A 72089-nucleotide genomic window follows, 5' to 3' on the forward strand; every position below is an offset into this window, starting at 1 on the left:
TGTGGTGAGGGGCACATAGGAGGTGCTGGAGTCCAGGCGAGCAAAGAGTTCCTGGCACTCCTGCTCTCCCTCAGATTGAGATCCAGCCATGTTTGCAACAACTTTTTGGTTTTCTAGCACACCTTTATATACTATTTCTGTAATTGGCGTACATCAGCGACACCCTGCGTTCTTTGCGGCAGCGTTCCGTACGCCAGCGTACACCGTGCGGCGCATAGGCCACGCCCATATCAGCGGACAAACAAAAGTACAAAACCAGGCATACTTTCAAAGTCTGATTTAGTACTTATTGGCAGATTTGAACACCAATAAACACCTACAACTGTGGCCAGACATGAAATCTATATGTGAATGTTCATTTGTACTGTGCACTTGTTTGGTATGTACAACAAATGACACTAACCCATTCCATATGTTAATCCAGTCCACCACTCAGGCAATAGTAATCAGTGCTTGCATCAAAATCACATGTGAAAGGTCTCTCAATACTGCCTTGATGCTACGTACATTTCATTCCACATCTCTAGTCTGGGCCGGTAGAAGGTAAGTGTTTACATGGCACCATGGCCTAATATTGGGAAAAGGTCTAGCGCTATTTGCTATGTTTCTGGTGTATAGCTTTCACACTAATAAAGCTGTCTATTTTAGTACCTTGTAGAGTTATGTGTAACTGGATAGTGATGCACACTATTTCACCTGTTGTTTTCAGCCATGTTTGGTGAGTATAATGGTTTCCCAACTTCTTTCACCCTGTCTGTTTTGGAGATACTAAGTAATGGCAAGGTCAGCTCAGCGATGCAAACCTACAGCAAGTGTTGTTTTGCGATGCAATGGTTTAGCCATCTGTTGTGGCGCATACACGCTGTTAATGTAAAAATGAACAATAAAGTTAATACCAAATATCACTCTGAACAACCAATTACAGGACATGATTGCTTGAATTGTGCCATTGCTAAGATGGCGGCCTATGGGAGAGCAGCCCCATTTTCGCCCGCGGAGCTCAGGGCACTGGTCTCCGTTATGGAGACCAGGCTGGGGCGTGCGGGCCCATTTATCACCAACCGCCAGAAGCGGAATGCTTATGCCTCGGCCCGCCGCCGAATATACGCGGAGGACCATCGCTCAGCTAGAGCGGCGATGGTCAGACCTGAGGCGTCGTCAGCCAGATTTGCTCCAGCAAATCAGGGCCAGCATTGCGCGATGTGAGTGTTTACACATTAAATGGCCATTTGTACATTATTGCTTACATGACCTTTTTTAAGCCAATAAGGTAACCTGGCTGATCATGAGTTAAACATGGCATACACTATATGTGTGCTACTTCCTGTTTGACATCCTGTAATGGGGATATAATATGTAATTGTGTAGGATTATTGCTTGTGATGCATACAATGGGCCAAATGTCACATCATAACTGCCATGTTACAGGCTGTGTTTGCTAAAAGCCAGTAAGGAGCTGGACATTTATCTCTACTTATCACCTTTGCATTTATTGCTTGTTAAGGCTTAATACATCTGTCCCAATGACCCCTAATTGGCACTAATGTTTTTTTTTTCTCCAACACAGCACGGGATCGAGCACGACAGGCCCGGAAGGAGGCAGAGGCGGCCCAGGCCCAGGAGGAGGGCACAGATGAGATGGCCGAGGAGGTGGTGTTGGAGGAAGGGGAGGCGGAGGAAGTGGAGGTGGAGGAGGTGCCAGAGGAAGGGGAGGAAGTGGAGGAGGAGGTGGTGCCAGTGGAGGAGGAGGTGGTGGCAGCTGAGGAGGCCCGGGAAGAAGAGTAGGATGAGGAGGCCTGTGAGGTGGTGCAGGCGGCCGAAAGTGGTATGTATACATAAAGAATCATTATTCCTTTTCTCATCTACTATTTGCTATGTAGCACTGGTGATTCAATTGTGTTTTAAAATACTATAAAGTCATAAAACAAACTGGGTAGCAACAGAAACACTTAGGGGTTAGATAGGGTGGCCAAACCATCCTTTTCATCCTGGACACATATTAATGACACAGGTTGTGGGGATGGCTTTCAGGTCGATTTTAAGTGCCACTGAACCTGTGTAGTTAATCTGTATCCTGGAAGAAAGGGATGACGTGCTCATCTAAGGGTTACATGTCCCTGCTGCAAGCGTACAATCTGTAGCCTCATATAGGTGAATAGAGTTTACAGGTGATTGCTATTTCTAAACTAGATTAAATATGGCATAAATGGTGTATGGACAGGCGTGGCTTAGAATTGAGTCACAAGTGGTCAGTGCCCCTGGGCCCTCCTCTAGCTAACCACCCCCTGCGGTTTGCATGTATTGTTGCCACCATAATGATTTTGTCTTAATAATGATTTTGTGCATGGGAGTGGGTTAGTGCTGCAGCTTCACCTACCTGGCATTATGACAATGATTTATGGAGCAGACCATCAGCAGGCAAGCCATGCTTGATTGCACAAATGTACTGTGCATTCCTGAGAGTTGACTAAGTCCCATGCCACGTTGCATCAGAGAACAGACACTGAGCGCTTTTTGATGAGTTGGTATTGGTGGAGCTCATGACATGCTTCTCAGAGCTTAGTCATGGGTGGGTTTGGATTCAGAAGGAGCACTATGACTGTGAGGTGTTCTACAGAGTAAAGGGTAGAGTGAAATAAACAGGCTTTCCATCTAGTATGTATGCATGTATGTATAGATGTATGTGTCATATATATAGTTATATATGTCTCTATATACATATATATATATATATAATTTATGTATGACTATGTTAAATGTATTCATGAATATCATTACTAATTGTACCCCCTTTAACATGCCCACAGATGAGCCAACCCAAGCAGATGAGGGTGTCCGTGGGGCCCTCCTGCGACTAAAGGCACACATCCAGCTGATAGTTGCCGATCTGCAGGACCTTACGGACCTTCTACTGTAATTTTTAAATTTTTTATTTTCATTTTCATGTTTAACCGTTTTATTAATAAAATTTTTTTATTAATATAATAAATTGTTGTAAACAGTTAGAAGTTGTCTGTGTGTTTTTTTGACATTAAACAGTATATGTGTAAATTGTTTAGAATATTTTTAATTAGCAAAAGGTACATACTGTATATAGATGTATGTTATGTTCACATGATGTAAGGGTTAATGTCTGTAATGAATGCAGTAGTAATGTGTTTAAGTATGTATTAGGATTTAATTGATTCCAATAGGAAACAAGCATTTTTTAATGAGGTTGCCTAATTGTATAAGTGTGTCATGTGATCGATTTCGGAGTTCAGATAAGAGTGGTGATTTTTGCGTAAATACACTGCATCGGTGCGTACGGCCAGGTTCCCATCCGTTCTGACGCGGTAAGACTGTGCATACGCTGTAAGACCGTGCAGAATATGTGTGTTTCCACCGCACACGCAAGGTTTGGATGTCGTCCGTAAACACGCCCAACACTTCCAGTGTGAGTCCGTCCGTATGCGGAGGTCCGGTGGGCGTTTCTTCGGACGATGTCCGCACAGCGTTGCGTGCGGCCTGCTCCGAAAGATTTCGGAAATGTACGCACCGACCAGAATAACCTCCAATGTAACTATGTAACTATGGGCCTTATTCTAGTTCACTCTTAGAGGCAAATTCCTTCCCAGATGGACAAAACCATGTGCACTGCAGGGGGGGCAGATGTAACAGGTGCAGATAGAATTAGATTTGGGTGTTATTTTGTTTCTGTGCAGGGAAAATACTGACTGCTTTAATTTTACACTGCAATATAGAGCTCACTTTGAAGAAAAACCCCACCCAAATCTAACTCTCTCTGTAAATGTTATATCTGCCCCATCTGCAGTGCACAGGGTTTTGTCCATTTGAGAAGGAATTTGCCTCTAAGAGTGAACTAGAATAAGGCCCTATGTGTGCACCCCACTCTCTCTGCTGTTTGCTATCTTAATTGGCACATACTACACTGCAGAAGGGAAATACTGGAACTCTTTTAGCAACATGTACAGATGGAGTGCCTCTCGTTCAACGCCGGGGCTCGCCAGAATGCCCCTGCTGGCGACATAGTGCTCCATCTGACTGGGACACGCAGTTTCCGGCCGGCGGGGAATGTGAATCATGCCCATCTCTGCTTCAGGGAGATGGGCAGGGTAGGGTGGGGGGGCTGGGAGGTGGTGGCGCTCGTGGGGAGCGGCAGGGAACTCCGTTGTAAGGGGACACCCCTTGTGTGCACACGTCCCCTTCCGGCGGCTGGCGGGGGCTGGAGGTTGGCAACCTGACCGCCAGACCCCTGCTAGATGGATTGCACTCCATCTGTATTTTACCTTTTGAGTGCAACGTGAATTTGTCAAAGTATAGAAACATAGAATTTGAAATATAAAAACCACTCAGCACATCGTCTGCCCCTTTGTTAAATATGTTGCCTCAAACCATATTTTATCCTTATTTCTTTGTAAGGATATCAATATGCCTATCCCAAGCATGTTTAAATTGTCCTTCTGTATTTGCCTCTACCACCTCTGATGGGAGGATATTCCACTTATCCACTACCCTTTCTGTGAAGTAATTCTTCCTCAAATTTTCCCTGAATCTTCCTCCCTCTAGTTTTGTATTGTAGGTGTTACAATTGCCAAGCAAACTTTTTTATTCATCATTCTGACCTGTAATGTTTACCTTTATATAGGAAATATAATATTTTTTTACACATTTTTTATCTGCATTTTTGGTAGATACAGTATATTGCTCATGTCTCACAGAGATGTTGACACTCAAAGGGTTAAGCTTATACACTATCACGCCAGTAAATTGTAAGTTGTTCCTGTAAGATCCACTCTCCTCAATATGAATTGTTACAGATGGGATTGAAATTCCGCTATTACAGTATGTTCTTTTGGAGGTGCGAGATACTATTTATCAGCTTATCAACCCTTACTCAAATGTGTGATATACATATTTCTGCCTGATATCACTCTTTATCACCCTTGGGTTTATCTCTTTTTAAGGCTTAATACATCTGCCCTAGTATAAGGGAAGACATTGAGAAGCGCACCACCTATACCATTGCCAGTGGCGTAACTATAGCACCGCAGCCCCTCGGTCGCGGGGGGGGGCGCCGGGGGGCTGCGATGCTATAGTAATGCCCCCCCCCCCATCCACCGCAGGCTTACCTGTCTGCGCGTCCCGGCTCCCCTCCTGGCTTCAACCAATTCTATGGAGACGGACCACGATAAAATGGCCGCCCCATAAAGCAGACAGTTCTCTGTAACTGTCTGCGGTATGGGGGCGGCCATTTTATCGTGGTCCGTCTGCATAGAATTAATTAATTAATCAAGCTCCATCTGAAAGATATTTCAAGAAAAAAGGGTTACTTTGTGGATCCCACTCTAGTGAGGAAAGGTTTAAAACTAGTCTTTATCATCAAGATACTTAAATGATACTTCCCCATCAGGGTCCTGATTAAGCTAACGGCGATACGTACGTGGACCACACACACTTAGTGTGTTAAACTCCCATATCCCTTCCCCAATATACAATGTATTTTGATTTGTGATTGTTGCGCACCACAGGCAGTACCAGAGAGACTATCGGACAGGAGTCGTGGGGTCAGACCCTGACCACGATCTCCTCCATTCCTGCTGCACTGATAGGGGGAGCCGCACTGTGACCATCACACTGTGGTGTCTCCCAGTGTAACACCGGCATACAAACTACAATAACACTGCCTGTGTGTATACCCGGAGAACAGACAGGTGTACAGAGAGAAGCTGGGCGTATGAGCGGCATGCTATAAGCAATACTCCTGCCGACCTCATTCGCCGTTAGGAGCTCCTCCACGTATTTACAGCCGAAGTGCTACCTAATACAAATAAATAAACTGTAATATTCAGTAAAAATTTGAATGTATGAACCAACCAATTTATTGTACCAATCTCCTTTGTGGGTACACACTGGGTGATTGTGATAAGACGCATTTAATCACATGATAAAAATTTTAAGGGGACTCACCCAGTAGGGGCCCACTGCATATTATCCCCACACTTGTTTCTACAATACAATGATGATTGGTGAACTAAACGCATCATAAACAGTGTCTTACACCATATCCACAGCCAACCAACCAACTGTATTTATTAAAGCCTGAGTTTGGTAGTTTATGAGATGCATATGCTATAGGCAAAATACCCGAATCCGCCTCACCAACCTCACTGTGGCCTCTTTCATACACCTACAGTGGCATATCTTTCTGTTATAATGCAATTTAATTGAGGAAGTATAATACTCCATATCCAACCAATTTATTGCATACGAAATTACGTGTGGATACACACCAGGCGATTTTGAACAAGACACACCAAATCATCATAAAATAAATGTGAGGGGGCCCGAACAGTGGGGATACTTGTGATATTATTGAAGGCAGTGATCAGTGCACCCATCGAGTGTGGCACTGATACAACCACTGTCCATAACTTTCATTAAGGGATATCGAAACACACTAAGCAAGGATTCATTCCTTTTTTATCTTTACCTTGTCAAAACTTTACCCATGTATGTTATGTGTTTTATATATCGCCATTTTAAGATGTAATAATTAAAAGTTAATTTTTACTAAAACCACCTCTCTTTACCAGTGCGCCACACTAATGACAGCCTTTTCTTTCTCAAAAACTGTATCTAATCTTCTGTTCTAGTGGCAGCACACCCTAAAATAAAGACTTATTTAAAGTCTCATCATTATACAAAAGGGTTATATCACATACACAGATATCCTCACCTGTGCGATTGGAAAAAAGCCTTTTTTTTGTGAGCTCTATAACTTCCCTTTACCACTTTTTTTTATAAATAAGTTACAAAGATACAATACGGTAAAGCACAACGGCCAATTATTGATACACTTTGTATGCGTACGGCCCTTAGCATGCGTGCGCGAGGCTGCCCTGCGATGAAGTCTTACTACTTTTTTTATTCGCATGCTGTTCGCAAGGTGATTGACAGGAAGTAGGCACCTGGGGGTGGAAACTGCAAAAAAAGAAAAATGCAGGCATGCCAGGAAAAAGCTGAGAGTGCAAGGGAAAACGCTAGGCGTGCCTGAGCCTTTTATGGGAGGGTGTATGATGTCAGCTCCAGGCCGGATATGCCTGTTTTCCTCACACTGATGACTGGCTGCTCTGAGCTACTCTGAGCCTGCGATGACTTGTGCCCAGTGCAAAATGATTCAATAGTGAGTCTGATACAAAGGGACGATGTACAGATGGAGCCGCTCTCATCTGAGCAGCTCCTGGTGAATGCGAGTGCATGTAAGACACTCACGTGCCCTAATTGACGCAAGAGCGTGTGAGACGGTGCGCCGGTGCACCACATGGCGGCTGCTCCATCTGTAGTACTATATGTCACCATGGACAACAATGAAAACACTTCATTGTGCTACAAATAAAAAAGGCCATTATGTTGCTAATTTCCAATTAAATGTACTTGACATCTGAGCACAGAAGAAAATGCCTTGTGTGTATGTGGTTTAGGTCAAGGAAGCTATGACAGTGTTCCTACATTCTCAGAAATACTGTAGATGTTGGCATGTGCCCTACAGTATGTGAAGTAAAAGTTAAAAATAGTCATTGCTTTTCTAATATTTTAAAAGTTTTATTGGTAGTCAAATCATGAGAGGCCAATAGTCTTCCAATATTGCGTCTTTTCAATTATCTTCTGGACTACCATGATCAAACATAAGCATATTCTGCTATCATGGTATAAAGTAGTAAAATCCATCTCCATCAGGTATTTGTAATGCACCATTCATTTTTCTTCAGCAATGTCCCAGGTAAAGGTTAGGGGTACGTCACTCATTTTCTCCTGGAATATTTTATCAACTGCTTCGCTCTGGGCCACAGTAAATATGTTTTTCCAGTCTCCAATTGTTCCTGCAGAGACAATCATACACTTAAATAGATGGATTATAACCATATATTATTAAACTGCCATATACAATTAAGATATATATGAGTACCATTTGCTCCTTAACATACAGCTTCATACCACAAGTGCTAAGCTGAAAGGTAAACGTATGGGGTTTTTCTAGCTACATAGAGGGGGTTATTCTGTTTGGTACGGTGGGACCGTACGCGGTCGGTTCGGGTTTTTTTTTCATCTGCACATGCGTATCTTTCGCAATGCGCATGTGCGAAAAAAACTGTCCGCAAGAGCACAGTTATTGTGGGCGGCATGTGGGCGTTTTTATGGGAGCGGCCGGAATAATGAGGAAAACTTGGCGTAAACATGGGCGTACACATGGGTGCACACAAAATGCATGGTGCCACAACCGCCTCGATCGGCGAACGCACCGTGCATTTTGGCCCAAAAACAGGCGGACACCAAAGATTGCTCCTGACCACCCCTAGAGATACCACATGAGAGGGGATGCCTGGGTCTGCTAATTAATGCTGATTACTAGTCAAACACATACACCTGAATGTAATAATCAATGCTGCAGGCTATTAAGTGAAAACAATTATTTCACTACCTGCAAGCCACACACAGCCCACAAACACATTGGAATCTTATCTTTCTACACTTCTCAACATGTAAAGGTTGGTTTAATTTTAGGTAATACCTGGTTATATACTGTATGTCCAGGAAGTTATTTTATAACCATCTACACCCATTCAGAAAGGGTTTTTTCTACTTTAAAAAGCAGGACACTCAATTCACAGGAGTCGACATGTGTCAACTTTTTCACTGTAACACAAACATACCAGTTTTTTATTATGAAAAATACACATCAAAAGCAACAATGATGTTTTTGGACTCAATTTCTACTTGCAATGGTGGAGCAATGTCCTAAGGCCATAGCCACTATTTTGCACACAATCTGTATTTTTTTCCCAAGAACATACATCATGCACTTTCATATCTGCTATGCACTTTATGTAGCACACTCTGTATGTAAGATGCCAGCAAGAACATTATTGCAATCACATATCTCTAACAAAGGATCCCAACATCTGCCTATCACACTCTAAAGTCTTATTTTGAACAATATTAGAACATGTTTGCATGTGGCGTACGCTCAGATATACGGAAGGTGTCGGTGGGAAAATGGACGAGATCCGTCCGTGCACTGTGGCGTACGCTCAGATGTATGCCAGGTATCGGTGGCTAAGAGGGAGATCTGTCCGTGCACGGTGGCGTACGCTCAAGTGAACGCCACTCCCCATTGTCGTTGTCTGTGACCGTCCGTGTGCGGCTGTTCTGTGGGCGGACTTACGCTCACCGTGAGCGTACGGAACATGCACGTGTGATGGACCATACGCACGTTTCACCGTACCAAACAGAATAACCCCCAGAGTCTCTGCTGTGTAGTAATCACCATCTCCTAGAAGGCAGCTCACGGCTCCTCCATTTATGGCATTGATGCCTACCCTACTGCATTCCACAGGAGACTTCCTGAAATAGTACAAAAGGAAAAGAAAAAATGGACTGACCCTTTATGGGGGACGGAACAGGGTGCGCTTGGAAAAAGTTTTTTCTCAGTAGCTGCTACAAATAGGTTATTTAGGCCTATATATATTGGAACAGTGAAAAAACAGAAGTGCAGTGCTAATAAATTTAGAAAAAAAGTTTCTTAGATAATTGGATGATCTTTACATATCATTTTTAATAAGCAATAATTAAGATTCCACAATGGGGTATAAAAGCGGTCGCCTCTTAGGATCCAAGTGTCCCAAATAAATGTGACGGGGGTCAATAAGAGGTCCTGATGGGCTGGTCCGGACTTCATTCCAAAAGTTGGTTTGTGCATAGCAGGTAGCAGCAGTGCCTGGACCTCCTATTGACCCCCACCGCATTCATTTAGGACACTTGGATCCTAAGAGGCAACCACTTCATTTCCATGCCCCCACAGTGCCGGGTATGCCCCCACGGTGCTAGAAAGCTGGTACGCCCCCACAGTGCCACAAACTGCTATGCCCCCACAGTGCCACAAATTGCTATGCCCCCACAGTGCCACAAACTGCTATGCCCCCACAGTGCCACAAACTGCTATGCCCCCACAGTGCCACAAATTGCTATGCCCCCACAGTGCTAATTTCCCAACAGCAGCACTCACCGTTATTGCTGCTGCTGCCGGGCAGGGAGAGGACAGTCTGGTGTCCCCCTGCAGTCATGTCATGTCACCGAGGGGAGGAGAGCACAGCACAGCACACCGCGCGTCTCCTAGTCCTCCCCCTCACTTCCCTGTGACTAGGCCGTCCGCCAATCAAAGCTTGCGGGCCGGCTCCTGTGCACAGGATGCACAGTGAGGGGTAGGAGAGATGCGCGATGCGCGCTCTCCTCCCCTCAGAGGGAGAACCGGCAGCGGGTAATGGAGGGATAGGGGACGGGAGCTGCAGCTTAACAGGGGGAGAGCCGCATGCGGCTCAAGAGCCGCGGGTTGGCCACCCCTGTTCTAGAAGGTGCTAGATAAATTATAAGTAGATAATGATGTACAGCACAATAAGTGTAATGCTAGCATTACTACCTTACAGTACTGAGGTTGTGGGTTCAATTCTCATCATAGCCTAACTATGGAATGTGTACTCTATGCATGCTTGTGTGGATTTCCTGTAGTTTACCCCATACAATCCAAAAATATTCTCCACTGTAGGTGAATTAATGTTGACCAAAAATAACCCTAGGGCCTGAAATAAATGACCATGAGAAATATGTATGAAAACAAAAAAACAATTCACCCTTGCATAGTGTAAGTAGTACATAATCAATATGCTAATAGGTTCTAATATATATAAACCACCAAGGTACACAGTAGCTTCCCAACCACAGCAGGGCATAAGCTGCTGCAGCAGCAGCCAGTTCAAGTCTCCAATTAACCACCTTCACTTCCCAACCACAGCAGGGCCAAAGCTGCTGCAGCAGCCAGAGCAGGTCTCCAAATATCCACCTTCCCTTGCCAACCACAGCAGGGCATGAGCTGCTGCAGCAGGTACAGAAGTTCCCAAAAACGCTCAAAGATTAAGCAAACAATCAAGAGAACAAAGAATTGACTGGGGATCAGTAAAGTGAAAATGTTTTATTTTTATTTTATTGACCCTTATAGGCCTTTAAGGGTCCGCTTAAGGGAATCTCTTTGTTGTGTTGTATTCAGAAAGGCATAAGCTTTCCAACGACATTTCTCAATGCATGAAAACAAGAGTAATAGCATGGACCCTTATGACAGCACCCTTAAGGGCTCATCCATTGAAACTTAGATCATCCCTCAAGATGATAAGGCAGTGTGCAAAGTCTGAATACGATTAGTTAAAGTGTTCTAGAGTTATCGTTGAACATACATACACAAACACATAATTTAATTACACTTATGTAGATGGGGTGCGTAGTACATTATATAAAAGAAAAAAGTTTGGTACCGTGTTAGCCAGTTGATAAGAAAAGTTTTATTGTTCTTCAGTGAGAAAAACAAAATAGCAATCTAGCAAATATGATACCTTTTAATGGCTAACAAAAATAAATGTTGTTAAAATGCAAGCTTTCGAGACTACTTAGGTCTCTTCCTCAGGCATGGTATAACAAGGTGTGTGAACATTATATAGGTACACTAATATTTATGACTGGGATCATATTTTAGTTATTAGCGTTCAGATTTTTAATCAACCTTTAAATAGATGTGTGTGATAAGTTATCCCAACTCATGAGATATAAAGGATAGAGCCGCGGTTCCCAAACTTTTTTGAATCACGGTGCCCTAGAGCATCAGCATTTTTTCAATGCACCCCTGGGCCAAACATTTCTTACTGAGAAATTCAGAAACAAATATTAAATTAAGTAAATGGTGTTTATGTTTTTATGTTTCATCCTTATGGTCAGTTATGTGGTAAGGGAAAGAATTAGCTTTTATTTGTCCAAATAGTTTATAATTGATAGCCACCAGCACTGGTTTTTCTTATTATATTGACAATAAATAATTTGAATTGGTTCTAGACCACCAACCCGAGGCACCCCTGCAAGTGTACTGAGGCACCCCAGATTGCCTAGTTGCACATAGGCCCTTATTCTGGTTGGTGCGGTAATATCCGCGTGCGTTCGTGCCGCCGATGTTTTGTGTCTGCGCATGTGCAGAGGCGTCTCTGCGCATGTGTGAGCGGGGCGTACGGCAAAATCCCGCATGAAATGTGAACACTCTGAACAGGGGGTGGAGAGGGGCGTGAAGGGCTATTTGGGCTCATTACCATATGCATACGCCCCGCATTTCATGGGCGTTCCCATGCAAACGCTGGGCGTACGTATGGTAATGCGGCCGTGACGCACGTGTAGGGGGCGGACATATGACATCGCCGGATGTCATCTGCCCTCCCAGATCCCTGCTTTTGCACGGAAAAATGTCCGTGTGGTCTGAGGTTGCGGGAGCTGGTGGACCACTCGGTCCTGCATTCGATAGTCTGCGACCATCGAATGATGGGGGAGGTTCCCTGAGATGGAGGAGGCGTATTCCATGAAAAATACACGTGCAGTCCGTTCGGTCAGCTTCTTACCGCGTACGGACGGAGTTGGCGATCCGTATGGAAGGCGGGTTTTCGCACGCACGGTCCTGGCCGCATATTCGGATCCGGCCGCACCGATCAGAATAAGGCCCATAGTTTGGGAACCGCTGATATAGAGACAAGGACAAGTTCCAACAAAGTTGGAAATGTGTGTCTTTAGGTTGGAAAAAGAAGCAGTGTGTTGGTCATATAAATGAACTGCACTGATGAGAGGGAGCCCTGGTGCGGTCAGCAGGATCAGGAGACCAGGAAAAATCACACTGATGAAAAGGTGTGCTGCTGGCGCCATGGAAAAGGATCCCTGCCACTGCCCGAGGTACACCAGCATTAAGACTGAAACGGAAAATGCAGCTACACAGTGTTACCTGTTGTACAGGGGATAGGATGTCACAAGCCTTTCAAACCCCTGCCCACCCACCAATCTCTTCCTCTTACACCCCCTCTCCTCCATCTCTAATACCCCTCCTCTAAATGTCTTCTTGTTCGCCACACCCTCCCCCCTCTTGTCTTCTACCCCTTTATCCTCTACCCCCTCCAGTCCTCTACCCATAGCCTCTAGTCCTCTACCCATAGCCTCCCTCTCCTCTAAACATCTACCCCATCTCATCCTATACCTCCCTCTCCCATCCTCTACCCTCCCCTCCCATCCTCTACCCCCTCTCATCCCCTAGCCACCCTTCACTCGTCCTCTACTACCCTCCCTCATCCACACTTCCCCTCTCTCTCTTTCCTCCCTCCCTCTTTCTCTCTCTCTCTCTCTATCTCTCTCTGACAGTGTTTAACTGTCACTGTCTATCTCTCTCTCACACCCTCTCATTCCATGTTTCTCATTCTTTCTCTCCTTGACACCATTTGTCACTCCCTGGCCTCCTCTTTCCCTCCCTGTCTCTCTCCCTTTAACCCTGACACCCCCTCTCACTCTCTTCCTCCCCTCTTTTTCTCTTCCTCCCTCTGACATTCTTTCTCCCTCCTTTTCACACCCCTCCCTCTTCCCCTTTTACTCTCTGACACCCTATTTTTCTCATTCCTACTTTTCTGATGATGCCCTTTTTTTCCTGACCATCCCTATCCCCCTCTCTTTCTTACTCCTCTAATTTTTTCTCTTTCTTTCTCCAACAACTTATTTTGTGTTGAATCAATTCAGCACACTGTGAATAGCGCAGTGAGAGAGCTCTCCATTGCTACGCAAATCAATCTGCTATGTCCAACTAGTGGATTTCTTCTTGCACTGGAGGGGTGCAGGCAGAAATCCAATAAAACTCTCTCGGTAATGCTGTTTTGTGCCCTAGCATGGTGCAAACAGCATCACGACGTGGCCCTTTAGCTGGAGAATGCTGGTACTAGTGCCTAAACACCCGCAAAATCTGGAATTCTCAAACATAACAGTGCGCTGATTTCAGTAGTCCCGAGAACTACCTACTGGTGCTATTGGGCATTATTATTTGTATAAGTGGCACTACTGTGTGACTAATGTATGAGGGACATTACTATGTTTTATAATGTGAATAAGGGCCACTCCGTGTGTTGTAATGTGAATAATGGGCACCACGCGTTGTGTACTGTGAATAGCATTGCTCTATTCTGTGACTGAGGTACTATTGTATGGCCACGCTCCCTTCTTGCATTATTACACCCTTCTGTGGCGAGCATCTTTAGTGCGCACAATTATTTTAGGACATATGGGAGGTAGGTCACAAATTTCTAGTTTGTAGTGCAACGACAAACACCTTAGCACAGGCTTCGGGGGCCCTGTCTATTTTGTCAGTCCCCAGGCCGCACAATTTGTAGTGGCAGCCCTGGTGCAGATGAATGTCCATGGACTTACAAAAGGAATACCAGTAAGCAGTAAGGAGACTGACACTCCCTTGCTGGTTCGATTCAGCGTCAATGGGACACTTATCAAAGGAGCAACAGTATTATTCTAGCAATGCATATGAGATTCTGTATGTGTCCCTGCAAATGACCTGCATTTTCAGAGGGTCCCGGTAATGTCGATGAACGATATTGTTTACATACAGAGGAGTCTGGTCAATAAGCGCAAATAATCCCTTGTAAAGGTAGAAGAACTGTCCATATGCTATAACTATAACAATGATATTGTTTACTGATATCATTCAGTATGTACACTCAATATCGAAAAAAACAACACCCAATATTGTTAACTATTACGGCCCTGGGCAGCATCGCCTATTGTGTATGGAGCTTTATACTTTGCAATATTTTGTACGTTTATTAGTGTTATCTAAACTTTTACCTTTACGCATAAACTTCCCAAGTTTCTGATTAAACAATTCTTGTGGTAATTGTTCTTTATTTGCAAGGGGATCCATTTGCATGTTGTTGAATGTTGCTCGCTTTACCACAGTATTCAAAGACTCATCATCTAACTCTTTCCCTAAAAATTTGCAGATTTGCTTGACAACAGACTTGAGATCCTGGAAAAGAAAAAAAAGAAAGAAAAAAGAAATATATATATATATATATATATAAATTTATTTATTAACAGTTTCTTATATAGCGCAGTGGATTCCGTTGTGCTTTACAATTGTAAACAGGGATAAAACATACTGGGTAACAACAGACAGACTTGGAGGTAAGAGGGCCCTGCTGCAAGCTTACAATCTATAGGGACATAGGAGGGAAACACAAGGACAGGCACCAGTAATAGCATAGCAGTCCTACCAAGTTGCAAGTCCAGAAGAAAAGCTATATAATACATAAGTGTCTGAGAGGGTTATGCGTGTGGAACTTAAATATGATAGGCTTGTTTTCAGGGAACGGTACTTGTTGCCTAGAATGGCCACACAGATGTTGATCGGGTTGGTCGCATCGCGTCGATCGCATCGCATGCGACCAAATCGCATGCGATGCGACCGACGTGATGGCCCCGATTTTTACATTGATTGAAATGTGAATAGGGTCCCTGGGACCCTATTTTACATTGGATTCAATGTAAAATTCTCCCCAGACCCCAATTTTAACCCCCTCAATGGCACCCCACGATTGACGCCAACCCGAAGCATTGCGAGCGTAGCGAGCCCGCGAGGGGAGGCGGTAGGCGTCCTCTGACCTTTTCATACCCCTACTATCCACGTCGGCGTGGAGTTAAGAATATAAAGTCCGAAGCGTGGCGATTGTAGCGAGCCCCGCGAGGGGACGCGTATAACTTCACAGGTATACGCGTGCGCTCGCCACGCTTTATATTCTCAACTCCACGGCGACGTGGATAGTAGGGGTATGAAAAGGTCTGAGGAAGCATACCGCCACCCCTCGTGGGCTCGCTATGCTCGCCACGCTTCGGGTTGGCGTCAATCGTGGGGTGACGTTCACAATGGTGGGGGGCATATACAATGAGAAATGGCCCATATTGGCCCATTTCCCATTTTTTCCCGCATTACAATGTTAAAAATATTTTGACATTGAACCCTATGGCAAAATCGGGTCCATCGCGTCGGTCGCGTTGTGTGCCATGTTAATGCACCCGACCGACGCGATGGACCCGATTTTGCCTTTGCCGGCAAAATGGACCTGATTTTAAAGGAAATCGGGTCCATCGGGGGTAATTGTGTACCTTAAGTTAAGGTACATGATTACTCCCGATTGTAGCCGTTCTAGAAAACAAGTACAAAGGGAACACTTGAAAGTATGGATGCTAGTGGAGAGTCTTAAGGTGCGTGGAAGGGCATTCCATAGGATGGGAGCAGCCTGACGAAAGTCCTCTAATAGTGAATGGGAGCTAATGATCCGTGCAAAAGAGAGATGCATATCTTCCTCAGAGAGGAGTGGTCGAGATGGGAGATATTTTATGATAAGTAAAGAGATATATGCTGGTGCAGTATGGTAGCTTTATATGTGAGTAGAAGTGTTTTATATTGAATACGGTAAAATACAGGCAACCGGTAAATACGGTAAAATACAGGCAAGAATGGAGGGACTGGCAGAACGGATCAGCAGACAATCAGCGTCTTGCTAGGAAGATCAGCCTTGCAGCAGCATTTAAAATGGATTGCAGTGGCGAGAGTCTGTTCTTGGGAAGATCAGTTAGGAGACTATTGCAATAAACAATGCGGGATATAATGAGCGCATAGATAAGAGATTTGGTAGTGTCATGTGTGAGATAGGGTCGTATTTTGGATATGTTTTTTAGATGCATTTATCATGATTTTGCGACAGATTGAACATGGGGAACAAATGACAGTTTAGAGTCAAGGATGACCACTAGGCAACGATCTTGTGGGGTAGGGTAGATGGTCGAGTTGTCAACAGTTATGGAGATATCAGGATGGTAGCTCTTCTTGGCTGGTGGGAATATAAGTAATTCCATTTTGGAAATATTGAGTTTGGCGAGAAGACATCCAAAATTAGATGGCAGAGAGACATTCCGAGACTCGGCTCAAAACCACTGGTGACAACTATGGGGTTAAGAGATAGATCTGAGTATCATCCGCGTACAAGTGATACTGAAATCCGAAATAGCTGATTAGTTTGCCAAGAGAGGAGGTATAGATTGAGAACAGCAGATGACCTAAGACTGAGCCTTGCGGAACTACGACTGACAGAGGTAGTGAAGAGGACGTAGAGAGAAGCGAACACTGAAAGAGCGATCAGATAGGTAAAATGAGAACCAAGAAAGTGCTGTATCATTAAGACGTAGGGAGTGGAGTGTTTGTATGAGAAGAGTGATATATATATATATATATATATATATATATAGCTATATATATTTAAATATTAGTTACCAATACAATATTTAAAATTGTACAGACATGGGTGATGTGAATAGTAATTTTCAAATACATACAGGAATTCCAGGCTACACCTTCTTGAGTGTATAACACTCTGGAACAACTGCTACTGGCTTTACAAATAGTTTTTTATAAAATGGAAAAAAGATGTGTTTCTTAATATATGTTAATCTCGGTTTAGATCTTTGTTTGTAAGCCTATGTATTTGGATTATGGCCCTTAGATATCATCGCAGTACAAATTTGGATACTTGTGTATTATCACGGCACCCGGCTACGCTACGTTTTCAATGTAGCCTAAGGTACGTTGTCAGTGTAGCCGGTGCCGTGATAATGTGATGTGTGTGATATGTGTGTGTTGAGCTTTATACTTACCCTCCTCCGGGTCGGCCACCGCATCCATCACGATCCCCGCTGACTCCACGATGCACGGTAACTCCCTGGTGGCAGCGTTCAGTCCCCCTCCTCCGGCAGTCACTCCCCGGTCCCAGCAATGTACATAATGGACAATGTACGTAATTCAGCATAGTGCCGCTGGGGGAGCATCACATGGTTTCCCTGCTCCCCCAGCGGCACTACGCTAATTGCGTACATTGTCCACAGCGAGTGCCGGAGGAGGGGGACTGAACGCTTCTGCTGGGGAGTGACTGCCGGAGGAGGGGGAGTATAAAGCACAACACACACACACAATGACAACTTCATATCCCCACTATCCACGTCATACCCCCAGTATCTACCTGAGCGTGGAGTTAATTTTATAAAGTTATGTAGTTTACGTAGCCAGCATAGTGGTGTATTGTTTTCTCCAAACACCACTACGTAAATACGTAATGGGCGCCGTGATAATACACAAGTACCCAAATTTGTTCTCAAAATGGGCAAAATCATGTGCATTGCAGGTAAGGCAGATGTAACATGTATAGAGAGAGTTAGACTTGTGTGAGTTATTTTGTTTCTGTGCAGGGTAAATACTGACTGCATTATTTTTACACAACAATTTAGATTTTAGTTTCAACACACCCCAACGAAATTTAACTCTCTATGCACATGTTACATCTGACCCACCTGCAGTGCACATGGTTTTGCCCATTTTGAGAACAAATATGTACTGCAATCAGATCTAAATAAGGGCCAATATTTACTGGTATATATATTCTATATGTAGGTATAAGTCACTCCCTCTTTTCGTATTTTCTCTCTCTTTCTCTCTATTCCTATTTCTCCCTTCCTCTTTCTCTATATACCTATTTCTCTTTTATTATCTATCTATCTATCTATCTATCTATCTATCTATCTATCTATATCCCACTCCTCTTTCTCTCTCTCTCTCTTTCTGACACCCACTCAGTCTTTCACCTCTCTCTCGCTCTCTCTGACAACCTCTCAGTCCCTCGATTTTTCTTGCTCCCCTTTCTCTTTTCAACTATGACACACTCTCTATCGCCTCCTCCTCCTCCTCCTCCTCCTCTCTCTCTCTCTCTATCTCTCTCTCTCTCTCTACCTGGCTCCACTCTCTTGCTCCCTCTGTAAAAAAACCCTCTCTCAACTCCCCCATACCTCTCACTTGCTCCCCCACTCTATCTCTTTTCCTATCTCTTTTTTGATCTGCTCTCTTTCTCTATCTCCCCTCAGTCTCTCCCTGACACCCTCTATATCTTGCTCCCCCGGGTGTCTCTTCCTATGTCTCCCCTCTCTCTCTCTCTCTCTCTGACACCCTGTTTGTCTCTCTTTGACTTGTTCCTGTCTTTCGTCCATGACACTTTCTCTCTCTCTCTCTCTCTCTCTCTCTCTCTCTCTCTTTCTCTCTCTCTCTTTCTAACACCTTCTCTGTCTACCCCTCCCTCTCCAGACACACACTGTCTCTCACTTGCCATCTCTATCTTGCTCCCCTCTCTTTTTCCCTCACTGTCACTGTTTCCCTCTTTCTCTCTTGCCGGCAGTGTTGCAGATATACTATGCTGTGATTCTGCTGAATATAGAGATTGGAAATAAAGTTAGAGGCATAGTAGTAATAAGTAAAATAATACATTTTGTCATGAATTCTTAATTAAAGAAACTATTAATGATACATTCACTAAAGAAAATTAAATTTGTAAGTATTTGTTATATAATTATTGTGAGTTTGGAATTTATTAAATCTTCTGAATTAGGAAGATCACTCCACTACCTCATAATAATTTAATGCTTGCTTTACATTAAATAAGACATTGGGGGGGAAATTTACTAAAGGAAATTTGTAAAAAAATAGGTGTATTTGTATTTAGAAATACACTTATTTTTGACATTTACTATCCCAAAAAATGTTAATGGATTCAGTAGTGCAGTAGTTTTCAATAATTTTCAACCTGGATACTTATTGTTAAGCTGGGTACACATCTATACAATCCCTGGTTTCTTGCGACCGTTCAACCGACCATAGACGTGACGGACCGTCCACAAACAGCCGATACGCGTGTACACACCTGTACAATTTTACTTGCGACGTCTGATGTACTCCCGTCCAAACAGTCGCAAGAAAAAGATTGTACCACGGTACACACTCTCCCGATTTGGGCTTTTGACACGATATATATATATAAACATAATTATCATAATGGGCTGGGTTAAGGGCATAGTCGCTTACTGCATCTTTGTAGCAGCCGGCAGGGTGACTAGGGACAGATACGGCAAACTGACTGGGTAGTCACGTACTGCATCTTTATAGCAGCCGGCAGTGTGACTACGGACAGATACCGCAAAGTGACTAGGTAGTCACTTTCCACATCTTTATAGCAGCCGGCAGGGTGACTATGTACAGATACCGGAAAGTGACTAGGTAGGTGACTAGGTGACTAGTGCCCATAAACATGGGGAGATGTGAATGCTTCTTGAGCTGTAGGAGAGATCATGCAGCTATGGAACGCCCACATGGGAGTTCCAGCTTTGGCAGTATAGTCGCAAGAACGGCCAGCATATCGATCAAACGTGCGTACACACTGCACTTTTGTTCCGATATGGGCCCATCCTGTTGGATGAAAATTAAACAGCAAATACCCTTAGACTGACCGAGTATGGAAGGACAAGACCGTTTTTGTCAGTTTATCGATCGTACAGAGGGAGTCGGGACAGCTATACAATTGAACGGCCGTCCAACCCAGAATGGAAGAAAGGCCCGACAATTGTAAAGATGTGTACCCAGCTTTAGTCATTTGTATTTTTTTTACAGACATATAGATATCAAGAGAGAGAAATAGATCTGACATTAGGTAGAACTCTCAATGACATTCCCAAGAAGAATGACAATGTCCATGTCTCCAGCTGATCATATCCAAGGAGGGGCATCTGGGCACATTGGGTGTAGTGGAGTACCGGTATACAAATGTATATAAATATATGAAAGCAATGTGCGATAAACAAGATAAGCATATTACAACAATTCATGAATAATCCTAAATTGACAATAAAATTATAGATCACATACTGTATTTATTTTTGTATTTTTAAAGCTGCTTTGACAGTGATAGAAAAACCTAATAGAAAAACAGGAGTTATGGTAAAACCTACCTTCGGTTAACTCCCTTTCTAACATTGGGGTTGTAGGCTGATCCTGAGGACCACACACACATTCTCCAAAGCTTTCAGGCTTCCCATCATGTCTGGCTCCTCTCCCCTATAACCATGCTAGGTCACCCAGGCTGCGGATATCGTCCTGAGCCATTCCTCTGCGTAGAAGAGAAGTCGACCCCACATGGGCCTCCAAAGGAGGCCTGCACCGTCAGGCGGCGGGCTTGTCAGTCTTAGGAGTTGCCTATCTAGCTTCCCAGGATTGCCTTGGTTTAGGTTTGGCTGACTTGGCTTTTCCTGCCTGTCTGCCAAACACCTGTCCCTTTTTCCAGAAGGACAAAAGGGGCAAAAAGTGCTAACTTTTGCCTAGTTCGTGATAGAAGCAGACGGAAGGCATGCCATCTTGGCTGCTGCCAGGGAGGCTACAATCTTATTTAGCACCTCCCCAAAGAGGGTGTCCCCTGAAAAGGGTAACACCTGTAAGGCCTGCTTGGACTCCACGTCCACTTTCCATGAGCATAGCCAAAGTATAAGTCTAGCTAGCACCAGACTATTGAGTTAAGATAAAGTCTAGTGAATTTATACAGCTATTGCACATAATAGTAAGTGTATTGTGAAGATCATTTTCCATATATTGCAGGTAAACAGATTGTGTGTCAAGAATGTAATTGTTCATCAGATTGGGTGCACGGCCATTGCATGGCCTTGTGTGAGGAGGAAATACTCCAGCCTTTAGGATAATTTATTTATTTATTTACAGTTTCTTATATAGCGCAGCAGATTCCGTTGCGCTTTACAATAGTAGACAGTGATAAAACAAACTGGGTAACAACAGACAGAATTGGGGGTTAGAGGGCCCTGCTGCAAGCTTACAATCTATAGGGATATTGGAGGGAAACACAAGGACAGGCACCAGTAATAGCATAGCAGTTCCACTAAGTTACAAGTCCAGAAGGGAAGCTATATAATACATACAGTAAGTGCCTCAGAGGGTTATGCGTGTAGAACTTAAATATGATGGGCTTGCCTGAAGAGGTGAGTTTTCAGGGAACGCTTGAAAGTTTGGAGGCTAGAGGAGAGTCTTATTGTGCGTTGAAGGGCATTCCATAGGATGGGAGCAGCCCGATGAAAGTCCTGTAATAGTGAATAGGAGCTAGTGATCCATTCAGAAGAGAGACGCAAATCTTGTGCAGAGCGGAGTGGTCGAGATGGGAGATATTTTGTGGTTCGTGATTATAACAGGACTAGCCCACGATACCACACAATTGCGCATACTTAATAAAGTTAAAACAGTGCATTGTATATTGTACTATTCCGCTAATGATGTGCAGAGAAGTATGTGCCCTGATACAGCTTCTCCCCCATGTAAGAAGCAGTCGCCATTCGGTAAATGACAGGGGCACTATGTCATGTGAGTAGCGAGACATTGTGCATGCCCGGTACAGTCAGCTAGGGGAAAAGGAGACAGCGTGTCAGTGTCTCCTCAAAGGGACATCACCAGAGGCGTGAGTTTGCGCTCCCCCGCTTTGGCAGACAAGATGTTAATTCTGTCCAAGGTCTCCGAATGCCTCACGGCCATCTCAGCCTGGATGACCCAACGCTTCCTGAAACTAAACATGGCTAAAACTGAACTTCTAATCTTCCATCCCCCGAACATCCCCTCTTCTCCCACTATCTCCATCAGCATTGGTGAAACCGAGATCACGTCCACCGACCAAACGCGCTGCCTCGGTGTCATCATTGACTCCTCCCTCTCTTTCACCCCCCACATTCGTGCTCTCTCACAGTCTTGCCGCTTTCACCTACGCAACATCTCACGCATCAGACCATTCCTCTCCACTGACGCGACCAAAATTCTCATTCACTCTCTTGTCATCTCCCGCCTTGACTACTGCAACATCCTTCTCTCTGGGCTACCTCTCACCCGCCTCGCACCTCTCCAATCTATTCTTAACGCTGCTGCTAGGCTCATCTTCCTCTCCCGCCGCTCTACCTCCGCCTCCCCCCTCTGTTTATCTCTTCACTGGCTCCCCATTCCTTTCCGAGTTCTCTTTAAACTCCTCACCACCACCTACAAGGCTCTCTCCTCCTCCACAGCTCCCTACCTCTCTTCACTGATCTCTATCCACACTCCCTCCCGTCCTCTTCGCTCCATCGCTGACCGCCGACTGACCTCTCACCTTATCACCTCCTCCCACTCCCGTGTCCAAGATTTCTCTCGCGCTGCCCCCCTGCACTGGAACAACCTCCCGCCACCCATCAGGCTATCTGATTCCCTTACCTCCTTCAAGCGCTCCCTCAAAACCCACTTTTTTCGACTAGCCTATCCCTCCTCCTAACCTCTTTTGATCCTCCTATCCTGCCTCCGTTCCCCTCCGTTCCTACTTATCCTATTGTATTTCGTTCGTCCACCCACCTATTTTTAGTATGTTAACTCTTATGAGCAGGGCCCTCCTTCCTCACGTACTCACCCTACCTCATTACCTCACCTGTGCTACTGTCCTGTACTTCTCTTCCTCTACTTCATCTTCGGTCTCCTTGACTATTTTGACACCTACTTCTGAACTGATGCTGATTTTAGTTCTACCAGCTATACCCCTATTTATACTGTATCTTTCTACACACCCTGTACGTTACCTTGTAATTTGTTCTTTTTTGTTTGCTATGTACGGCGCTGCGGACACTTTGTGGCGCCTTATAAATAAACGTACTACTACTACTACTACTACTTAATACATCTTGTTGATGTCCCTTTCTGCTTTGCCTTGTTAATGAGGTGAAGCAGGAAGTGTTATAGCGCTGCTAGAATACATCTTGCCCACTGTTCCCTATAGTATTTACACAGTCAATTACTTTCCCCATGTAGAGTTAATAATATTCTGCTATATAAAATTACAGCTATACAATATATAAAAAGTGTACAACATAGCACTATTAACCCCAACAATAGTTGACTGAATATATCTGAGAGATAACTTACAGTAGCTGAATCAAAGCCATATAACATTAGAGTCAGACTAATGGTGTGTACACACGGTCCGATTTCCTTTCCGATGTTGACGATATAGTCAACATCGGATCGGCATCGGATCGGAATCGGATGCAGCTCGCAAGGGTTTGCATAAAAAAAGTGCGATATGGTGTGATTTTTAGTCATGAAAATGTGCGATTTTTAGAAAATGTGCGCATATTCGGACAAGTGTGATTTTGTGTAAAAAAAGAAGAAAACAAACGCTGTGGGGTCCCACTCCTGAGCATAACCAGCCCCGGGATCAAAGAGCCGGTCCTGGTTTCATAAATCATGCAGAAAAACAAATAGGGTTCACCTGGATTTTATAAAACTAGCACCAGGCGGAAGGGCTGGTCCTGGTTCCCAAAATACAGGGGACAAAATGAGTAGGGGTCCCCCATATTTCAATAACCAGCATAGGGCTCAACCAGCCAATGCCACAGGGTAATGTCACAGCCGGGGGGAGACTTTTTATACAAGTCCACCTGGCCAAAGCATTCTCCCCCTGAATGGTCAGCATGAGCAGGGGTCCTGGGGAAGTGGGGTCCCCCCAAAAGAAGGGGCCCCCTCCAGAACTTATCTGCCCATGCTGAAGCCCAGGGCTGTACCCGATGTCTTTGGGCTGTGGCCATCTGGCTGATGCCAGGTGTAAAAAAACTAAGAATCTGTTGTGTATTTCTGTGAAACTACAAGTCCCAGCAAGCCTGCACTGAATGCAGGGACTTGGAGAACCACAAGTCCCAGAATGTGGGGCAATAAAGGGCCCACTGGGATTTGTAGTCTCACAGTAGTACAAATAATTAAATAAATATACACACACACCAGAGAAATAAAACTTTATTACATATTGCCAATACACAAAGATACTTACTTATGTTGATAGTAGTTCATTCCTCCTCTCCAGTAGAATCCATGTGGGGTCCCTGTTGAAGGAAAACATACTCACCAGCTACCTTTGGTACTTCTCCGAGACCCCTGCAATGCTATAGCCACGAGCCGGTTTTCTGTTTATATCAGGGGCTCTGCCCACAGACTGGGAGTTAGGCCCACCCACCAGCCTATCATGGGCGGCCATCAGGAATTCCTGGACCATGGTTGGTGAAAAATTCACAGTGGTGAAAATGGCCCGTTGCTGCTAAACCACGTCCCCTAATTTCAGAGGTATGTACTATATACTTTAATGGATACAGAATATATTTTACAACTTTATTATTTTCAATCATATAAAATCTGGTAAAACATATACAGTATTACCACACATTACCATTTAAGCAACACTTTATTTTCAGTGCTTTTATGTATATGTATATGTTTTATGGAAGTGTTATTAAATGTGTGATGTTTTAAACGTACTTCACCATTATACATTCTTTCCATTCATTTACATGGTCTATGACATCGGAGGAATCCTGTCACTCATCTGTAGTTCTAAGCGCTGCATAAGTTTATTCCATTTTGTTGTTGTTGGTGTATGGTGAAGGTTTTTTGAGGAACCTGTAGGAATATTAACTATCTAGCAGCTGGATGCACAGTCTATTTGTCCACTTATCTGTGTTTGTGATTATTCTTTACAGATCTGTGTCAGAAATTATCTGGATTTCACTTAATAAGTAGATAAACTCTTTTATGCAGTAATCCTAATTTCCTGTTGGTAATCACGGACCTGTGCATCTAAAGGCCCCCATACACTAGGGCGACTTGTCCTTAGGACAAGTCGCCCCCGACTTCCCCCTGAGCTTCCCCTGCTGCTCCCCGGGGGAGCTTGATTAGATTGGCACTTGATGTGCCATTTTTTACATGTGATAAATCGTCTCGATTTATCACATGTAAAAAACCCGGGGAGCAGGGGGGGGGGGAGGCTACCGAGCAGGGCTGCTGGTGGGAGCTGGGGGGGCTGCGGGGGACACAGGCGGCATAGAGCCAGGCAGGGGGAGCCGGCCGGGAGCTGTCAGTAATGAATAAAAAAAAAAAGCCCATACAATGAATGGACAGCCTGTGATTGGCTGCTGAGCGCTCTCTCAGCCAATTGCTGACTGGCTGAGAGAGCGCTCAGCAGCCAATCACAGGCCGCCCATTCATTGTATGGGCTTTTTTTTTTTTATTCATTACTGACAGCTCCCGGCCGGCTCCCCCTGCCCGGCTCTATGCCGCCTGTGTCCCCCGCAGCGTCCCCAGCCCCCCCTGCTCCCTCCACCGACGCGCCGCCCCACTAGGTCCCAAGTCGGGTGGTCGGACGTGCAGCAGGTCCGACCACCCGACGCAGATCCGATGCGCACGGGACCGCGCTTCGGATCTGAGGGGACATCAAAACTAGCCAATTTTGATCCGATTTCGGCCAGATCCGACTGACAAAATCGGCTAGTGTATGGGGGCCGTAAGTCATGGGTCTTCAAACGGCGGCCCTCCAGATGTTGTGAAACTACAAATCCCAGCATGCCTTGCCACAGTTTTAACACTCCTTTATAGCAAAACTGTGGCAAGGCATGCTGGAATTTGTAGTTTCACAACATCTGGAGGGCCGCAGTTTGAAGATCCATGATCTAAGTATTTAAACAATTTGCGTACCCCTGAATGTTACCAGTGCATTGGTAAACAAACTTAATATGATAGAGACTGACTTTTAAAACCCTTGTTTATGTTGTATATGTTATTCAGCCACTGGGTTATTATGAGTGTATGGCAGTGGTTCCCAAACTGTGTGCCGTGGCTCCCTGGGGTGCCTCGGGACACATGCAGGGGTGCCCTGGGTTGGTGGTCCAGGACCAAATCAAATTATTAATGGTTAATTATTTATGAGCAAAACCAGTGCTGGAAGCTGGCATTCATAAAATGTGTACAAACAGAAGCAAATCGTGCCCTTTACAACATAACTGACCCTAAGAATCACATATAAACCCCATCAATTTTTTTTTTTTTGGTCTAGGGGTGCCGTGAAAAAATTCTGATACTCCTAGGGTGCCGTGATTCAAAAAAGATTGGGAACCCCTGGTGTATGGTATGTTTAACCTATGTACTGTTTGTTACATTGACATTGCTTTTGGTACTGTATAAAACATTCATGCTGCCATTAATATTTGTACTTTACTACAAATAATGTATATAGAAGACAACATTCATAACAAATACAAAAAAGATATTTAACTTTACCTTGATCATATCTTCATATTTTACAAAAAGGATATTAAAATCATCCTTATGCGTGTGCCATCCACGAACATGATCAAACCAGCTGCCAGCAAAAACTGTGATAAGCAAATTACAGTTAATTTGATTCTCGCTTGTAATTGGACTAAAATATAATGGGTGACATGTAATAGGATGAGATTTTATGGCTATGGAGATTTTTAGTCAAAAGATTGCCAAAATGTTTTATCCAAATGTAATAGGAGATGAATTGCGCTATACAGTATATCGCATTTTTTCCTGTTTTAAATAGCACATAATACCTGTCAGTTTGTATTCGCTGTTCATATCGCATCCAGATGCTTTCCCATTTAAAAGTATACAAATTGCAACTGTAAATGGAAAATTTAATAAAAACCGCACACTAAACCGACCAGGTTGAGATAAGTGGTTTTGAAGAAGAAAAAAGAAGAAAAAGGTAGGGCCGGCTCTACAATTAGGCAGCTTTAGGCAGCTGCCTAGGATGCCAGGATCTGGGGGGCGCCACCAAGTCTGCCTATCAAAAAAATCAAGAGGAATGTGCAATAAGACCTCACCACCATACTTTTCCTTGAGGCATACTTCCCTACTTTACTGCCCCCTTTCTTGTACTCTTCTTGTGGATGTAAAAGGGAGGCCTCCAGGGAAAGCATTGGACTTGTCCATCTTCCCGGGAAGGGCTGGAAGGACCAAACTATTTTTGGGAGCCTCTTTGGGGGGCAGTAGGTTAAAGTTTTGCCTAGGGTGCTGAGAAGCCTTACATCGGCCCTGAGCGCTACTATACCAATGAGCCTTCGATGAAAAAACATTTATTGTACACGTATAAAAAGAAATATATGTGAAATAAGCTTATTGCAAGAAATAGATTAAAAACAACAACAATAAGGGGCCACTGACATCTGCAATAAAATCACTGGATAGTCACCTGTTTCTAGTTATATCGCCTGTAAGGAAACGTTCCTAGTGATGTCACAGTCTTTGTAGGTTTCTCTGATATGGGTATAATTACCAAGCAAAGTCCTCTAGTCCACATTTAAAAAGACACGCACAACCACAACTTCAGGATATGGGTGCCTCCCTTGGCTCATGACACCTCTGTACAATCCACAAGGCCCTTCACAGCACCAATATAACGATGCACACATTGCCACGCGTTATGTTGTGGAACGCACTTTTGGCGTGCTGAAGTGTAATTTCAGGCATTTGGACCGATCATCAGGGCCACTAATTTATCACCCAGAAAAAATAGTGATGAACATTAAGGCCTGCTGCATGCTGCTTAACATTGCCCTGGGCCAAGGCAGTTACGCTGAGGAAGGCATTGTAGCAGTCGTGGAGGAAGCTGAAGCTACACCAGCTAGGGTAGTGAGGAGTATGCAGAGGGGGGATGTGATTCGAGATTAACTTGTACGACAGTGGTGTAACAATAGCACCGCAGACCCCGCTTTGGCAGGGAGGCGCTGAGTAATCTGGGCGCCGGGGTCTGCGGAGGCTATTATTACGCTGACCTGCCTTATCCAGCCGCCGTGTCCGTGGCCAGGTGTCGGGACCACAGATCTACTAGTCTGCGTCCCGGCACTCCTAGCCTCCTCCTGGCTCCTTATGACCAAAATGACCCTCAGAAAATGGCCACCCCCTTACAGAAGACAGTTTTTAGAATGCTAGAACAGTGTAGAAATGTCTCAAGGCGCTATCAGTCACATTCCGGTTGGTCATAAAAGCACACATTATCGGGTCATAATATCACGCCGCATCGCATGTCATCGCATTTTTCACACCCGAAATCGCATTCTATTACATTTGTGATTTCTTTAAAAAATTTGCGCTTTCAAAACTTGCGATATGGTGCAATTTCAGAACCTTACTAAAAAACGCATCCTATTACATGTCACCCATGATGTGTTTTTATTCAGCATTAATATTTGGACAACAATAAGGTATAGACACACTCACATTGGACCCAATCCGTATATCAGCATTCTGGGTTCCTTCAGATGGAATCCCGAGGCCAGAATCCCAACACTGGTCAGAAGACTGGCATTGGAACTGTGACACCGATGCCGATGCAGGAATCCTGTGTGCATCCAGAATGTAAGTATGCCAGAGATGTTATAGTTAGGGTGGGGGTGTGTGTATATGTGTGTGTTAGGTTTAGACTACATATAGTATGGGGAGGTTAGGGTTAAACTTGAGAGCGGCAAGGGGGTTAGGTTAAACATGAAGAAGGGAGTGTTAGGTACTAGGTATAGTTCAGGTTAGGCCGCGGGATGGGGGGGGGGGGTGTTGATTTTAAACAGTCAATATTTGGAAAAAATACTATCACTAGTGCCTGATTCAAATCAAGGGTCAATGCAATGCTAAAGTTTATGCAAATAGTTGATTATTATCTGACTGTGCATACATTACAGGCACACTGCATGAAAGATAAGGTACCATTTTGATGCTGCTTAAAGTGAGCATTCATTTGTAACGTTATTGACAATCATGGACCATTTGCGCGTGGTTACGATAAAAGCAGGCATGTTGCCTAAACTTTCCATGGATCTCATATGTAAAAAGCAACATGGACCATTGCAGTTCCTGCAGCCATTATCTGCCTAAACTTAATCTAGAAGCAGGTCTAGTGTTTTTATTGTTAATGAGGGGCACTACTGTGAGTTGTAAATAGTAAATTGGGTACAACTGTGTGACATAACATGAAAAAGGTGTATTACTGTGTGGCATGTGAAGGGCTTTACTATGTGGTGTAGCGTGTATATGGAGTACTACTGTGTAACTATTGTGTGGTGGAAAATTAACAAAGTTGTGCCTCTGTGGTGACATTTGACCTGGGGGTATTATTTTTAGCCATGCCCATTCCTGGGATTCAGTAAATTTATCGGCGGTCGGAATCCCGACGTTCAAAATCCCGACGCTGGAATCCCGAAACTTTCTCCCTCCGTGGGTGTCCAGGACACCCATAGAGGGAGAATAAATTAGTATGCCGAGCGTAGTGAGGCACCGGGCCCACTGCGTGGCGAGCGCAGTGGGCCTGGACACCCACGGAGGGAGAAAGTTTCGGGATTTCGGCGGTCGGGATTCCAGCGTCGGGATTTTGAACGCCGGGATTCCGACTGCCGGGATTCGATACCGAATCCCCATTCCCTGCAAGACCACACACTTATTTGGTGGGCATATGTTAGTTCTGGCACCGGGCACCAAAATGTCTAGTTATGGATCTGCAACTGCTAAATAGCAGCCTCTGAAATAGGGATACTTTTTTCTATTACTAATATTGACTTATGCCCCTTTCAGACCGCACTTAAAAACCGGTATTTTGCCGATTTTTTACCGTTTTAAAACGGTAACCTGTGCGGTCTGAAAGGTGCAGGAGCACTTAACCATTTTACAAAAGCCGTTTTTGTAAAACGGTTAAAATGGAGGGTCCTACCCATTTCAGACCCGGTATTTTGGTATCAAAATTGGTTCTGAACGGTATTTAGGACCCAGCCAATAAGCTCGGTCCTAAATTCAGCGCAGTGAATATTTAATGAGCTCATTAAATATTCATTGCACTGGAGCCCGCCGCCGCCACCCCCCCACGCGAGGGTTAACATCCCCGACCCCCCCGCCCCGCATTGTGTTTAAGAAAACCCCCCCGTGAAGCCGGTACCTCCTGAGTTTGCAGATGATCCCGGCAGCCGCAGTACTGTATGGACGGCTGGTTGCGCTTATGAAAAAAAAGGGACTTTCTGAAAATAGAGAATAGAATAGGTGGCGAGCGTAGCGAGCCACCGTGCCCGCAGCATGGCAAGTGCAGCGAGCCCGCAAGGGGCTTTGTTGCACTCACCATGCTGTCTGAGTATGGGCAGTCGGGATCCCGACGTCGGGCTAATGACTGTCGGGATCCCGACTGCCGACTGTCGGTAGCCTATAGCACACCCCTTATGTACTGCCAAAAACTTTTTTCACAATGTCATTATAGGGTATTGTGTGTAGAATTTTGATGGGGGGGGGGGAATAATTTATCCCATTTTGGAATAAGGCTATAACATAACCATGAGGCTTTAGGATTATCAACAGTTTCTCTAGTACTACAAATATGCTAAATGTAAATATAGGGATAAACTGTACAGTATTTACCATCACCAGCTAAAAACTTCTCAAAGAAGTGGTTAAAATCTGGTGACTCCTGAGCATGAACGGCAATGGTTTGAAAATGGTATAAGGATTTCATGACATCCTTTGGATTTCTCATCACATAGATCACCTTAATAAAAAAATAAAAAAAAACTGATTAGTATCAACTTACATGCTTAATGGCTGCTTTGATTATATGTTCAAAGTTATGCTGCTTTCCCACTGCCTAAATGGTTAAAGACAGGTCTTTAAATGGGTAAGAGCCATAAAGACCCTTTCCCACTGCAGCTTTTAAACGGTAAATTACCGTTTAAAAGCAGTTTTTGTCCCATTCCCACTTACCCGTTTAAAGACCCGTTTATAATAATAAGATGGAGGGGGTTAAAAAAAATATGACGTGGGGTCCCCCCCACTGCCGTAACCAGCACCAGGCTGAAAGAGCTGGGGCTGGTATTAAAAAATCAGGAAACCCGACAAATAGGGCTTCGCTGATTTTTTATAACCAGCCCTGGGCTCCAGGTCCGGGGCTGGTTACAAAATACGGGGGACAAAATGACTAGGGGTCCCCCCGTATTTTAAGAACCAGCCCCAGGCCAAACCAGCCAGCAGGGTAATGTCACAGCCGGGGGACACTTATTAGATAAGGTCCCACGGAAAACATTCATCCCTACTGACCAGTCAGCCTGGCCAGGGGCCCTGGGGGAGTGGGGACCCCCCCAATAAGGATAGGTAAGTATCAGTGTGTTTGTGTAATGTATGTATTAAACTTTTATTTTTCTGTGTTGTCAGTGTGTGTTTATTTAACTATTTCTTTTACTGTAGAACCAAGTGCCAGCGGGCCCTTTAATGCCTCGCATGCTGGGACTTGTGGTTCTCCAAGTCCCAGCATGTGGGGGAGGCTTGCTGGGAGTGGGACTCATAGTTCTACAGTAAAAGACAATAGTTTATTCTATTATTTTACACTCAATCAGCCCAGTGACCACCGCACAGGGTCACCGGGGACAGCACCAGGCTTTATTGGGGGGGTCCCCACTCCCCCAGGGCCCCTGGCCAGGCTGACTGGTCAGTAGGGATGAATGTTTTGGCCGCAGGACATTATCTAATAAGTGTCCCCCAACTGTGACATTACCCTGCTGGAGCATTACCACTGCAGCTCTACCCGTTTAAAAAGGCTAAAAAAACAGCAAATTACCGTTTAAGAGCTGCAGTGGGAAAGGGGTATTAGACTAGAAACTCATAGTATTTTGTTAAAGAGCAATTATTTATTTGTGCATGCTTTTGCATTTTAATAACTTAAAATAAAAAAATGATTGTGCTAATTTGAGCAAATGCTAAGAAGTTGAAAGCAGCCATTGTAGTACATTAATTACTCTTAGAAAAAAATCCTCTGACATGGTCAAGATTATTGTTCTTACCTTTGCTTTTTTATTTCTTAGCCCTTGTGGAACAAATAAATGCGATAAGTGGGATGCAAATAAACGTGGTGATGGCTGACTCTTGTAATCACAAGTAACATTCAATTTTTCCATAGGAAACTCAATAAATGGTACTCTGCTAGTAGTGTCAATTTGTTCGGTGCCATTTCGGTGTCCTTCACTGCAGATTAAACTTAAAATTTGCTGGGTCCAAATGGTTCCTTTAATATAAAAGGAAATAAAGTAAAAGGTCAGACAGTACATTTAGTAAAAGGATACGGTCAGTTGGTCAACCTAAAGATGGTTGACAGTCATTAGGTCGACACCACTAGGTGGACATACTGCAAGGTCGACATGGGTCTAGGCTGACATGGGACAAGGTCAACAGGTTATTAGGTCGACACAAGCATAAGGTCAACAATAAAATAGTGTGACAAGAGCAGCGAGGCACCGTGCCCGACCTAGTGGTGTCGAACTAATGACTGTTGACCATCTTTAGGTCGACCATTTGGTCCATACCCTAGTAAACATAAATAACGGCATTTCCTTTGAACAGAATCATTTATTCTGATAAGTCTGGGTGACCATATACAGGCAAGTTTTCACCATATAATGCTCATACATAAAATACAGATATAGCAAATTTTAAACTGACATAATACCATATTGAAATTAAGGAATTAGGGGGGTATTCAATCCCCGCCACTATTTCCAACGGAAACAATGCTGTTTTGACTGACAGCATTGAAGAAGCAGATCTACAGAACGGGCCCGACTTTAAAAGCTGTCAGACCCATTCTCGACAATCCACAGCCGTTTATGTGGACATGCCCCCTTTTTGCCGAATGGCAGGCGGGACATTGACAGGGTGACAGCTGTCAGGACGTACCAACAGTCGTGACCCGGGATTGTAAATTACTGCTATATCTCTATATCATATGAAAAACAAAGTCCTGTACTACTTTACAATAATCTTTGCATGCTATTGTGCCACGTGTTTGCCACATATTATTTACCAGGTTTTACATTTAAAAATGGGCTTTATTTGCTATTGTTTATTTTATTTTATCACCAAGTCAATGTTGTGAAAGCTTTTTTCAATATGAAATATTAGGAATGCCCTGGATCACGACATTCGAACTGAGTTTTGAGTTCTTGACACAACACTTGCATCTATCACATACTAATCTTAGAAAAGGTAGACTGGGAAAAGGAAGGGTCAAACATATGTAGGACAAGTACAGTAAGAGTGTCAGGCCGCCCCTAGGCACAAAATATTTGGCCACCCCCCCCCCCATATACATATGTGCCCCCCCCCCCCCCTAAAAAAGAAATAAAAAACCACACGCGCCTGTGGCACGCAAACTGTCCCTCCCAGTTCTGGGCAAATATTTGAAAGTATGCACAATAAATAGCTCTGGAACACAAGGAAACTAGCACTTACTGTTTGTTTAATAAAAGGGATTCAAACAGTTAACCGTCTGCTCCCGACACATTCCTTTCCGTGCAGCAGTGTGATGAGAGGAGGGAGGACTCGGTAACTTGTGTGCACTGCAGGGAGAAAAGTTCCTTGCCTCTTGTAAGGAACATAAAACACTAGTAGGTAACACAGTAGTTTTGTACAGTCTGTGTGGACGGACTCCGTAGTTTCCGGTGCAAGTGTGTGAGCAGGCAGTAAATACTGCCTGTATGCACTGCTCGGAGGGAGGGATGAGACTCTAGCTTCAGGCTGCCCAGAGTGTAACATGTGCTGAGCGCACAGGCACAGTAGTCAGTAATTGAACGCCAGCTCTGTAAAAGTAAAGGTGCGTACACATGTACAGATTTTTCTGTCTGATCTATCTGGTGGGAACAAAAACCTGGAAATGTATGAGAGCAAATGACAATCAACAAATTGTTCCCAAATGCTTGAAAACAGACAGTGGTCAGTCAGACAAATTGTTTAAATCATTCTGATATAACCTATATTTTTTTCTGTTTTCCTGCATTTGGGTGGAAATTTTTGATTGTCATATGATCCCATACATTTCCAGGATTTTGCTCCCACCAGATAGATCGGACAGAAAAATCTGTACATGTGTACGCACCTTCACAGAGCTAGCTAGGAAGACGCACTGAGCACCGCATCTCCCAGACTGAGGTGGCTGGCCAGCTGCCAATCAATAATAAGAAGTGACGCTGCCCCTTCCACATGCTGGAGGAGACTGATGTGAGGGAGCGTGAGGGAGCATACAGGAGGCAACGCTGCAGAGGTACGCAAGCAGGCTGTGAGGGTTTAGCCGTTACTTTGGCTACTGCACACGCCAGCTGATCTAGCTAGGCTGATTGGCAGCAGGTGCCTGGCCGCTGCCACCCATGAAAGGTGCCGCCCCTAGGCCCGTGCCTCATGGGTCTAGTGACAAATCCGGCCATGGCCACAACTAGTGTTGTATGAGCAGTATTGCGGAACATAGTGTATGGCCACTGGGGAGGAACTATTTACGCCTAATGGCATATGCATTTTGTAGTAGGATACCTAGAACACTCAAGTATTTCAACACCTTGCCTGGGTCCTCTTACCTTTATGAATCCAATTTAAGCTCCTCACCATACTTACAATTCTTTTCTAAGACTCTGTACTTGGACCACTTTTCTTCACTCTTCTCCTCCTATGGTGAAATCATAATCTTCTTTGGGCTACAATCATACCTTCATACTGTTGATGCTCAAATCTATCTCTCTTCCTACTTGCCAACCTCTATATTATCTCTTAATGTGTCTCTTCTAGCTTACTTGGATATAACAACACTTACATTTAACATGTCTAAGACAGAGTTTACTGGCTTCCACCACTTCAGGACTGCTATGTCTTTTCTTTTCTCTTTTACTATTGCTAAGTCCTTTTTCTTGTCACTTAAGTCCCTTCTTTAAATCTCCATTCATCATCCATTCTTGAATTTCTTGCCTCTTCCATCTCTGCAACATATCTTGAATACTGTATGTCCCTTGTGTAGGAATGTGGTTCTGCATAGACTCCATCCATTTGCCCCTAAGGGAGGCATCTTTGCCTGCTCCACCATGGCCATTGAGGTCTATACTGAGTAACTGTGTGTACCATCTTGTTATAACTGTCTAAAGTAACATGGTAGAAGGTGCAGGTCTCCAACTTAGTTTTGGGAGTGGGTATAATCAAGAACACAAGAATTTGGACTTAAGGCACTGTACTGAACAGTGGTCTCTATTGTAAATATATCAGCGGCAACCAAGGAGAGAGGTATGCCAGCCTCCACTAATAGCCAAAAGAAAAAAAGGGAGTGCTTAATAATATATGAAATAAACAGTGAAAATATCTAAAATAAGCATAATTATTTACTTAGTACCAGTTATTTATATAGCGCACAGATATTCTGCACCACTTTACAGAGAATAGTTGAACATGCACATCAGTCTCAGATCTTACAATCTAGATTCTATACCATATGTACACACACACACAGACATTCTAGGGTTAATTTGTTGGCTTCCAATAAAGTAGCAGTTTTAAACATTTAAAAATTTCCCAGAGAGATACTAGACAGATCAATTCAGGTCATGGTAATTGTAACTTTAAAAATATAAGCACTGTAAAGTACAAATAAAGGCTGTAAGCAGTAATTAAACACCAATTAAACACACAGAGCACTGGAAAATACATAATGGATATCAGATACAGCAATTAAAGCACAACTATTCATTGAGCCCATGTGGGGCCACTGTCTTAAGGTCATAAAGCATGGTCCCTGTAGGGCACATCTGGTTGATAACCAGAAAACTGGGCTGCTTTAAATGTAAGGGCTGTAGTACCTGCAATTTATTGATTCCTGGGTCCAGTTTCCCCCATCCACATGGTGGCAGCCCTATTTGGGTTCGCTTGTAACTCCACTGTCTTCTTGATCATGTGGTTTACTCATGTGGGATGGCATATGGAGGTATGACCAGTCTAGTAGAATAGGGTAGAGTGTCCATAGAGGTGCACCTCAAGAATTGTACTAATAAAATGTAACTTTTATTTCTAATTTTAAAAAGAGCAAAATAAAACCAAACAAGACATACATGAATAGGGTCCTGATGAAGCGTTAGCGAAATGTACGCTGACTTCACACCCCGTTTGCGCACCCCAATACCCTTCCCCCCCCATAAAGTGTATTTTGATTTGTGTTAGATCAGCGTTGCGTCCTTGGGTTTCCGTATTACATGGATCCCGTCAGGTAGCAGGAACCTAGCGTATTCACGCATAACACTGTGTCTGACCTGAGCCGGCATTCCCCAGCGAGCGAGGTGGTGTTTTGCAACACACCTTACAAATTACCCCACAGCGCGATTACTACGATAGGGGTCGGTGACAGCTCTGACAGGTGACGGCCAGGCTGGAACGGGTATCATACCCGTGTCCAGCGTGTGCCGCTACACACTGCAACCCTGATGGATATCCTTTGATAGTATATGGGACCAGGCATATTTGCTACATTAGTGCCTGTTTAGACTCACTGGTCATATCTGTCACAGCAGCCCTTGTGTATTTATGCTGTATACCAATTGCTAAATAGATCCTGTTGGATTACCAACAATCAATTGATCCGTGTGCTATCAGTGCACAGTCTGGGCATCCAACTGAACCCAGGGACACTCTCCTAACAGGCAGAAACACAGCCCTGTCATAAATATTGTGGATACACACCAGGAGATTTATCACGCAATCTCAACCAGCCAGGGAATCTGGGTATTGTGGTCCCACGGGGTGATCATTTTTTAATTATGTATGTCTGTTCATGTATGTTTTGTTTGGTTTTATTTCACTATTTTTAAACTTAGAAATAAAAGTTAAATTTCATTATTACAATTCTTGAGGTGCACCTCTATGGACACTCTTTCCTATTCTACTAAATTCGTATAATTCAGTGTCCCAGGTAGCTCACCCTCAGTGTCTTACGTCACACCAACTTTCAAACATAAATAACAAGGGTCCTCCTAACAACATCTAACAATCAAAAATGATCCTCCTGTGTGACGGGCAACTCTCTTTTTCTAGTATTTGTAGGTATGACCACTTGCACATTTAGGGAGTGGATGGCAAACTATCGAAGTTCAATTAGAAAAATTTTAACCACTGGAGCCCTCAATAAACCAATAGCACAACATTGCCTGCTAAAGAAACATCAAGTAGCAAGCATCAAGAGGCTGATTATCAATTGGGTGCCAATATAACCAAGGGGAGGTAACCACTCTGTACTCTGTGTTAGGAAATTTGAGGCAAAATTAATTTTTACTTTGAACATGGTGGCCCCAAATGGGCTCAATGAAAACAACCCATTCAATGTATTTGTTGCAGTAATTAAATGAATAGATTTTTTAACATTATCTATATATTTTTGTATTTTTTCAGTCCTGTCACATAGGGCCTTATTGTAGTTCACTCTTTCTGACAAAATCCTTCTTAGATGGACAAAACCATGTGCACTGCAGGGGGGCAGATGTAAAATGTGCAGAGAGAATTAGATTTGGGTGAGTTATTTTTTCTGTGCAGGGTAACTATTGGCTGCTTTATTTTTTACACTGCAATATAGATCTCACTTTGAAGTAAAACCCCACCCAAATCTAATTCTCTCTGCACAAGTTACATCTGCCCCACCTGCAGTGCACATGGATTTGTCCATCTAAGAAGGAATTTGTCAGAAAGAGTGAAATAGAATAAGGCCCATAGTCCACTGTGCAGGTCCAGACTGTGCGCTCCGTATAAGCAGATAACTGTAATTTTTAGTATTTTTCATTTGTATAGTGTAGATTGATTGTCTATCTTTGTTGGATGATATCGACATTATATATATATTAGTGGTGGGCAACGATTAAAATTTTTAATCGCGATTAATCGCATAAAATTTTTGCGATTAACTGCGATTAATCGCACTGATAGGCACATACGCGCTGCTTACCTAAAATCTTGTTGCCAGAAGTTCCGTGCTCGTTGCCAGGTGGGATTACATGCATGTTGCTAAGGGGGATTGCATGCATGTTGTCATAATGGGTTCCCTGCTTGTTGATAGGGGAGGGTTACTTGCTTGTTGCCAGGGAGGTTTACTTGCTCGTTGCCAAGGGTGTTTCTTGCTCGTTGCCAGGTGGGGGGTTTCTTGCTCGTTGCCAGGGGGTGTTTTCTTGCTCCATGTCCCCATGCAAGTAATGCAATTCAGTATAGTTCCATGATGTGGACACCAGCCCTTTGAGGAATCTATTCAGGGCCCCACTATATTGTAACTGGTGGACACTTCTACTTGGCGGATTATACTTTGGTGTTTCTGCACAATGTCACCCCATTGCACGATGCTTAGTTGCACCACTGGAGCGATGGTCAAGCTAGCCACTGATGTGCCTTATATATACAGGACTAGAAACGGAAGTGAAGCATTATGAGTTCCAGGGTGAAACGCGGAAGTGCGTTCCCCACTGTTACTCTAGGTGATGCTGCTTGGTCTCAGCGGTGCTCTGTTGTGATATAGCTTAATAAGGTTGGAACTCCTGATGATGGTCTCCAGAGGAAAGAAATAAACACACAGAAATGTTAAGTGCCCAGGCTGCAGGAGCCACTGGTGATTGACAGTTCAATGGGCAGGCGCATTCAAATGCACCCACCCAGTTGTGATGCCAGTCCCGAATTACCAGGCAGCGTGCATGGAAAACATGATGCCCGAGCTGTCTGTAAACATATCTGCAGATCAATTGATCTTCAGATATATTTACCAGTGTGTACCCAGCTTAACTGTCACATTTTCAAACATGCTGCATTGATTCCTACTATAGATCCACAGGTAGCCTTAAAAAAATCATGAACTGTTGGTAGATCTTGGGGACAGTGTTGTGTATAGTTCACTACATTTTGCATGATTTTCTCAGTATTAGCCTTAAACATGTTTTTGTTTTGTAAGTAATATTAAACTCACCTGATTTTGGATAAGTGATCATGAACACATCATCATCTTTTATTTTAAAATCTTGCAATGAGTCTATGACCTCTTTTGGCATAAGTTCCTTTAAAAAGCAAAATCCTTTATATCTATAAAGAGTTGAATTTTTAAACACTGGAGTAATTTCTGCCATGTTTAATCGGTGCTATATGTAATAAAAAGAGAAATGCAAAAAAGTGAGTGAGTTGTATATATTATACACATACTGTACCACAACATCTAAAATAAATTGTCTGATGAAAGTCAAAAAAAGAACATATCGTCTGATTCATATTTGTGCTCAAATCCAAATGTGCTCAGCTCACACAAAACTGTGAATATCCATGGAAATATGTACAATACAATTGCAACTACGAATATACAGGTGTCCCATGTGGCAGAAATACAGTGCGAGCATCGCTACCATTCAAATACTGTGTTTTATACCCAATTTTCTTTGTTTATTTTTACTGTACCCTATTTCCTAATTATTTATTAGACACAATATTTAAACTGCAATGGCATTTATAGTCATTTCATTTCTAAACAACAAACACCACAGATTGTAATTTAAATAATTTTGACTTACATTCTTGTAAGTGTTACAGTAGTTTTGAAATATAAAAGGTTTTTTGGCCAGTCGCACAGAAACTATCTTTATTCAATGTATATGTTTGAAGGACCCCTTATATTGGAGTGTTAGTCATGGACATCTACTGTATACACATTAGGGGTGTGCTACCACAGGACATGATTGGAACAAGTTAGGCAAAAGAAAGAGAATGTCACTCTGTAGTGCACCAAAACGTTTAATTAAAATATAACCTTTATTGAAACACTTTATTAAAATAATGTTGCGAAATATAAGACACATACAAACATGTAAGGAAAAGGATATACTATCCTCACACTGTGGGCCCCACGAGATGATCTCCCTACTAAGTATTTATAGAGATCTTTCTTAAATGGTGCGTAAATAACTTAGTCGCCTGTGTATCTAATAACAACAATATATGTTAAATTGGTAGTTCCTTTAATTGGAATAGCTATGACAATCACAATATACCAATTTGGTTTGGTTATGTTATTAATGATAATTACACTCCATTTGGAGTGGGTGTGGTATGGGGCTCCGACAGTCGGGATCCCAACAGTCATTAGCCCGACGTCGGGATCCCGACTGCCCAGACTCAGACAGCATGGCGAGCGCAAAAAAGCCCCTTACGGGCTCGCTGGGCTCGCCACGCTGCCCCACGAGGGACAATAGCGGGTGTCAGTCAGGCACCCAGCTGTCGGCGTTTTGACAGTCGGGATCCCGACGTCGGGTAAATGACTGTCGGAATCCCAACTGTTGGAAACACGTCCGGCACCCTTTGGAGGGATGTAATATCTACAGAAGGTAAGTATCAACAGGTTACCTCAGAAAGTATTTACAGTATATAGTACGACAAATTGTGCGTGTTCTCATTTTAAATAAGATCCCACATGCAGGCTATTCAATATAATTAGTGGCTGGGCTGTGTGCATGCCCTAGACACAGTGTATTGTGAACGGCTTGGAGAAAACTGCTTTGTCCCCCGCAGGCTGAAAGCTAATTTTGAAATATTTAAACAAATATGCATTATAAACTTAACATTTTTTTCCTATAATTATAATAAAATATAAATACAATTAAAGCTGGGTAACCGCTGCCTGATTTTTTAGATCGGTATGTCAATCTGCCTAATTGTCATAGCGATGCACTTCGGGCATCATACAGTAGGTCACAATTATGATTTGTATAGGTTTGTATGCACAGCATACCGCCACTGCGGTCAGGACTTCTGAACGTGAGTGAATTCAGTTTAACTACTGCATCTAGAGATATCGCAACGGTGTGTACTTTTTTATTATTATTATTATAAACAATTATATTGTTTATATGGCGCCACAAGGGTTCCACAGCGCCTCACAAAACATAGATGAGCAAAAAACAAGAAAATTGTGATTTATGGTACGAATGCAAATTACGACAAGTACATGGTAAATAAAAGACAGTTGCAGTAGCAGATACTGACGCTATTTTAACAGTATGAAAAAAAAAGAGAAGGTAAAGATTACTTCTTATATGTACTGCATTTTAGGTACTTATATGTTAGTTGGGCGCCCACTAAGCTATTTGCTTAGTTTTTGGCGCCCCCCTCGCCACACTTCAGGCTCGGTGGCTCGCTGCGCTCGCCACACTATATAAAATCAACTCCATGCCGACATGGATAGTGGGGGTATGATCGTACTAACTATAGTGGGTGCCCGACTAACATATAAGTACCAAATTTTATGTTCAAATGTATAAAATTTTAATAGATGTGCATTAAAATAATGGATCATACATCTATGTTTACAGGGGTGACATATCACAAAAAGTGATTTATCAATTAAAGTTTATGATGTAAGTATGTGGCAAAAACTATAGGGCTGTAGATGCCATGACTATACAGGCACGTGACTACTTTTATGTGAACCTAAGTTAATTTGTGTATCAGCTTGGAAACACAATGTTCTGAGAGCTTGAATTTAAAAAAAGGATTCGGTATGAAATCCCGATGGCCATAATACCGACAACCATTGACCGGCGGTCAAAATACCGACAATATACGAGGGTTATGCCGCACCCGCTTCCAATGAGATAGAACTGTGCCAGGTTAGTATTAGTATAGTTCCATATCCAAGTAATGCATTCACAAGTCCTCAGACAAACCAGCACCAGTAAACTTGTTAGCAAATAAAGTATTTATATTCCATGAAAAGGATCCATTTTCAAAAAAGCCAAAGTCCCAACATCACATGGCAATAACAGTTTGGAGAAACATGCTCTCAGGTATACATTACGTATCCGGCTTCATTGGCCACAGAGAGAGTCCCTTAACGGGCCGTTTCGGCGTTACTCACGCCTTTCTCAAAAGGGGAATGAGAATAATGTTGCACACCGTGGTGGCTGGGGAGCCGTCTTAAATAGCAAAAAGATGTACACTCACCTGTCTGTAGATTGCCGCATCCCGGGAAGCCGTACTCGCCGTCTTGCGGTCCACCGGATAACCGGAAGTGACGTCAGACGCCAACTTCCGCGTTCCAGCTTGCGGGGACGGTTTTTAGGTACCCTGGTGCCGGCCGGATGTGTATTGGTTACTATGGCAATGAGAAAAACTCCAGATACGCAATGCACCTGTGAACAAGAGCATACATCTAAATATTACACACATCAAAGGACAGACATATACCAAGACAACACACTATGTAAAGAAATGGGAAGGAAATGCATGAATAATTAGTACTAAGAGATATTTAACCAAATATAATAGTACCGGATCGATCCATGTGCATAACTAATAGAATTATTTGGAAAGATTTTTTTGGACCAAATATGGAAACACTGTAGGATTATAGAAATGGAGCGAATGTAAATTCTTCATTTAACCCCTCTGGGTTCATGGAACGCAGTTCATGAATCCAATAACACTCTCATGTCAAGTTGCACGGGCAGGAGACTTTGTAGATCACAAAACAAGGATGACATTCTCCAGTACATTTTCCATTGCGTCAAATGAGATACGGATGGCGATCAAGAAGCACTGGCATATTATCCAAACTGACCCGATTTTGGGCAAAGTTTGCCAGGATGTTCCACTATTCTGTTACAAACGCAGTCGCAATCTTAAGCAGCGAATGATTTATACTGATATTAGCCCCCGGGTATGCCACAAAGAATCATGGCTACAGAAAACAGTTGGCTCTTTTCGCTGTGGAAAATGCGTAAACTGCAAATACATCACGATGGCTAACAGTTTTATACATCCATTGACTGGGAAACAATATTCACTAAAACATCGTATGACGTGTGAAACACGTTTTGTGATCTACAAAGTCTCCTGCCCGTGCAACTTGACATATATCGGAAAGACCATACGTATGCTCAAGGAGAGAATATCGATGCACAGAAGTTCCATCAAAAAAGCGCTATTAAAAATTGAACCCAGTACTCCGCCGGTGGCAAGGCATTACGCAAATTACGGACATAAAATAAGTGATTTCACTTTTATGCCCATTGATTGCATACCACCATTACGACGAGGTGGGGATCGGCATAAACTTTTGCTGCAGAGTTCCATGAACCCAGAGGGGTTAAATGAAGAATTTACATTTGCTCCATTTCTATAATCCTACAGTGTTTCCATATTTGGTCCAAAAAAATATTTCCAAATAATTCTATTAGTTATGCACATGGATCGATCCGGTACTATTATATATAGTTAAATATCTCTTAGTACTAATTATTCATGCATTTCCTTCCCATTTCTTTACATAGTGTGTTGTCTTGGTATATGTCTGTCCTTTGATGTGTGTAATATTTAGATATATGCTCTTGTTCACAGGTGCATTGCGTATCTGGAGTTTTTCTCATTGCCATAGTAACCAATACACATCCGGCCGGCACCAGGGAACCTAAAAACCGTCCCCGCAAGCTGGAACGCGGAAGTTGGCGTCTGACGTCACTTCCGGTTATCCGGTGGACCGCAAGACGGCGAGTACGGCTTCCCGGGATGCGGCAATCTACAGACAGGTGAGTGTACACCTTTTTGCTATTTAAGACGGCTCCCCAGCCACCACGGTGTGCAACATTATTCTCATTCCCCTTTTGAGAAAGGCGTGAGTAACGCCGAAACGGCCCGTTAAGGGACTCTCTCTGTGGCCAATGAAGCCGGATACGTAATGTATACCTGAGAGCATGTTTCTCCAAACTGTTATTGCCATGTGATGTTGGGACTTTGGCTTTTTTGAAAATGGATCCTTTTCATGGAATATAAATATTTTACTTGCTAACAAGTTTACTGGTGCTGGTTTGTCTGAGGACTTGTGAATGCATTACTTGGATATGGAACTATATATATATATATATATATATATATATATATATATATATATATATATATATATATATATATATATATCAACCATACTTAGGTCGACACGGTTGGGTCGACAGGGGGCAAGGACGACAGGGCTCTAGGTCGACATGGGTGAAGGTCAACAGGTGTCTAGGTCGACATGGGACAAGGTCAACATGGGTTTAGGTCGACACATGCTTTAGGTTGACATGGGTTAGGTCGACAGGTCGTTAGGTCGACATGGTTTTTTTCAGGTTTTTTTACTCAAATGTTGACACAGTCATGTCGACTGTGTCGACATTTGGGTAAAAAAACAGCGAAAAAACCCATGTCGACCTAGTGACCTGTCGACCTAATGCAGTTGGAAGTGAACCGCAGCCCCTCGCTTCGCTCACAATGCTTAGGGTGCTGTACCTCGCTGCGCTCGGCACACTATTTTATTCTCCCACCATGCCCTAGTGGATGGTAGGGCATGAAAAACCGCCTGTCGGTACATGTCGGCTCATAAAACATTGAAAAAAACCATGTTGACCTAGACACCTGTCGACCTTCACCCATGTTGACCTAGAACCCTGTCGACCTAGACTCATGTCGACCTTCTGACATGTTGACCTTGACACCTGTCGACCTTCCAGCATGTTGACCCAACAGTGTCGACCTAAGGACTGTTGACCAAATGATCCCAACACCTGCACAGTATGCACTGGGTTAAAAAAGTCTCCTCTCTGCTCTTTACTTCCTGCCTGTGCCTAGTGAGATCACAAGGGAGATAGCCTATCACCCTCTGTGACCTGCTCATGACTTGTAAATACCGTTTCAGAGCCATATACACTACAAATGGATTGGCTCTGAAACAGGTAGGACACTGCGTTTTGGATTACAGGTATTTTAAAAATGGTAAATTGTCTCTGGACCTTTCACATTACAGCTAGGAACATTTTAAAGCCATTTAAAATCATCAATTTACCGTGTTTTAGCTGTAATGTAAAAGGGGTATTATATATTTTTACTTTATAAACTTTAAATATAACCGCAACGCTGAAATGATTGCACACCAACACAACCTTGTTATAAAATGTATGACAATGCTTTACTTAAATAAATAGCTTCATTACAGGTATTTGCAAATGCAGACTAACACAAGAAACATAAAATTGATTAGCTAATACTTAAACAGTAATTCTAAATTAAATCAAAATGGAAACCTTTCAAGGACAGTGATCAGCCATGATTAAACCTCCTTCATAGTTACCTCCAGCCCCCTGTTGGCCTGTTCTTCCTCAACTGCCTTTTTCTTCCTTCTCTTATACCCCTTTTAGACCAAAACGCCGGGTCGCACCCGACTTTTTGGACCCTGGTTGAAGCCGGGTGCGACCCGGCGTTTAGGGGCATTTACACCGGACGGGCTTAAATGCTCGCACCCCCCTCCCGCCCCTTCCCGGCGCTTGAAGATGACAGCGCGATCTCATCTTCAAGCGCCGATCGACGCCGCCGTACCCGGAACGCTGCTGGGGGCAGCCCAGCACTAAGGTAAGCTGCTAGGCTGCCCCCAGTCCCCGCGCGCACCCCCGCCATTGGACAGGAGGTGAATGGATTTCGCACACAGGCATCCATTCACCTCCCTCCCCTGCCGCCGCTGCTGTCTGTCAGAGAATAGCAGACAGCAGCGCCGGCTGTCAGTGTCAGACTGACAATCCGTCCAACCTGCGGACGCTGCGGTCCGCAGGTTGGACGTTCCCCATTCATGTAAATGGGAGCCGGGTCATCCGACCCGGCGTTCCCATTTACACCGCCCTCTACCCAGGTCCTAGCCGTGTTCTACCCAGGTCAGGACCTGGGTAGAAGTCCCGTGTAAAGGGACACGGCGTTAGGGATTTACACTGCCGAAGATCCGGGTCTGACCCGCCGCTGACCCGGATTCTTCGGCGGTGTAAAAGGGGTATAACTCTGATATTAAACCTTAATCACATTAATTAATTAATTACTCATAAGCATTGAGTCTTATTGGAAAGCTCTGCTTTCAATCATGATGTCATAATTAACCCAACACCCAACTTTCTTGTTACTAGGCAAAGGTTCAGTGGCCTTGGAGTCTACACATGTGTGGCCCTGTTCCCATATTATTGATAAGTTTGTGGAGATTAGCTTTCTGTCCTTGCTCCATTATACTATCAACACCATATTCTTAAGCTTCTAAAACCAAAAACAATTCTTTATAAGGAATCACTTTTACAGCACTATTCTGAATCATCAGCCATTTTATAATGTTATTATGCAAGTCATAGTTCACAAAATGGTTGCTGCTTCGAACAAACTCATGCTACTTAGCGAAAAGGGTAGGCCTCATACGCAGTGGCTAGTACATTGTGCAACAAACTAATGCCACATGCAGCAATAAATAACAGTGTTTGAGAAAACAGAGTGTAACAAAAGCAAATAATTATTGATGCGTTATTTCTGTTTTAACAAAAGTATACACAAGTTATTCATCTTTTGTTGGCCTGTATGTTGACATAGGACATAAAACCCACATGAGTGTACCGCATCCCCCCCACATGGCTCGCTGCACTCGCCGTGCTTCGGGCACGGCATACCTCCCAACATGATCCATGCCAGGAGGGACACAATGCTCTGCTCCTGCACTTTACTCTTATTGTATGATTACCCTCATCTGTGTTAAGCAGGTTAATTGAGGAGAAAGGTGCTTCAACACAGGTGATCAGGGGCGTAACTAGATATCAGTAGGCCCCATAGCAAAAGATTGTAAGGGCCCCCCATTTACCAACTGATGGTGATAAATGTATGTAAAACATATTACGTAGACAGTAAAGATGGGCCCCCCTCAGCACTGGGCCCCATAGCAGCTGCACCCCTTGCACCAATGGTAGTTACGTCCCTGCAGGTGATGGTAATCATACAGCAAGAGGAAAGTCCAGCAGCAGAGCATTGTGTCCCTCCTGGAGAGGGTCATGTTGGGAGGTATGCACGGTGCCTTGCTGCGCTCGGCACACTATTATATTCCGCCTCCATGTCTACTGGTATGGTAAAGTATGAACAATTTAAATTACGGTATTTTGACCGTGTCAGTATTTTGACCATGTCGCTATTTTAAATGTCGGTATTTTGACCTTGTCGGAATTTTGACTGTCGGTCAATGGTTGTCGGTATTTTGACCATCGGGATTTTGATTGTAGGTAAATTGACTGCATCCCTAAAAAACCCTATGAGGCATTAATTGCTCCTAGCTGAATTAATGTGCAAGTGATACAAACTTATGACTCTAGGGAGCACCACCAACAGGTTATTTTTGGAGACATTTGTGTCAGATAAAGATTTCCCTGTATGTTGGTTACACATATTCCTTTTCCTCTCTAGACACACTATTTTAACAGTGCCAGAGATATACAGTAGTCTTAGAAAAGTACATGAGGAGAAAGGGCCCTGCTCATGAGAGCTTACAATCTAAAGGGACAGGGCAGACAGACTGGGGTGACACAGCAGGGGTATAAGTGAGCGTTGTCATAAAATTAGGATGAAAATTGGTTACATTTAATGAAGAAGTGGGTCTTGAGAGCCCGTTTAAAGTTTTGAAAGGAAGGTGGCAAGTCTTATAGGGAGAGGTAGAGAATTCCAGTGATATGGAGCACAACAGCCAAAATCTTGGTGGCGGAAGTGAGAGGAATTATCCAATTGGCAGGAGAGGCGGCCTGCATTTGTGGAACGGAGAGGATGGATGGGAGTATAAGGAGAGATAAGGTCAGCTATGAAGGTGGGAGAGGAGTGGGAAAGTGAGTGTGAGGAGCTTGAATTGTATTCTGGAGGGAAAGAGGAGTCAGTGCAGGAGCTTTGTAAGTGAGTGTGAGGAGCTTGAATTATATTCTGGAGGGAAAGAGGATCCAGTGCAGGGCTTGTTAGAGAGGGGAAGTCGACATAGTACATTTGGAGAGGAAGATGAACCGGGCAGCAGCATTGAGGATAGATTGGAGTGGAGAGAGGTGTTTTACAGGAAGGTCAGAAAGTAGGAGATTACAGTAGTCCAAGCTGGAGAAGACTAGTGAGTGAATGAGGGCTTTGTAGCATCCTGATTGAGATAAGGTCTGATCCTGGAAATAATATTGAGGTGGAAATGACAGGACTGTGAGAGATGCTGAATGTGTGGTTTAAAGGAGAGAGAGGATCAAGAATGACGCCAAGGCAGCATATTTGGTGGCTAGAGGAGATGGTTGTTCGATCAATCGATAGTGACATTGTGGAAGGTTAAGTTATGTGGGAGGGTGGGAAGATGATCAGCTCAGTCTAATGCTGTGTACACACGGTACAATCCAGCATAAGATTTTGACTATATAGTCAAAATCGCATGCAGATCGCAAGCAAATCGTTTGCAGATCGCACACGTTTTTTACCTTGTGATCCTGATGCCTGCTCCCGTGGCAGCACAAATTGAAACCCAGATAGACAGGGCAGCAATGACTATATAGTGTAAATCGAATGTAGATAGCATGAATTGTATTTAAATAGTACAGAGTTAGCAAAGATTGTATAGCAGTCGAATCTTATGGTGTGTACACACTTGTACAATGTGCATGAGATTTTGACTATATATAGTTAAAATCTCATCTGGATCGCATGCAGATCGCACAGGTTTTAACCCCTGCGATCCCGATGCGATCCCGATGCGTGCTCCCGTATCGCAGCCAGAAAGTCTTGGCTGCATAGACTATATAGTGCAGATCTGCACTATATAGTCTAAATTGTATGCAGATAGTCTAAATTGTATATATTGTATGCAGATAGTCTAAATTGTAATATAGTCTAAATTGTACAAGTGTGTACACACCATTAAGTCGAATAGCAAGGGAATCTCACCATGTGTACACACGGTGAGATTTGACATTAGATTTTCACTATATAGTCAAGATCGCATGCAGATCGTATGCAGATCGTAAGCAGATCGCACAGATTTTTACCTTGCGATCCTGATGCGCGCTCCCGTGACAGCACAAATCGAATATATAGTGCAAATCTAATGCAGATTGTATAAATTGTATGTAAATAGTACAGAGATAGCAAAGATTGTATAGCACTCGAATCTTAAGGCAAATAGCAAAGGAATCTCACCGTGTGTACACACAAATAGGAATGTTTAGCTTAAAAAACAGACACAGCACTTTTTGAAGAGTGATTAATTAAAACACCATGGGTAAATAAATGAAAATCAACATTTAATAATTGATGTAGCATTAAGAATGAATACAAAATTACATAGATAAACATTAACCATGAATTGACATATATTAGTCTCTCACATAGATGGCTTATGGATGCTGAGTCCCGAGTTGACCATATGACCTTATAGCGGTCCTGTCAATTTGCATATAGTCTCAAACACTCACTATGAGCACATGTCACGTGTATAAGCCCTACCTGGACTAATACATGTGAGATTTGCTCATAGTGAGTGTTATGCAATGTATTTAACTATTAAAACATAATGCAATATGGGTTATGACTATCCATTGGTCAGCATATCTTCCCAAATGGGACTTTACACTGGAGGTTTTGCCGATTGAAAATGCCAAAGTTTTGTTTGATAATGAGTCACATGATTCAGTTCTAGAAAAGTTTGTTCACATAATCATTAGCTACTTTTAAGTACATTGTAGCTGGAGGGTAAAGTATAATTTATCTGTTACGTCTGCTAAATTATTTGTTTTTCCTATTCTTTTGCAGATTCACAATACTGTGGATATAGTTTTCTGGGTACTTATGTAATATCTGGGCTCCCGGTTTTCTCATGAGACCGTGTCCGCTCGCCACGCTTCGGGCACGGTGGCTTGCTGCGCTCGCCACACTATATAAAATCAACTCCATGCGTAGTTGGATAGTAGGGGTATGAAAAAATGGGGTGCATTTAACATGGGAGTCCAGATAATACATAAGTACCGTTTTCTGTAATAGGACACAGTGATAAAATTTTTTATTATATTTAATTTCCCTAGCCACAAAATGAGTATGTAAAATATTAAAGTTACCAGTGAATTTGTGAGAACTGCTGTTTAATATACTGGTATTGTTAAATGATGGTTTTATATATTCAGAATATGTCTTCATATATTTAATTCTATAAATAATACTGTGTATTTATTATAACTGTATTCATATATTTCAACAAACAATGTAGTTGTTCTGCATGCCACAAATACATTAATATGGATGTCTCAGAACATCTATGTGGTAATGCTCCTTACAGAGACTTAAAACACTCTGAGGGGCAGTGGCGTAAGTTCGTTCCAGTTGCCAGGAGGCAAGATATATATTGGTGCCCCCACAAACACACACACACACACACACACACACAAACACACACCCCCTATATAACCTTATATAAAATATATATTTCTGTTTCGCTAGATAGATAGATAGATAGATAGATAGAACACATATATATTTCAGAACATAGCCACAGAAGCAATATTGTTGGCTTTTAAATAACTGATTTAAACTTCCAGGGGGAGGAGAGGTGCCCCCTTGGGAGCAGGAGCCCGGTGGCAGATGACTCCATTGCCTCCCAGAGTTCTGCCTCTGCTGGGGGGTATTAAATCCGGGATTCTGACTGTCAGAACATCCCAACAGTCAGAACCCCAGGCCGTTTTCATCTGCTCCCACAGTAACTCGACAGTCAGAATTCAATGTTCTGGCTGTGGAATGTTGGAAAGTTGTCAAAAAAAACGGCAGTGAATTAGACGATCTGCAGCAGTTTCTGTAAAAAAAAAAAAATAAACCTTTAAAAAACATAATATCTGACTGCCTTAAGTGCCGTCGGTAACTGCAGCATTGAATAGCAGAGTGCCATTATTTCCGCTGGCAGAAATAGCGGCACAGATTGAATACCCCCTATATTACTAAACTCTCAATGTGTGTTTTGTAGAACAATTATCTTTGCGCAAACAACAAAAAACAAACTCCATCACATACTGTATACAGTATGTAGTTGTGATTTAGCAGTCATTGCACCTTGGCACTAAATATAGGACTAACCTTTTCTTTTTGCAACTGCCTTTTCTGCTCACTCCGTAGTATGACTTGGCTGGACTCTATTGTAGGAAAGTGCATTCCAGTCCTTTATAACATAAAATGTTCAGGCACTTTGCCCAAGTCATTGCAACACTGCAGAGTCCAACCCATTTCCCACAGTCAGTATAAACTTTCTGATCTTCTCTTTTCCTGAATGTGAATACTAGTTAAATGCTTTGTAATTGAATAGGTACCAAGTACTAAAAGAAGAATGTAGCTTGCAAAGGATAATAAACATAAGCAAGGCATACCAGATGTTACCCTCTGCCTCGCCCATCTGTTGGAGAAACTGTGGCTACTGCAGTAACATAGAAACATAGAATTTGACGGCAGATAAGAACCACTTGGCCCATCTAGTCTGCCCCTTTTTTAAACATGTTACCTCAAACCATATTTGATCCTTATTTTTTTGTAAGGATATCAATATGATATTTTGTAAGGATATCAATATGCCTATCCCAAGCATTTTTAAATTGTACTACTGTATTTGCGTCTACCACCTCTGATGGTGGGCTATTCCACTTGTCTACTACTCTTTCTGTGAAGTAATTCTTCCTAACATTTCCCCTGAATCTTCCTCCCTCTAGTTTCAGTGCATGTCCTCGTGTTCTGTTGTTCCTCTTCCTGTGAAGAATGTCTCCCACCTGTACCTTGTTAAAACCCTTGATATATTTAAAGTTTCTATCATGTCCCCCCTTTACTTTCTTTGCTCTAAACTATACATATTAAGATCTTTTAGTCTTTCCTGGTACGTTTTGTGATGTAGGCCATGCACCATTTTAGTTGCCCTTCTTTGTACAGTCTCTAATGTATTTATATCCTTCTGGAGATATGGCCTCCAGAACTGGACACAGTACTCTAGGTGAGGTCGTACCAATGACCTATACAGTACCCTAGTTCATATCTGTTGGAGTTGCCCAATACTTCCACCATTCTTGGTAGCAGTCCATACCTTACTGAATAGTTTACTCAAGTGCGCACAACTACTGTACATCCTTCACTTTTGTCACCAAGGTGGGCTGTGTACTTTAAACACCAGGGCCTATTTTTAATCCCATTGCTGCCCTCTCTCTGCTCTCCTCTCTTTTGCCACTCTCTTAGCATGTACAGTGGCACTACTAACACCCCCCTCCCAAACCCTCTCCTATCATGGTGCCCCCCTGTCAATTTCTGCGCCGGGCAGTTAGTTGCAGGTAGGGAGGGCTGGGGTCGATGACGACGGAAACGGGGCTCGCCCATGGGAACGCCCAACATTTTATGGGAATGTCCATGAAAATGCAGGGCATTCCCTTGGGAACACAGCTAGGCCGATGCCTGCAGAGGCAGGCATCTGATATCACAGGACGTCAGAGCCCGCTTCCTCTTTGGCAGACAACCAAGGATATAAAAGTCAGTTGAGACCTACTTTTATTTTTGAAGACAGGAGAAATCATTTGATGGTCAGCAACCATCAAATTATTTCTCCTGCTAGAGGATGCATGCGAGGGGAGGTATTAAGGTGCGTACACACGGGGGCGATTTAGTGCAAAATCGCGGGAAATATGGTCGCTGAGCGACCATATTGCCCGCAATGGGAGTGTGCACCGGCGATATATCGCCGGGTGCGCGCTCCCGTTTTTGCCCCTGTGGTGATCGCTGGTCGCAGGAACATGCTCCTGCGACCAGCTGATTACCACTGCCGGGCTCCCCCCGGCAGTTTCTTTTTCATCAGCGACCATCTCTGGTCGCTGATGTAAAGTAGAAACTGAGCAATATATTGCTCAGCCATATATTGCTCAGCAATATATGGCTGAGCAATATATCTCCCCCGTGTGTACGCAGCATTAGCGAACACATCCCCTCACAAGGTACAGAGGGGATTTGGCAGCGGAGGGGTGAGGGGTGGTTGGCGGGGTCGCATTTCAGTGCTTGGTAAGCAGCATTACAGAATTACCCCCTGAGAGTGAATTTACTTGGAAGCATTGCAGACACTATAGAAGATTAGGGGGATGTTACTTATTTCATAAAATGAACTGTAGAGTAATGATACTAGGGGTGAGCACTGGCCACTTTTCGTGTTTTGGGTTTAGGGTCTGTATCTCCAGCCGTTTTTTTTGGATTTGGATCTCTACCAAAACAACACCCTTCCGGGGTTCCTGTTTTGTGGTTTGGATCTGGATTAAAAAAAAAAAAAAAAAGAAACAATTAAAACTGCTAAAATGGCAGAATTTTTTTTGCTCCTACACCATTATTAACCTCAATAACATTAATGTCCACTCATTTCCAGTCTATCCTGAACACCTCACACCTCACAATGGGTGTTATTCTGGTTGCATCGGTCCGCTACGTGTGCGATCAGAACGTGGTTTTTATCCACTGCGCATGCGTACCTTTAGCAATGCGCATGTGCGACGACAGCACACCGCTAGCGGATGGGACTCACCTATAAAAAATACGAGTGCGATCACAGACGGACAAAGTGGGCATAATGTGGGCGTTTTTATGGGAAAGGCTAGAAAACAGGGGGAAACTGGGCATATCCCTGGGCGTACATGGGGTGAAGGTGCATCCATTTGGCTCTGTGAGCTGCCGGGATGATTTTGCCCCAAAACCAATGGTCTGCCAAAAACTGCTCCATAGCACTCTCAGACCATCCGGCTGAGTAGGTCCGCAATCGGTTGGCTAATTAGTGCGCACCACACAGTGGCGTAACTACTGAGGGTGCAGGGGATGCAATTGCTTTTTGGGGGGCCCCACAGGCAATCCCCTGCACCCTTTTATAAAAGTGTATATACTGATGTGCGGACAGTGGTTGCAGTTGCAGCGCTGTCCTGTGCCCATGATCTTCAGCGGCGCAATTGTTCCTGCCCTGCCTTGCTGTTAACACCCAGCGCCGGTAAGAAGCAGCCCTTCACTGCCGTGCGACAGTGAGCAAAAGATGAAACGGCACAGTCGTTCATGTCCTCTACCTCCCCGGCCTCACCTATGTCCTTCTTTCCTCCTCTTCCCCTCCCACACCTCCTCTGTCGCCACTCTGACCTCCTCCACCAGCTTTCTCCTCCTCTACCCCCATCTCATCCTTTTTTCCTTCTCTACACCCCCCCCGTACTCCACTCTCTGGTGGCAGAGGTGGCCCTTTAAAAATTTTGCTATGGGACTCTCACAGCACTAGTTACGCTCCTGGCACCACACCTAATATACTGACACCTGCATGGAATACTAAGCAATGCTGCAAGCAGTTTACTATATTACCCAATTAAGTAACTGCAAGCCATACACATGCCAGATACACATTGGAAGGTTCACTTTCTACACTTGCCACCATTCCAAGGTAGGATTGTTTGGGAGCCCAAATACACATGCTGGAATATGTGGAATTAGGTCTCTTCTAAAAATCTACACCATTAATGCAAATATGCCTGTCATGTTAGGACACAATTCAAAGGAGTCGACATGTGTCAACACTCACACTTGCACCAAAACATACACTTCACGTCATTAAATACACACCTCTATCAGGTCTAACAACACCACTGATGTGTTTCTAAGCCTCTTTTCCTTTGGATGGATTGGAAAAAGGTGCCTTTACTCTGCCCTGCCCATGTACACATTATGGGACACAAGTACCTAGCTTACAAATTGTTAACTGGGACACTGATAATCAAGCAGCCAATCTGCTCCTTACTGTCTTTTTCTAACTCTGCCTGTAACATGGCAGGTAGGACCTGATTGCCACCACATTTCTCTGGTTAAGGCTTCCTACATCTACCCACCACTCTGTAACATGGAATTTGGGAGCTGTTTAGATGGATGTTGACCACTCTCCATTTTTATACTTTTGGAGGAAACTAGAGATGTGCAGGCTCGGATTTCCCAGATCCGAGCCCGCACAAACGTCATCAATCCGAGCCCAGATCGGAGCGGCGGTTGGAGCTTCCTGTCTGACTCGGATCCGGGTGCGCGGGCAAAACGTCATTGCCCGGCGCCAGATTCTTGTGAGATCCGGAATGCAATATAAAGAGCGAGTGTCCAGCTCCATTTTTCACTCTAGTCTGTGTGCGGAGCTTTGTTAGGTTAGGTTAGGCAGGGAGCTGTGTTTTTTTTTTGCTGCTGGGGCGACTGCCATTGCTTACTAGTGCCACTGTCTAATCTGCTCTCTGGTGGTGCAGGGGCAAGTGTAGGATTTTCAGAAGGGAGTTTCCAGAGGGGCGGAGCAAAGCACGGAGATGGACACTTAGGTGACCCAGTATATGCCGGGTCAGTTAAAGTATTATAGTTAGACCAAATGTACATAAAAAATAATAATAATAATAATAATAATAATAATAAAATATATATACACACACATATATATATATATATATATATATATATATATATCTATTGGGAGAAAGAACAAGAGGGGCGCTCCATAGTGCGTAAAAGATGATTTTTATTACAGGTAAAGACAGTACCACGTCTGAGCAACAAAGTACCCGTACTGTTAATTTCAACACTGTGGGCTGGGTACCACAAGATATCAATATTGACAACCAGGCATAACTCCTACCACCACGCCGGGGCGCCGCCGGGAACCACGAACCCCCGCTGGAATCACCAAAGGCTCAGGCAGCGTGTCAGGATACCGGACGGGAACAGCAGTTGGGGAGAGAGCCGGGCGGTAGAACAGAGCGGACGTCACAGGCCCCGCCCTAACGCGTTTCGTAGTAAAACTTCGTCAGAGGGCGTGGCCTGTGACTGTCAGCTCCTGACATATAAAGCAGTGAACATCCAATCAGTGCTCTAATAATGATTGCTGGTAATTTAATTGTGTGATGAGACACAGCTATGTGTGTAATCAGTGACAGCTCGTAGTACAATCTATACCATCGAGCAGCATTTAAACAGCCCATGATCTTTTTAGGGTAGTTGTTATTTTCAAGACACTTTGAATCTATATTAGATATTAGAGACAGATGGCAGTATGCAATCTAAAGCATAAAAAAGATGTTCAATGCCCGCACAGTTGCCAGGATAAACACTCAATACATGGAAAACATTTTTTTTAAAATACATACATATACATAATAAATTCATAAAATCCTTTTAACAATAAAAAAGATATAGGTACATTTTTCCTATATATATAATGCCATAAAAAAGGGGAAAAAAGTGGTAAAAAGCGGGGGACCAGTACAAAACATCGATGTAACAATCGGATGCATATCTGCAAAACATACAAGAATTTTGTTTTAAAAAATTAATACATTATAGAGAAATTTCCTCTTATTTAGACAGAATTTTTCACCATATCAGCATTCACAAATAAACCAATAGGTCAATATCCATAATTGATCATTTGTATATTATCAAAGAAGGAATCAAAAGAAAAAATAAAAGAGCACAAATTATCGGTTGATAAACGGTGTAATCTCACAGCCTTCATTTAGACCTGCTGGAGCAAAAGAGCCCAAAGTAACTATCCAATAGGTTTCACGTCTTAGCAAGGCGCGATCTCTATCACCGCCCCGCTTATTTGGCATTACCATTTCGATACCCTTGAATTTAAGGCCCGAAGGGTCACTATTATGGGTGTTCTTAAAATGTCTAGAAACGCTGTGACTGAGAAATCCATTCTTGATGTTACGTGTGTGCTCCAGTATGCGGATTTTCAACGATCTTTTAGTTTTTCCAACATACTGGAGCCCACACGGACAGACAAGCAAATACACAATGTAGGTGGAATTACAGTTAATAAATTGCCTGACCTGATGTGTATTTCCATTATTGGATTTAAATGAAGGTCCCTTATCCACCAGAGGACAAATCTTACATCGGCCACAGGGAAAAGATCCCTTCAAACTCAAAAAGGTATTAGGAATATTAACCACAGAAGGATTAATTACATTTAGTTGGCTCTTTGATACCATAGACTTAATAGTTCTGGCCCTTGTATAAACAATTCTGGTGGTATCTTGTAGAAGAGAGCCTAAGACAGGATCACGTTTAAGTATATGCCAATTTTTCTTCAGAATTCTGGAAATCTGGCTATCTGCATTATTATACTTAGTAACAAAAAGACAATCATTTTTGGGGGATTGGTTTCTACAACTGTGGGGCACAGCGATGGGAACGATATGTGCCCCAAGTGTAGCTAATTTATATATGGGTGAATGGGAGACCCAACTTTTGTCTGGCCCTTTAAGTGAAAATATTTTTTTCTTTCGTCGATACATCGACGATATTTTAATTATCTGGAGGGGTGATGAGGTCACATTCAAGAAATTCATGGAAGACATCAATATAAACTCATACAACTTGGTCTTCACTTCCAATTTTCAAAAAAACAATATTGAGTTTCTGGACCTTATACTAAGTACTGAAAACTTTCCTGTTACTAATAAGATTGCAACCCGCACTTTCTTTAAGAGCGTTGATAGTAACAGCTATCTCGAATATGAGAGCTGTCACTTTTAACCATGGAAGAACAACATCCCATATTCACAATTTCTGCGGTTGCGCAGAAATTGTTCTGACATGGAAACATTTGATGAACAATCACTGATCTATGTCCAGAGGTTTAGAGAAAGGGGTTACCCCAATGAAATTGTACAGACAGCCCTTAATAAAGCTAAAAATACTGTAAGGGACGAGATCCTCCAGTACAAAGTAAGGGACCAAGATCCTGAAAAGAAAAATTATTGTCTTTTTGTTACTAAGTATAATAATGCAGATAGCCAGATTTCCAGAATTCTGAAGAAAAATTGGCATATACTTAAACGTGATCCTGTCTTAGGCTCTCTTCTACAAGATACCCACAGAATTGTTTATACAAGGGCCAGAACTATTAAGTCTATGGTATCAAAGAGCCAACTAAATGTAATTAATCCTTCTGTGGTTAATATTCCTAATACCTTTTTGAGTTTGAAGGGATCTTTTCCCTGTGGCCGATGTAAGATTTGTCCTCTGGTGGATAAGGGACCTTCATTTAAATCCAATAATGGAAATACACATCAGGTCAGGCAATTTATTAACTGTAATTCCACCTACATTGTGTATTTGCTTGTCTGTCCGTGTGGGCTCCAGTATGTTGGAAAAACTAAAAGATCGTTGAAAATCCGCATACTGGAGCACACACGTAACATCAAGAATGGATTTCTCAGTCACAGCGTTTCTAGACATTTTAAGAGCACCCATAATAGTGACCCTTCGGGCCTTAAATTCAAGGGTATGGAAATGGTAATGCCAAATAAGCGGGGCGGTGATAGAGATCGCGCCTTGCTAAGACGTGAAACCTATTGGATAGTTACTTTGGGCTCTTTTGCTCCAGCAGGTCTAAATGAAGGCTGTGAGATTACACCGTTTATCAACCGATAATTTGTGCTCTTTTATTTTCTCTTTTGATTCCTTCTTTGATAATATACAAATGATCAATTATGGATATTGACCTACAGTAGGAGCAAGTTTCATCTTTGCTCCTTTGGCCATGGCTAGCCATGGCTATTCTATTGTTCTCAGCTGCAATACGTATTGTATTGCAGCTGAGAACAATAGAATAGCCATGGCTAGCCATGGCCAAAGGAGCAAAGATGAAACTTGCTCCTACTGTATTGGTTTATTTGTGAATGCTGATATGGTGAAAAATTCTGTCTAAATAAGAGGAAATTTCTCTATAATGTAATAATTTTTTAAAACAAAATTCTTGTATGTTTTGCAGATATGCATCCGATTGTTACATCGATGTTTTGTACTGGTCCCCCGCTTTTTACCACTTTTTTATGGCATTATATGTATAGGAAAAATTTACCTATATCTTTTTTATTGTTAAAAGGATTTTATGAATTTATTATGTATATGTATGTATTTTAAAAAAAATGTTTTCCATGTATTGAGTGTTTATCCTGGCAACTGTGCGGGCATTGAACATCTTTTTTATGCTTTAGATTGCATATTTAACACTGCCATCTGTCTCTAATATCTAATATAGATTCAAAGTGTCTTGAAAATAACAACTACCCTAAAAAGATCATGGGCTGTTTAAATGCTGCTCGATGGTATAGATTGTACTACGAGCTGTCACTGATTACACACATAGCTGTGTCTCATCACACAATTAAATTACCAGCAATCATTATTAGAGCACTGATTGGATGTTCACTGCTTTATATGTCAGGAGCTGACAGTCACAGGCCACGCCCTCTGACAAAGTTTTACTACGAAACGCGTTAGGGCGGGGCCTGTGACGTCCGCTCTGTTCTACTGCCCGGCTCTCTCCCCAACTGCTGTTCCCGTCCGGTATCCTGACACGCTGCCTGAGCCTTTGGTGATTCCAGCGGGGGTTCGTGGTTCCCGGCGGCGCCCCGGCGTGGTGGTAGGAGTTATGCCTGGTTGTCAATATTGATATCTTGTGGTACCCAGCCCACAGTGTTGAAATTAACGGTACGGGTACTTTGTTGCTCAGACGTGGTACTGTCTTTACCTGTAATAAAAATCATCTTTTACGCACTATGGAGCGCCCCTCTTGTTCTTTCTCCCAATAGATACTTTATTCCTCCCGTGAGTCCCGGGAGTTTATTGCGGAGGCTGCAGTCCATATTGGATTTAGTGCTACAAGCTACAGTGTGGATCTCTGTCTAGCCCTTTCCAGCTGGTGTGGAAATCAGTAATCAGCGCCGTGTGTCCATCACCTGCCCTTGTTTCTATATATATATATATATATATATATATATATATATATATATATACATATATTGCAAGTGGGTCTGGTAGTGAAGCGCTGACACCTGCTCTTAATTAGCCCTGTTCTGGGCTTTCTGCTCTCCAGGTAGCAGATTTTTATACTAGGCACTTGTCCTGTTTAGGACTGCTGCTCCCCGCTGTCAGAGTGGTACCCTATCCAAGGTACCCAAGATTTCTGGAAAAAAGAAGAGGGACAGGGGGGCGCCCAATAGTGCAATATCACTTTTATTTTTAAAACGATATAGGTTTAAAAGTAGACGTTCAAAATGTATAACTCGTACCGAGTTTATCAGCTGGAGTGGGCTGGTTACCACTAGATTTAAAACAATCCCCTCTGGCAAACAGCATACACAGATTTTTTTGTCACCGTTACAGTGTGGTTGTTAACTCACGGGACCTTTCTCAGCTTAGCAGGCTCGAGAGACGCCGGCGTCTCCGATCGCTGCAGGTCAGGCTGGCGGCGTGTGCTGGAAACCAGGAGCTTGAAGAAAACGTCACGTTAGCCACGCCCCTACGCGTTTCGTCAGAGACTTCGTCAGTGGGGTGGCTATCGTGACGTTCAGCAGTAGTCTTATTGAACAAAGGGTCCAATCGGCTTCCCTGCATTCCGTTCTATTTACATATCATGCTGGTGCCGCCCTACTTGTTCATTTTGTGAATGAGCTAGGATTTGCCGGCTGGTGTAGTGATATCTCCAACCAGACGGTACGGTGTTACAAATACCAATTCAATAAACAATATGTCTTCATATTACATCTATAAAAGTATTCATTCATAGACCATATAAAACAATTTAAAACAGTACAGAACTACGCAAAATGTGTCATTCCTATTTTTGTACTAATCTCCGCTTATGTCGCTATTGCGATCATATGGGGAAGTTTGTTGAGGAGATCACCTTCCATAAAGAGATTTCTCTCATTTCACAGGTATTTATAGATGAAGCCCATTAAGAACAAATATAATTATATCAAAATTCATTTTAGATAGTACCTGTTGGTTAAAAACTAGACCGGGTTAGATATCTACTATCCCTACATTTTTATACTAAAATTGGCAAACATGACCCGGAAGTGCTTTTACAGATTCAATTAATCAATTAATGTTTAAAATGCATACCACTAACTGTTTTATGTGTATTGTTAGTGTGTGACACAAAGACATACTAGCGGGGAGTTCAAATGTAAAGTGCAAGTGCTTATTTGTAAAGTTTAAGGTGCTAAGAAAAATATTATAATTTGAACTCCATAAAAATGTCTATCATGTCATTTCAAATAGCATATGGTTTATATCAGCATATCTAAATAAAAAAAATACACTTTTTTTTATTATTATTACACTTTTTTATTTTTTTATTTTTTATTTTTTTATTATTACTCTTTTTTTATTTTTTTATTATTATTACACTTTATTATTTAGGTAATTCCACATGGCTTATATGAATGTAATATCTATGCCAACCATTGACCCCTGATATGCTGATATAAACCATATGCTATTTGAAATGACATGATAGACATTTTTATTCAAATCATAATATTTTTATTCCACTATAACATATTATGTACCACAAACATTTCCCAAATAGATCCTGGTTAGCACTATAACATGAACACTATAACACGAAGTTCCTGAGGCGCGACACGTGACCTCAGAGATAGATCTAACACAAGATGACACTATAGCAACTGGAGACGCTAATGCAAAGCATCGCGTGAACCAGCACTGCTAGCTTTTCATGTCACTTCCGGGTCCGACAGCGTGCGTCTCAAGCATGCGGGCCACGGAGTATACACATACATTGTAACCATTACACAAGCTAAAACCATAGCAACCGGAGACACTGATGCTGTGCATCACGTGAGCCGGCACTTTCACCTCTACACGTCACTTCCGGGTCCGGTAGCATGCGTTTCAAGCATGCGGACCACAGGTATGTTTTTACACTGCACTATGTTTCTTAGCACCTTAAACTTTACAAATAAGTACTTGCACTTTACATTTGAACTCCCCGCTAGTATGTCTTTGTGTCACACACTAACAATACACATAAAACAGTTAGTGGTATGCATTTTAAACATTAATTGATTCATTGAATCTGTAAAAGCACTTCCGGGTCATGTTTGGCATAAATAGTGAGGCATTAGCCCCTGTATGTTATCTTGAAAAAGGTCCCAGAGGCGGACCGAAACGTCGATGCCCACCGCTATTGCCATGCTGCCTGATTAAACCCACTGTGATTTACTTGAAGACTGGTGAGTGACTCCACTTATTTCCGTTATACAAAGTAGTGACCTTCTAGCAAGCTCCCTACCTAGGAAAGTCACCCCAGCAAGCTACGGTTATTTGATGTGAGTGCCAGTACCATGGACCATGGACCATGAATACAAGGATTAAGGATTGGCTCCCCATCTCTGAATACTAGGCACCCATAAATGTATGGATAATGGACATAAACAAAAAGGTGCTCTAATTTGCTACAGCGGATTTGAATCGCATGGACTATGCCGTCTCACCTTTGTTCATGTTTGCCAATGATGAAAATGTTTTTTAACATCTAAAAGCAACCAGCAAGTTACATGGATGCAATTACACTTTACCTGCATTTGATTTTTTTCATATGAATGCATATGATGTAATCTAGCATTTGGATATATTGAACTAGCCACCATCAGTTCACATCCTAGCCGATATATGTCTGACCTAAAGTCTCATTGTCACAACCCTGCCAGAACTCAGTGTGTTTGTCATGTCTTACCTGCCTGTCAGTCTTGTTTCTCAGCCTGCTGCAGCAAGATCTGAGTATTTGCTTGTAATGAGCACCTGGGTGATTCTGATTCAGCCATTAACTCTGTGGTTACCACTTGAAAGGATTTATACAAGTTCCCTGTTGGCCTCATCCAGAGACTGTTCCAGGTGTGGCCATTCCCAATCACCCGGATGGCCAATCAGTGCTGCTCTGAGGGGTTATCCTCCCAGCCCTGCATAGACGCTTTGCTTTTGCATTGTTGTCAATAACTTGGGAGGAAGCTTCAGCTTGTGTTCCTGCTTAAGCTCTGTGGTATTCCAGTTACCCAGCATTGTATCCTGCTTCCAAGACCCTGCACCAGCATTTCTACACCTGTGTGTCTCCAAGTACCTGCACCAGCATTCCTACACCTGTGAGCTTCCAAGACCCTACACCAGCATTCCTACACCTGTGTGTCTCCAAGTACCAGCACCAGCATTCCTACACCTGTGTGCTTCCAACACCCTGCACCAGCATTCCTACACCTGTGTGCCTCCAAAACCCTGCACCAGCGTTCCTACACCTGTGTGCCTTCAAGACCCTGCACCAGTGTTCACCTGTTCCTGCATTACAAGTACCTGCACCAGTGTTACCCTGTACCTGTATCCAGTACCTGCTTCCTGTCCCAGCACCTGTGTTCCCGAGTCGCCTGCACCTGTGCTTCCAGTTACCTGCACCTGTGCTTCCAAGTTATCTGCACCTGTGTTCATCTGTGCCAGTGTTCATCCATTCCTGCCTTCCAGTTACCTGCACCTGTGCTTCCAAGTTATCTGCACCTGTGTTCATCTGTGCCAGTGTTCATCCGTTCCTGCCTTCCGAAGTTACCTGCACCTTTGCTTCTGAGTTACCTGCACCTGTGCTTCCGACTTACCTGTACCTGTGTTCATCTGCACCAGTGTTCTTCCGTTCCTGCATTTCGAGTTACCTGCACCCGTGCTTCCGAGTTTTCTGCACCTGTTCTTCCGAGTTACCTGCACCTGTGACCACTTGCACCCGCACGCTCCAGCATCTGCACCTATGTCCACCTGCCTCTGCGTGCCTCAGTACCTGCACCCGCAACCACCTTCACCACTGCCTACCGTGCTTCCGGCACCTGCTCTCCAGTGGTCCAACTCCGTGCTTCCGGCACCTGCTCTCCAGTGGTCCAACTCCGTGCTTCCGGCACCTGCACTCCAGTGGCCCTACTCTGTGCTTTCCAGCTCCTGTGCTCCAGTGCCTCTACTACGTGCCTCGAAGTAACTGTTATCAGTTCCCAGCTTTCCAAAGACTTTTACAGACTTTTAAATGTCCCCTGTACCAGTTCATTCTATGCAATAAACTTTACTCATTTGTATCCACTTGCCTCCGTCCTGTTTCCATTGGGTTGTCAGCTAGCCACCAAGGTCACTCCCGGGTCCCAAATCCCCAGTCGTGACACTCATTTGTATATACCTGGGTTTACTTAAATTTATTTATATAAATTTTTCTACTTCTGTGATAGTACATTATCCATTTGTTGTTTCTCAATGGAGAATCTAGTCAGCTCTGAATTATTACATAGAGCTGAACATGACTTATTGGCATTGACTGATGAGGATGCGGATCGGGTGCTATTTGATACTAATGAGTTTGGGTCTTTACCTGCCGATAATACAATTGATCTATACCATAAATTGTTGCAGTTAGAGAAGAAGGAAGTGGATCTCATATTATATGGACAGTTCCTATCAGATTATCATCGTAAAAAACAGATACCTAGGGGCTTTCGCTTAAAAAATATTCCTACCATTGGTAGAAATAATCCAACATTTTGCAGCCGATGGTGTTCGGTCCTCAATAAATGCTCCTTCGACTTTTATTAGTAGTCGAAGAGGTAGGAGCCGAACTAAAAAGAATAAGATTGGAACTGTCCACATTGAGATCCACAGCCGTTCAACAGTTACAAACTGACACTACTGAACCTTGGTTAGACAAATTGAAAGATCAAATTGATCGTTACCGTAAGGACCTAATATCGTTTAAAAGAACTAAGTTAGAAAAGGTAAAAAGGGACTACCAAGAACACCGTGTTTACGGTTGGTTAGTTGGTACAGAGACCACCCCGTTTAGAGCTAGACCATTCAGACAACAACAACATATAACTTTGATAGTGGCACCTCCGCATCCTCTTCAGAAGCAGAACAGTCTGGACGTACTAAAGAACGTCCACCTCTACAACGTACATTCACTAGATCACAATTGAATACCCCCCCTTTAGGCGAAGGCGGCCTCACCCGAGGCAGGGCCGCTACTAAAACCAACAGGAGAAGTGGACCGAGTTCGGGCAAAACACGGTAATCAACTTATCCTCAGCAATTTTAACGACTGCAGAAACCAATCTTTTGGCTAGGGTTTTATCATTTATACCGACAGTACCCTTTAACCATTTTCAGTGGACCATTGACAAATATAAAATGTCAAGGAAATTACGTTTAGCTGAGAAATTCAGCAGCATAAGTGACCAACCTACCAAACCCCAATTCAAGAGAAAGAGCACTTACGACCCACAGTCGTTTAATCCAAGCATCAAAACGTTCAATATGCTACTTGATCGTGACGTACCAGGTAATATGGCCACCACACAACCCCCCAGTCACACTAAGCACAATCTGCCACAGGCCGAAAGATAGGCCCTAAGAGACCTTAAATTAAACAACAAAATAACTATTAGGCCGGGAGACAAAGGGGGTGCTGTGGTGGTAATGAACACCACAGATTACCACTTTAGAAGCCCTGCGCCAGTTAAAAGATTCAAATACTTACAGATTGCTACAGAGTGACCCCACCTCCATTTTTCAGAATAAAACTAAACAACTAATCTCAGAAGCCTTAACCAACCATTGGATAGATCAGGACGTCAGCCAGTTTTTACTGGTTGATTATCCTATCTGCCCCATACTGTACTTGACCCCAAAAATACATAAAACATTAGAGAGTCCGCCTGGGCGGCCAATCATATCCGCCAGGCACTCATTATTCTCCAATATCGCTATATACCTAGACAGTTTCCTGCAGCCTTTGGTGCAGGGAACTGGTAGTTATATTAGAGACACAACTGCCTTTATAGAAAAACTGGAAAAAGTGGTCTACAGTGAGGGGCACCTCCTAGTGATGATGGATGTGTCATCACTGTACACGGTGATACCTCACAATTTGGGACTCCAGACAGTGAAAGAGGCTCTCACACTGAGTGGTCACAATACGCCACCAGTAGAATTTCTGATATCATTGCTTGAGTTAACATTGACTTGCAATTACTTTAAATATGATGGTAATTTTTATCTCCAGACTGCGGGGACAGCTATGGAAAGTAACATTGCTCCCTCGTACGCGAACCTGTTTATGGACGCATACGAGAGGACCCACATAGCCCCGCAGTTTGGAGATAAATTGGCGGTCTACCACCGCTTTATTGACGATGTATTCCTGGCATGGAAAGTTCCCATGAACAATTATTGCATATGTTTTCAGTGCTCAACTCTCTTGATTCGCCAATTAGATTCACCACTAATGTACAGAGTGAATCTGTTGAATTTCTAGATGTGACTATCTATGTGACTGATGGTGGCTATGGCCACAGGTTGGATCGAAAGCCCACTGACCGAAGTACATTGTTGAGGTCAGAGAGCTTTCATCCGGTAGGCCTTAAAAGAAACCTACCGATTTCGCAATTCTTAAGAGTTCTCCGCAATAACTCAGAAGAAACTATAGCGGAAGTACAATTGCAGGAAATGTGTCAACGCTTCCAAGCGAGAGGGTATAATAACTCAGTTATCCAGAACTGTCTACACAAAGCCCGAAACATTCATACATCGAAGAAAACAAGAAGCACCACCAAGAAAGACACTTTCCTTCAATATAGCCAGTGGGACAATACAAAAAACATCAGGCAGCATTGGCACATTGTAGTGAGTGATCCAGTCCTCAAGGACAGGCTACCAAATAAGCCGATAATAAGCTACCGACGTGGGCGAAATTTAAAGGACCAGTTGATGAGGCCCAAAATGTCACTCAAGTCCAATAATGACATGTGGCTAACAACTCCCAAAAAGGGATGCCATCGCTGCACCGGGTGCACAACGTGCAGAAGTATGATGCCAGGTGCATTCTTCCATCACCCCTACACAGGACGGAAGATCAATATTCTGCACCGGCTCACATGCACATCCGATTATGTGGTATACATTCTAAAATGCCCGTGCTCATTGGTCTATGTGGGCAAAACCATTTGCACATTTAAACAGCGAATGGCCAACCACAGATCGTCAATCGCCTCTGCGCTCCTCACTGGCACCACTGACAAACCGGTGGCCAAGTATTTTTTGGAGACTAAACACCCATTATCTGCCCTAAGCCGTGGGGGAGACAGGGCAAAGGCCCTTTTACGCCGTGAGGCCATGTGGATCCACAAGTTGGACACCATATTGCCAAGAGGCTTGAATGAATCCATTCATTACAGTATATTTTTGGAGGACTGACATGTACTGCAACCATCAACCGCTCTCGCCTATGACTCTTTAACTTAAGCGGTCATTATAGAAATTGCATATGAGCTCCTTTTTAGAAAAAAAAAATCTGAAATATACAACCTGTGGCCTACATAGAGATATAAATATGAGAATATATTAGTACAATAATGGTACACCATATATACAATATGTGAACATATTACTACTATGTGAAGATAGATTTGGTGTACCCATGTATCCGCCTGTGTGATGACATTATGTGTATTATGTATGTTGATTTAGCATTATTATAATTATTTTTATTATTTTATATAAGTTTCCTTTTTTTTTTACAATTTTATAAGTTTCCTTTTCTTTTTTTTTTTTTTATTATTACACTTTATTATTTAGGTAATTCCACATGGCTTATATGAATGTAATATCTATGCCAACCATTGACCCCTGATATGCTGATATAAACCATATGCTATTTGAAATGGCATGATAGACATTTTTATGGAGTTCAAATCATAATATTTTTATTAAACTATAACATATTATGTACCACAAACATTTCCCAAATAGATCCTGGTTAGCACTATAACATGAACACTATAACACGAAGTTCCTGAGGCGCGACACGTGACCTCAGAGATAGATCTAACACAAGATGACACTATAGCAACTGGAGACGCTGATGCAAAGCATTGCGTGAACCAGCACTGCTAGCTTTTCATGTCACTTCCGGGTCCGACAGTGTGCGTCTCAAGCATGCGGGCCACGGAGTATACACATACATTGTAACCATTACACAAGCTAAAACCATAGCAACCGGAGACACTGATGCTGTGATTTACTTGAAGACTGGTGAGTGACTCCACTTATTTCCGTTATACAAAGTAGTGACCTTCTAGCAAGCTCCCTACCTAGGAAAGTCACCCCAGCAAGCTACTGTTATTTGATGTGAGTGCCAGTACCATGGACCACATATATATATACATACAAACAGGGGCATCAACAGCAGTTCAGACCCCTGGGCATAGCAATGTATTGGGGCCCCTACCGATCCTCCAGCGGTAGGGGTGGGGGAAGCTTTAATGTCCCGCACGTGGTAGGGGGTATTATATCAACCGCTCAGCATGTAGGGCCTGGATCAGTAATCTCCACTAATTACCCCTTTACTGCACAGATAGTGGGAGATGGGGTGGGAGAAGGGGGTATTGAATAAAAAAGGCCGTGATACATAACTTCCAGGGTGGTAGAGGACGTTTAAATTAATATGCAAAGGAGGGGTGTATAGTGGAGTGGGCTTATTATTCATAATTTTTTGGTGGGAGGACACCTTGCAGTTCCCGGACATAGATCTTAGATTTTAATGGAATTAAAAACTAGAGAATCTCACCTGCCAAATGATATTGGGGACTAGGGGATCAGAGTTCAGGAGGCAGAGCAATCTGCCAACGAGAATATAAAACTACATACCAGGTGTGTGGAGCTGGAGCAGTAACCAGCTGCTTGGAGGCTGATATCTCTGGTTCTGGGAACAGTAAAGACAAGCTACTACTGTCCATCAAAGGGGGAGAGTCCCAGCTTTTGGAATGTACCCTCAGAAAAACTTTAAATCAGACAGAACCTGAAACTTCTGCCTGGGAATAGCAATTAACAGGCTTGGATGGGGACCACTGCTTTGAAGTCAGATATCTCCGGTTCCCAAGGGCCGATTTTTAAAATTCTTTCAGCCGAGGGCCCTTAGACTCCTGGGGGGGTTCTGTGTACTCAGAAACCCCCCCCCTGCGTGCGCTACTGGGGTGTGTGCTCTGCACTGCCAGTTGCTGGCTGCCAGCCCATCAGCACAGTAGTACCTCTACATGGCCACTTCAATCATACATGTATATGACTGCAGTGTGCACTCTGTCTGTTGTAAAACTTATTAACCACTTGTATACCAATCTGCTTGTGCATCTGCTATATAAAAAATAATACCCCCCTCCTGGTGTATTTTTTTCAGCCTTATATCAGACATGTGTATATGACTGCAGTGTGCAGCACAGTACCAGCCGGCTTACCTCTCCTCTGAGGCTCAGTTTGGGAGGAAGCGCTGCTGCAGCATCCTAAGCTGTTGGCTGCACAGTGCTCCTCCGTCCTCTCCTCTCCCTAGGCCCAGTTTAAATATTTCTGGAGGTAGAGGGAGCTGTGGGGCAGGCAGCAACTCGTAAGTGCTGGAGACACACTGTGCATGCCCTGTGGCCTTTCAGGCACCCGGAACCACCCTCCATATGCCTCTGTCAGTGTGCATATGGATAATCCCAGAAACCGAGAGACTGCAAAAACATCCTGGAGGGCTGCCACCAATTCAGGGAGAATCCAGGAAATCCTGGAGAGGTGGCAACCCTAATTGGGCGTGATAATTAAGACAACTACAGCAGATTAGACGTCTAAAGAAAAAACATTTGAATAGCAAACCCGACCATTACTTCAAAAGACATCAGATGCGTGAATTTGTAAGGTGTGAAATATAAGTGAACATTTGAATACCACTCCTTGTGTACCCTACAAGCAGGGGTGGATTTAGAGGCCGACCCGCCCCTAGGCACAACATTTTTTAGCCGCCCCCCCCCCCCATTAGGTGTATGGTTTGATGACATCACACAAATTAATCTGGACTGGACCCAGAGGAATACAAGGGGGTGAGAGGTGCAGGGTAGTGTCGTGCATCCTTACCAGTCCTCCTGGATCTATGTCCCACGACATCCTTATCTTCCTTTTGCAGTAACCGATAAGTGCAGCTGGTGCTTACTGGATGGGTCCCATGTACTTTGGCATGGCGAGCGGGTGGGACTATGCAGGATAACGTATGTGCCCCTATCCTGCATAAATATGACACCAGAGGTGGAACAAGTGAGTTGTGGGCCCAGGTGCAAAATTATGGTTTGGGCCCCCCAAACACACACAAAAATACGCAGTTGTTTTTTTTTTTTTTTACGTGGAAAGTTCTTTACACGTTATGCTGTACACTGTAGTGCCCTTTACACATTCACACACCATGATGTCAAATACTCATTCACACACACACCGTAATGCCCATTACACATTGTCACCCACCATAATGCCCATTACACATTATGCCACACATCGTAATGCCCATTCCATATTATGCCACACACCATAAGGCCCATGACATATGACACTACACAGTGTAATGCCAATTACACTACACACCGTAATGCCCATTACATATGATGCCACACACTGTACTGCCCATTACACATTGTGTCACACACTGTGATGCCCATTACAAATTATGCTACATGTAATGCACTGCAGTACTCCTGCATATAGTTATTGCTCCCATTAGTGCCCCTTACACAATGCCCCAGTAGTGTATGTACACACAATGCCACCAGTAGTGTCCCTTACAGTAATGCTCACATTTTTTGCAGCATGGCATAAGGTATCCGTACTCTGCCACTGTTGCTGCTGAAGATGGGAGGGAAGGAGAGAGGTGCATTGCTGCCATTGGGTCCTTGTCTATGCTGGTGCCACTGCTCTGCTGGCGGCAGTGAGCTTCCAGTTGCTGCTGGTCTGCGACTCTGCACAGAGGTGGGAGATGAGAAGCTGCTTTCCAGCTCAGAGCTGCAGCCAGGTAGAGGGTGGCTCAGCAGGGATGAGGAGAGAAGCCACAGCTTAATGGCAGGCCTCGGCGGGGACAGGAGAGACTGGAGCTGCAGCATCATGAACGGGTGAGGAAGGGGGAGAGGAGAGAGTTAGCTTCCGGGCGGAGGTGGGACGGAGGCACCGGGCGGAGCTTCACATGCCAGAGGGAGGATGGAGCTGCTAGGCAGGGGGGACACGCCGGGTCCCCGGCTATTGCCAGCCGAGCTGGGTCTCTTGCTACTGCAGCCGCGCCAGTCCCCTCCGCCAGCAGCAGCGCTGGTCCCCTGCTAACACGGCCGCATTGGGTACCCTCCTACCTAATCATTGCTGAGACGGTCTCACAGCCGCGCAAGGTCCCATCCTCCCACAGCAGTGCCAGCAGTCATCCTCCGGCAGCAGCCCCTGGTTCCTTCCTCCAGCAGCAGCAGTGCTTTGCCCACTGCTACCGCCTACCGCGCAGGTTCACACTATTTTTTTTTTTAATTGACAAAAAAAAAATTAAGAGGGTGACTAACAGCTGCCGCCCATACTAGGTGCCGCCCCTAGGCCCGTGCCTCACGGGCCTAGTGATAAATCCGGCCCTGCCTACAAGCACTTAATGTTGAAATTACCAGCACTTGTGACTTTCCCATAGAGAACGCTTTTACACCTAAAGAAGATATGTCCTTATAGACAATGGGCAGTATTCAATGAGAAAAATTCGCCCTGTTTTATGGCGAATTCGTGCTTTTTTCGCCTTGGATGGAGCATTTTGCTCTCCAAAAGCGAGCAACCCTATTCAATGTGAAATATTCGCCGTCTTTCTAAATGATTTTCGCCGTCTCTCGCCGTGTAGCAATTCTCCATCTTTTCATGGAGAGCTGGAATGTGAACTTTTAAACTAAAAGGTTTTTTTTTTAATTTTGGTGTAAAAAAAAATCAGGATTTTCTTTTCAGTGAAGGGGCATGTTATATTTATTCATGTGCTTATAGCACATGAATATATATTTAATTTTAAACAAAATATTTTTAAAATTAATTTTTTTTTTTTTTACACAGAGCAGCCAGC

The 72089-nt window shown here is 43.4% G+C and overlaps 1 protein-coding gene across 1 annotated transcript; it reads right to left on the reverse strand.

Moving 5' to 3' along the window:
- Positions 1 to 7562: 7562 nt before the first annotated feature.
- Positions 7563 to 51509, reverse strand: LOC146063917 (amine sulfotransferase-like). The gene is made up of 7 exons (XM_083176830.1): positions 51401 to 51509; positions 39438 to 39606; positions 32488 to 32708; positions 31076 to 31202; positions 26939 to 27033; positions 14749 to 14929; positions 7563 to 7883 (listed from the first exon to the last, which is right to left on the reverse strand). The coding sequence occupies exons 1-7, from the start codon at positions 51473 to 51475 to the stop codon at positions 7759 to 7761; spliced, it is 993 nt and encodes a 330-aa protein (XP_083032956.1). The 5' UTR covers positions 51476 to 51509; the 3' UTR covers positions 7563 to 7758.
- Between the last annotated feature and the right edge of the window lie 20580 nt (positions 51510 to 72089).

This window comes from Crinia signifera, chromosome 3 (assembly GCF_055691185.1).
Source record: "Crinia signifera chromosome 3, ASM5569118v1, whole genome shotgun sequence".
NCBI lineage: Eukaryota > Metazoa > Chordata > Amphibia > Anura > Myobatrachidae > Crinia > Crinia signifera.

What these genes read in the sequence shown, in the direction of transcription:
- LOC146063917 (XM_083176830.1), bottom strand. Translation starts at nt 51,475, where the DNA reads ATGCACTTTCCTACAATAGAGTCCAGCCAAGTCATACTACGGAGTGAG. An exon ending in GGCAGTTGCAAAAAGAAAAG is followed by an intron (nt 39,607 to 51,400) that starts GTTAGTCCTATA and finishes TATTACATATAG; the next exon opens with CACCGATTAAACATGGCAGA. An exon ending in GAAGTTTTTAGCTGGTGATG is followed by an intron (nt 27,034 to 31,075) that starts GTAAATACTGTA and finishes TGCTTATCACAG; the next exon opens with TTTTTGCTGGCAGCTGGTTT.